Genomic DNA, 63502 nt, shown 5'->3' on the forward strand with positions numbered 1-63502 from the left:
GTATGGAGGGCTCTGGAGTATTCCCATCTCAAGAGCTTTGTGTCCAGCCTGCCCAACAAACTCAGCCATGAGTGCAGTGAAGGAGGAGAGAACCTTAGGTATAACTGCTTTATATACAGCCACGCAAATTGCTAAAACTGCAGAGAGAACCTGGCTTTTGTTTGACACAGGCTTATATAAGAGAGTGTTTATGCTGCTTCTCTTTTAATTTGCTGTTAGTTCAAACTTAACACTTCCTCTGTGTTTACCTGTTATTTCCATCAGTCCAACAACAATCATGTCTTACGCACCACTCTGCTGCTCTCACTTTCTCTTTTTAACACTAACACCGTTCTTACTCACTAATTCATTCTAGTTGCTTCTACTATGCCATTTTTTTCACTCAGTGTTACGTTATTATCAGCGACAGTCAACACTTCCTGCACAGATATTTAGTAGTAAAAGCCTTCTTGCAGCTTAAATTACATAATCTTCCTCTTTTCTGGTTGAGTTTCATTGTTTGCTGATGTGCCTCCAGCTTGTTTAAATACATCTCTGTGTTCTCCATCCAGTGTGGGTCAGAGGCAGCTGCTGTGTCTGGCCAGAGCTCTGCTGAGGAAGACCAAGATCCTGGTTCTAGATGAGGCCACAGCAGCTGTGGACATGGAGACAGACAACCTAATCCAGTCCACCATCCGCTCTCAATTTGAGGACTGCACTGTCCTGACAATTGCTCATCGCCTTAACACCATCATGGACTACACCAGGTACCATACACTACACATAAACAGTTACATGCTTTAATATATTAATACCTACCTATTTTTGTGTGTGTGTGTGTGTGCGCCAGTTTTTACAGCCAACAGTGGTCATTGTTGCCAGTGATTCTGTTATCTTAGTATCATGGCATTGTCATCTCAGTATCTCAAGATAAATAGTTATTTATGTTTACTTTTTACTAATACAGTGTCGTCCCTCATTCGTCCAGGAGTGTTCCATCGTAGAAAAGGTTTCAGTCGTAGTCGTCTGGACGCTGTTTTCAGAATCAAGACGTTTCGGCTCCCATCCGGAAGTCATTCTCAATTGTGAAAAAATGGGACGGGAACTAGAAATTTAAGCTACTCTGTGTTGCTTAGGCCCCGCCCTCAGGGAGGAGTCTACCTCAGTGTCTGCTGTTTACCCTGCCTAGTTTCACCTGAAACTGACCTCCTTTTGTTTGATGGCCCAGTAATCAGTAATCAGGCCTATTGTTTTCTGGCTGCACCTCCCTCATCACTGTTAAGTACCTGATTAGCATGTGATTGGCTTGACCACGGTGTTAATACACTGTGGTAGATCGTTGGCAGGTTGAATCTCAGACCACCATTTCTGTTCAAAGAGGGGTTTTCTTTTTTCACAAAAATGGCTTCTTTGACTCCTCTTTCAAACCAGCTCTTCTCTCTACTTCGAATCTTCACCTCGCTGTCTTCAAATGTGTGGTTTGTAGCTTTTAGATGCAAATGCACGGCGCTCTGCAATCCCGAGTTAGCAGTTGAGAATGACTTCCGGATGGGGGCCGAAACGTCTTGATTCTGAAAACAGTGTCCAGATGACTACGACTTTTTACTAATCTAATGATACTGAATGGATTCTAATGTCATCTGGAGATGTGAAACATTAGTTTGTTGTTATCATGAGCTAAGGTATGTTGCATTACTGCCGACAAGAGTGTGTGCACGAGGCAGGTTTAAGGCTTTAGTACTAACAAATGTAGAGGTAGTTATTGTACAAGTATAAGAATCAGCTGTAGTACTGGTACGTCTTTGTGCTATTTGTACAGAAGGAATGTCATGAATATTCTGGCTCCTCTAGGGTCCTGGTGTTGGACAAAGGAGAGATGGCAGAGTTTGATGCTCCCTCCAATCTCATCGCTCAAAGAGGAGCTTTTTACAAGATGGCCAAGGATGCTGGGCTGGTCTGAAAGCAGGAGGTGCCTCACTTTGTCCAGTTGCTCCTCTGAGTCCCTCCCAGCTCCACTGGCTCCCTGCTGTGGAAGTCCTGAGTTAAAGAGTGAGAGGGAGATAAAGTAGGGCAATTGTTAACATTTAAAGCGTTTGACTGTTTACGCAAGAGTCTTCATGAGAACAAAGGATTTGATTTGACCTGCTCCACCCTACACTTCCGTCCTCATTTAACTACACAATTTTATGCTGCCTGTCCCAATCCACCCTGCTTCTTCCTGTTAGCCCAGATCATGTCTATGTACCCCCTGTTTTTTCCTGCATCTTTTACATTCTTTCACTGCCATTTCTGCCATGGAAGAGCGTGTGACAAGTTCTAACAAGGGACGTACTGTATATGGCTTTTATTTTGACCGAGCATTGTACTTGTGCTTGAGCAAGGAAGGAGAGATTTACTTCTCTACAGACAGAATTCCCTGCAGTCTGTCTCATAAACAGTTCACTTCTGGTTGTGGCAACCAGTGCTGAGGTCAGTAAAGGACAAAAAGACTGTTGTAAGTGTGAAATCATATAGTGCCAAATACTGCCCTCAAATATACCAGTTGTTTTGAAATGCAGATTTTAAACATCATTTGTGATTTGAGAAGAAGCTCAGGATGATTAAAATGTGCCCCAATTCCATACTACATACTAATTGTATACAGTATGTTCTATATACTAATCTTTGTAGTATGCTGGGTTGGTTTTTTTTGTTTGTTTTTTGTTTTTTTACAGTTGGTATTTAAGATATCAACTTACTTTACAGTTTTGTACTAACAATTAATTTAAGGAAAAGACTGGCGCTATTTATCACTATTTATACTATTTTCTTATTCTAAGAAAAATATAAAATATCATCAGACTTATCTGTAAAGTGGGTATCCTAAGGCACAGCCAAATGGACTCAAAATCTGCTTTGAATTAGTACGCAGTATGGAACTGGAACACAGCTAGTGTCTTGACCTTGTAGCTAGCAAAGCTAGCTGAGACAGGACAATGCACTTGTTTTGTGTAGTTGAATGTAAGATCATCAGGAGGGATTCTTCTGAGACGGTAGGGTTTGCTGTTGGATGTTTGCGGCAGCGCTTTGAGTAGTCAGAAAGACTAGAAAGGCGCTATATAAGTACAGTCCATTTACCATTTACTATTTCCGACTTTCAGTTTTACTTTCGGGGCATCATCAGGAGGAGGTGGAGGCATTAGGAGCAACAGCAGGTGTGCCAGCTGATTGGTCAGAAACATCAGTTACGCTGGTGATGTCACAGGCCCAGGCTGTGGTGGTCTGTAACATTGAACATCAAGTCATATATCACGACAAAACTACAAACGCACAAACTCTCAGAATCTGTTGGATAGATTCTACTTGACTGTTACTCTACATCCAGCACTGATTATTTATTTATTGTGTGTTTGTGTTCTTTGGGCAACAGTTTTAAATTGATGTGTTCATGCAAGCTGCTGATTTGGTTAGAGGCTCTACTAATTAATAAATGCTTTGGAGCTGAAGTATTTTCATTATACAAAAAAACACACTGTTGTTCCAATAAGTCTTTCAGCAGTTTCAAGTAAGTGGTTTTGAGTCTTAAATCTACATGCACTCTACATGTACTGTATAGTTGTGGCACATTTGGAGCCAAATAAAGGGTCTCTTCTCTGTTGAAAAGCCGATAGTAGCTTCTGCCAATATTCTTTGGCAACATGCTGGCTTAGCTGTAAAAGTTCTGCTTTTGGTGATGTTGTCCAAATTAGTGAGAAAAGCTTTGGTTGTGTCACAGCACATGCTGTAAAGCATCTTGAGATCTTGAATGAAGCATATTTGTGTTACATATTTATGTTTACAAAGTGAACATTTGATGTTTTATATATACACTGCTTGGTTTATGTAATCAGTTTTTCAATTAAACCAATTTTTGTTTAAAAACAATTTTATGTTGTGTTAACTTTTCTATTATATTAAATTGGTACATACAATTGCATTTACAAAAGTTAAAATGTTGACACACCAGGTCAGATGATGGCAAACATATTAATTAAACTAAATACGACTAAGTAGTACTTAGTTTAGCCATTTTAGGTGGTGCACTTCTTACACATCTTAAAATTACAGAGCTGTCTTTAGAGCAATCACAATTCGAAAACAAAAATGGATTTGAAATTCCATTTTAAAAATCCGTTATTAGATTATCAACAAAAGACAGAATTAAGAATTTTAATGATCATTTCATAATTGTTTTTACATTTAGTCAATGCATAAGTTAAATGCACATTTAATTAATCAGTTCATAAAAGCTTTATTAATGTATCAGTTTATGAAATGATTAAAATTCAACATAGTAAAGTGTATAATTGTTCAGATGGCACATTCCAGTCAATAACTAGATAAACCCAACTTTAATGCAAGTGGCTCTTTAATTGTTTCGAATGTTTTTAATCTAACAATGAGAAATCCAGAAGAAACATCTTGAATTTGAACTGTGTTTGTAATATTTATCTGTATATTGCTGATGTTAAAATTGTTTATGTTCTCTAATTTGAATTAAGTTGAAGTCTAATTTTGCGGAGAAATCAAAAGAAGACTCAGCGCAGTGATAACTGTGACGGCGCACAAAACTATGTTTCCCATCATTCTTGGCCGTCCGGTTTGAGACTGCGGTCAAGGAAGATGGCGGCGATTGGAGGAGTGGGGCTGCGGTTGCGCGTTTAAAACGGCAAAAAGCAGTCGATGGTCTATTTTAACGGTTGATTTAATGTCTTAAAAAAAGAGATGCCAGTAAATGCAAGACAGAGGCTTTGATGTGAGACTGCAGATTACCAGACTAAAGGTAACTCATTAGCACACACGTTTATCTTGCTGCCTTTAGCTAGCTAGCTAGCTATTGTAAGCTAAATTAGCTAGCTAGCTGAATACCTGCTGCCGACACGTCCTTACAGAGGGTGTACATTGTTTAATAAATCAAGTATTATTTATGAGCAGTGATAAAACCGGATTACAAGTAATGTAACATATACAACGTCAGCTACAAAGATGTTAAGCTAGACAGCCAGCGGCGTTACGTTCCAGCGTCAACATTAAGGCTAACATTGGCTAAAAGTGAGCACAGATGCAGCAAAGCCTCTAACACGAAAACAAAACGTTTACTTTTTTCCCATCAACAAGGGTCAGAAGGCACACAGGCGTTGAGTCAGTAAACAGTACACAGAAAAATGAGAAATTGCTCAACAATTTATAGCTCAACATAAGAAAATACAAGTCATCGGCAAAACAACAACATAGAAAAACAGTGGGCTGTATATACTTACATACATGTGTTAATACACTAAAGAGCAGTTTTTCATTATGGTGTTTTCCCAGACTGGACTGACTCTTCTCAGACATACAATCAATCTCCACCTTTTCTCTTTATCCAGAAACTGACGCTAACTCACACATTGTCTGGTTTTGGTAGTAGTTGATTTTGTATTGTTTTTTTTCCCTTAAGTCCTCTTTCTTGTAAGTGAATCCTCATTTGGCAAGCTAATACTGAACCAAGGGTAATTCTGGACTATAACCGAGCAATACTGGATTTTTCATATCGGTACTGGAGAGTTTCACAATTCAGATAGAAATAAATCGGCTTAAAACTTAAATTTGTTTTATTTAAGGATTGTGACCAACATATGTGCTAAGCAGGACATTTTATTGATAAAAAAAATTGACTTGTCAGTGCTTTCTGGTAGACAAACTATGTAATAGAGACATTGTTTTCTAAATTACCTCAAACATATCTTTGGCATAACTCTACTGTCAGTTTTGCATCGGCTGATGTATACAGCGTTACCGATATCTGTGATAAGGTAACATTGCCCATGCCGATGTATTGGTTGGGCTATAATATAGATCTCACTCATTATTTAAACAAAACATTGCAAATCCTCAGTCAGGCTGTATCCTGTCCATTATTTCCCCTCAGAGTACCAGATAATCTTAGTGAGTAGGATGAAGAGGAAAGATGTGGAATTGGGTGCAATCACTGTGACAGACCAACAGGGTCCTGGCATGGACATCCACAAGATGCTGTATTGAATATGGGAAACTTATTTCATGCTCTTTGACAGAGAGCAGAAAAATGATAATGTGGAATTTGTTGCTCTACTCTTGCAGATAAATTGCAATTGATCCAAAGTAACCATCTTAAATCTCCTGCAAAATCATTCTCACACTCTCAAAATGATACCACAGACTACTTTATCAACATTTCCAGTTAGATTTTCATTGTAAGATAAAGACTGCATTTGTCCTGTCCTTTCTACTAGGTTTCTTCCTGGATTCCATTTTTCCGGTGTGGCCTTGCCCGTGGCCATCAACCTCCAGGTCCCACTGTCTGACTTCTGCATCACCAGTTTTCCTGGCCCATGGACTTGACTCCAGCATCAGGCTTCAAAAGGAGGCCTGCTGCCTCCTCTTCCCCAAGTGGAGTTAGAGAGATTACCAGGAGCCCTCCTCCCTGCTCACCCTCCTTGTCTCTTTCATCTCCTTCATCTGATCCATCTTCACCCTTGTCTACGTCCTCCTCTCTCTGCGCCAACTCGTCAGTTTATCAAAACCATGTAAAAGGCCAGACTCGGAGGACAGAGGTGGCCAGGGTGTCCTCCACTTCTGCCTCTCTAGCAACGCAGTCTCTCTCCACACCTGCACCCTACACCACCTCCTCGGATTCCTTCCCTCACAATTCAGTTCAGCCAAGTGTGGTTTGTGAAGAAGAGGGCAGGAAAAGGGAGATGTATGATCCTTTCCATCCAACTGAGGGAGTGAAGGGGGACGAGGGCGAAGGGGAGAAATATGACCCCTTTGACCCCACTGGTTCCCCAGCTTCAGACGCCGATGACGGAAGTGGCAAAGTGAGGGGGGTGAAGAGAAACGCTGAGAGAGGAGATAATGAGGAGAAAGAGGAAGAACCTCCAGATTCCACTGACACCTTGACTGACCTGCCAAGCCCCTGTCTGGCCACCCAGCTCCCTCTGAGGAGGAGAGTGGACTGTAGCACTACCAAGGCTGGAGAGAAGAGGGAGAGTGCTGACTCTGATCACTCTGAGATAGAGGAGGGAGAGATAGTTGGGGCTCCTGACAGAGATGGAAGCAGTAAGAGACCAGCTGGAGAGATCCTCCCCCTGAATTCTCCCAGCGTCTCCTTCTTTGGTTCAAAGCCAGAGCGCATTCTCCGGGTGCTGGACGGGGATGGCTTTGTGTCAGTGCGCGCAGAGGGCAACTGGGAGACGGACAGGGAGCCTGAGGATGAGCCTGTGGTAGGAGTGGAAGATCTGAGAAGGAAGCTGGTCAGCAGGCGGAAGGAAAGGTATCTCTCCTTTCCTGCTTCTTCCCCCCTCTCTCCTCAGCCACTGCCTCCTCCCTCCCATCCCTCAGCTTCTACACCCTCTTCCCCTCTCACACCTCCTGTAGTGCAAGGCAGCAAGAACCGCAAGTCCTCCAAGAGTTCCAAGGATCGTGACCGACACAAAAGCAAGGATAGGAAGGCTGGGGAGAAGGAGGAGAAAAGAAAGAAGAGAAGGAAGGACAAAGAGGGAGGTCAGGAGAGGAGCAAGGAAAAGGATCGAGGGCACAGGACCGGGAAAGAGGTTAAAGGAATGAGGAGCAGCAGGAGCAGTAGCCGGAAGAGGAAGAAAAGACATCACAGTAGCCCAGAGGCCTCACGATCCTGCAACTCTTCTGGAAGAGGGGGCCGCACTAGACACTCCTTTTCAAGTCTATCTGAGGAAAGACATAGAGAGAGGGAAAGAGATAAAGACAGAGACAGGGACAGAGTTAGAGACAGAGAGAGGGATAGAGACAGAGGAAGAGAGAGAGACAGGGATGGAGAGAGAGAACAAAGTCGCACCAGCAGCCATAGAAGAGATGAAAGAGATCAAGATTCTAGCTCTCGAAAGGAGAGGGAAAGGAAGGGAAGACAACATTCAAGCAGCAGAGAGCGGGGCATTTCAAAGAGATCCAAAAGAAGCAGGGAAAAGAGGGAAGGTAATAGAGACAGGCAGCGAGAGAGGGAACGGCTACGGGACGGTCGTCCTGTTGTCCCGCCATCTATCCAAGACCTCAACGGGTCTGACCTCTTTGCCATCAAGCGAACCATCACAGTCACCACTACCACAACCACCACCACCGTACCTGGCTCCCCAAGACTCACCCCAACCTCACCCTGTCGGCCCACGCAGGAATCTGACAAGCCCCACAAGAGGAAGAAGAAGAGAAAATGGCACTCAGCTGGAGAGGTGGAGGACCAGGGAAGTTGTCGCAGCCAATCACAGTCACTCTCACCACCAAGATATCACAGCTACGAGTCAGACCGCTATTCAGACAAATTGGAGATTGACGTGTTGTCTTTGGATGGTGAGGCTTTGGACTCGGACTACCCATCTTTGGAGGATACACCCCCTGCTGCCCTTCCTCCAGAACCACCTGTCCCTAGCCCTAAAACTAAAACTACCCCCAAGACTGGACGACATCACCCAAAAAAGAAATCTCGCACATTAAAGAAAATTGGCCAATCTGAATCCTCCTCCTCTTCCAGTAGAACCAAAAGCAAATGCCTTTCCTCGCTGACGGTCACGTCAGGCTCTGCCTCCGTCTCATCTGATCTCCCCTCAGCAAAGCGAACCAGGAAGATGGGAAAGGACAAAGACCGGGACAAAGGCAGCAGAAAGGATTTGGGTCGCTCTGGCAAATCCAAGAAAGAGAGCGCTGGTAGTCGAAAAGGCAAGCTTCAGTCCAAAGTGTCTGTGCTTGTGCGTGAGGGCGTGAGCAGCACCACAGGGGCTTCAGTTGGCTCTGGAAAGCTGGGCATGGATCTCCTAGGGCCAGGAGGTACAGGAGGGGCTTCTGGGGGTTCTGTGGTGGGTGGCTCAATTGCTGTAGTCTTCTGCAGGGACAATGAGAGCAGGTCTCCCTTCCTCAAACCTTGCTCAGAGCCACTGTCCCTGGGCAGCCGCAGTAAAGATCTGGCCAGTATGGGAAAGCGAAGCAGCCTGGCTGCACCGCCATCCTCCTTAACCAATCCTGCAGGACTGAAATCCAAGAAAACAAAACCAAGCTCCATCACATCCACCTCCTCCTCTGCCTCCTCCCCCTCATCATCTCTGGCAACCAAGCGCCGCCGTCGCCTGGCCAAGAAGACAAGAGAAAAAGGTGGAGCTGCAGGGTTGACGGCTGGAGACGACAGCCAAACAAAAGCCACGTCTGAGGGCTGGGTTGGAGCTTCCTTAGATATTCAGTCAGCCATTGGAGATGGGAGCAAGTCAGTCAGTCCACATATTGGCCAAGCTGGCCCTGCACCCTGTTCCTCCTCCTCTTCCTCTTCCTCATCCTCCTCCACCAGTGTGCTCCCACCTTCTTCCTCACCACCCCACACGCCTCCACCCTCTATGGCTCCTTTGCGGGACACCAGGGAGTCGTCGCCAGACTCTCAGACTGTGGACAGCAGCTGTAAGACTCCAGACCCTTCTTTCCTAGCTGAGGACTGTCCAACTCAGACCAGCCCCACGCTCCCGGCATCGAGTCCGTCCAGCCTGTCCACCCCCCAGGGAGCTGGCCTCAGCATCACCTTGTCTACAGCCACTGCCAAGCCCCCTCTTCCAGATGACGCACCTAAATCTCTGGCCTCACCTCCTTGCTCGTCCTCTTCAGCAGGCTGCGCTCTCACTTCCCTTTCTCTGCCTCTGTCTTCGTCAGACCCCTCTTCCTCCTCTGTGTCCTCCTCGTCTTCTAGTAAGCCTCCTCCTCCTCCTCCCCCTCCAGCAGCGCCCGCGCTCCCCTGGAGTCTGCAGACCGGGGTGGACTGCACAACTGGAGGAGTCCTAGCATGTGAGTTCTCCCCATAGTTGTACAGAAGTCTGCCTTGTTATTACAAAACATACAAGGACTACACTGGTATTTAAATAAAATAAATTTACTTAATTTCTCCATCTTATTAAAAAAAAATTTTCAGAGACTTGAAACATATGATTCCAACCGTGCTTGTGACAGGAAATCCATCATAGTCAACATCAGGAGTCAACCAATGTGGTTTTTCAGGGCCGATACAGATTATTAGTAATCAAGGAGAGAGATAACCAATATTTGAAACCAATATACATTTGCAGTAAAACGAATATTCTAAATTTGATTATATAATCGAATTGTAAAGAAAACTATCACACATTCATTTGTGAAAATGAATGTTCGGTTGTGGGGGGGGGCAGCACTACTGCGGCTGTCTGGCTTGTGAGTTCTCGCATTGCACTGAATGCACTGCATGACGGACAGGAGTCACTTTCATTGTTTGATAATGAAATGTAGGTCAAGCTGAAATGAGCAAATAATTCATAAGCCCACTTTAGAAAGGATGAAAGCCGAAGGTTACTGTAGTTATTTCAACTTGAAAAACCGCTTTGATTCTTTTGATTGGTGGACCCGTACGGACTAAAAGAATATAGATAATCGAGGAATGGACGCATTTTGGACTTTATGACTGCTTCAAAGGTAGGGAGACAACACTTTTTTCGTCTCTCTTGTTCACCCTGCCGGCAAGTCTGAATGAATTATTCTTTGGTGCTTGTGCTTTTGGTAAAATGAACAGAACGATTGAATTGTGGAGAATCTAACAGTTCTAATGATGTGTAGCAGCATGTCCATATTGACAAAAGTTGAAACATTTATATTTGTATGCGCGATCTAAGCAGCTTAGAAGTAGCTCAAGCAGGCGACCCGGTGGACTTTTTAATACATTTAAATACATCCAAAGAACTTCTATAGAAACCAGACCCCGGGGTCTAATTGAGATTTGGTTTTTGGTCAGTACATGGCAAAACTGGGGAACCTTGTGATAAAGTTTTATGCAAGCTATGTAAGCTACAGTTAACCTACCATTCCAGCACTAGCAATCCAAGGGCACATCTCAAAAATATGCACCCAAATGAACACAGCCTGATGTCCGGAACTCCCCCTAAACCTTATTTGTTTATTTTGTAATGTGTAGGTATGTAGATCTTTTAAAAGACATGTCTATGTTGAAACAAATATACCTACAAGTAGTTATGTCTCGTTGTATTGGTTTGCCATCTTATGGACATAATGCACAACAATAGATATTCATATAGTTTGAATGTTCTATGTGTGTTTTTGTTTGTTTTTTTAAGAACAAATAATCAAACGTCAATTTTGATAGCGCTAATTCTAACGGGAGGGACACACATTTCGAACAGACTTCGACACAACAGGTGTTGTGGGAAACAGGTGACGAGCTATTCTGTCTATTTAGAAAAACGTCTTTCCCACTTTGAAATGACACACAAATTCACTGAAATTTAATTCATTTATTTTATCGGCAGTCGAATTAAAAACAATAACGATTCTCATTATTATTAAAATGCTGAATATCGGAGCTGACAATCAGTTGATCCAACATCAACAGTCAACATCTTGTTACCTTTTAATAATTTTTGCAAAAGTTATTTTATTGGTGTGTGGTAACGTACTGCATACTTTTCAAATTAATATGCATTTTAGACTGCAACCACACACAACTGTAGCTTAATTTTGAATACAGCGAATGGAGACTTAATGGTTTATCTAATTCCAGCAAGTTTAAAGTGTCTGCAAGTTGTTACTTCATAGTGTATAGTGAAATGAATGGAAACCCGGTGAGACTGATGAGTAGGAAAAGCATTCAAAAATAAATGCACCAGGATACTACAGCGTGCTTTGAAAAGTCTTCAGGAATAAGGTGAATGCAAATTATACTGGCGTGGACCTTTTTTTGGCGGTGGTTTGTCCTCATATTATTTTGTAATGGGAGGCTTTCTAAGCTTCTGTTACCTCTCACCCTTTAGATGGTGGCATTTAGTTTCAATCATTTGATTCCTGACGCCACACATAGACTTTACTTGGGCGTGGCCCAGGTATATTAACGGCAGCCAATGTATATTTGCCGGCCCATTTTAGCATTTTAATTTTTTTTTTATCTGTCTGAGAGAACAACGCCATCTCCCGCCATCTTAAAATAGACTCTTAGAATATGTCATAATATACGTAATATTACATGTTGCATATATATTATGTTTATCAGTTAATGTATAGCCCTTTTCCTGAAATAATGGTCTGTATCATTCTTCCTCTCAGTGACTGCTCTGCTCTTCAAAATGGAGGAGGCCAATATCGCCAGCAGAGCGAAAGCACAAGAGTTCATTCAAGCAACCAGCCAGGTGAGAGAGTGACGCTGACCGACTGTGTCTTTGTCTTAAACCGTCATTCTCCTCAGTCTTCATTTGAAATGAATGGTGTGTTTTTTATAAGTAAGAGGAACCTTAAGGGCAGTATAAAAACCATGTGTGTCTGTTTTCCATTATTGACAGCCAAGTTTCAGAAACACTGGCTGCACCTACATGCTAGTGTTGTAATGGTGCCTAAACTTGTCTGATACGTTCTGTTTGAAAGATGACTTGTCTGGTAATTGCTGAGCTATGCAGCTAATGGTATTTTTAAAACCCAATGTAGATTTAAAAAAAAAAAATCAATCTGATTTCCACAGTTTTTTTAAATATTCAAAATAAATACACATAAATTCATGGGTTTGAATCAGAACCATACTACTTTTACATGCACATCAATAATCCTATCAATATGTGGTTCTGGCAAGAATGTGAGTACGGTGAAATCCATGTAAACACCATGTTTTATGCTCATAGTCGCGGTCAGATATGTGGAGCACTTCCATTTCAGTCTGGTTATGGAAGGTTATTTAAGACTGAAAACCACCACTGCTTAATGAAACATTTAGGATGCTTGTAGGGCTCTTCACTATATGAAGTTACAGTAAAATAAAAAAATAAAGGTTGTTTTTTTTTTTTTTTTGCAGTATCCACACTATTATTTTTTCCCTAACCCTCATGTCTCTCATGCAGATCCTCTCACAGGCCAATCAGAGCCAGTCACAGCAGCACGCTCCTCCCTCCTCAGCCTCCTCCTCCTCCCAGATCCCTCCCCCTCCCTCTCTCCCTCCGCCTCCTGGTTTGAGCCCAGCCCAGTTCATCCTCCACAACTCCCTCCCATTGGTTGGCTGCACCAAAACTCCACCCTCTCTCCTGCACCCCTCCATAGGTGGTGGATGTGCACAGACCCCACCCTCCATCATGCCTGTGGGGCTGTCGGGAGTGACTGGGAGCTCTGGTGACACTGGATGGGACAATGAGAGCAAAGACCCTGATAAGGTAAAGTAGAAGTTCATGAACAGATCAGGGTCTCACTTCTAAAATAGTGTGTAGGATCCATACTAAAAGTGTATGTGCGCACAAAAACTGAAAATGGCGTGCAGCAAAAGAAATTCATTTATAAAGCGGTGCGTGTGCACACCTGCAGGCTACTTTCCCTTAATAAATCACAGTCCACCTGGAAATGTGCGCAAGTGGATCAGCCTCATATCCTGCCCTCTACACGCCCACATTCAACCATAAATGGTGAATATTGATAAATTTAAATGAGCCCGTTTACGGTGAATAATGGCAACAACAACTGAGAGAAAGACGAAAAAATTCATTTTGAGGTGTAGGTTAGAAAGCACATATTCTTTGATAACCACAGCAGCGGGGCGGTAAATATTATATATTGTTGATCATATAAAACACTTACCTGTCGGCTAATTCCCGCTGGTAACAGCCGGTTGCCAGAAACCCCAGAGTGGTTAGTAGCCTACTTGTATTTCAGGGATGGCAGGGTTCTGTCTAATGCTGGACACAGTTCAGCACATAGATCCAAGAGCACAGGTCTAGGCAATCTAAATCATCATCACGGGCCAGGAAATCTTCGTGGTCCCTGAACACTCGTACCCTCTTAAATCTTCCATTCGCGTGGTCCTCTGCAGTACCAGCGCATTCTACGTTTCAAGAAATCAGACTACAGGTTACTTCACACCTTGCCAAAATGATCATGTCATTCAGTGATTTGTTTTGTCTGTGTTTTGTTATGTTTGGCATGCATTATGATTAGGACTGATAATGAGGATATGTGTAGTGACTGTGCAAGAGCTGTCACTGGCTTTATTTCCAGACTTTGCTAATTTACACATTCCATATGTGCAGGTGGTGAAGATGTGCTGGGTGAGAAGTGTGTGTGTGTGTGTGTGTGTGTGTGTGTGTGTGTGTGTGTGTGTGTGTGTGTTTGAGAGAGTGTGTGTGTGTGTGTGTGTGTGTGTGTGTGTGTGTGTGTGTGTGTGTGTGTGTGTGTGTGTGTGTGTGCACGCACGCCACCGCGGTGTCCCCTGTGCGCCTGACAGCACAGTCGGGTTAGCCACAGCGATTTTACACACAAAAACTATATAACAACTAAAATTGTACTTGGTGATATATGCACAGTGTTAGAAGATATTATTAAAAACTACTGACACTGAGATGGTGAGATAGTTTTAGCTCACTACAAGGGCAAGGGATGCTTATAATAAATGTTTGATATTAAGTGAAATTAAATGTGTGAGAGGCATCATTATACAATCTTAGTCTTCAATTCACCACCTCAGCGTCTGTCTCCAATTTCCCCTGTCTCCAAAATGTCTGTACACATGTGTCAGAGTTAACTTACAGGTGCGCACATTCTCCCGTCAAGTTTGTTTAGATAGATCACAACTTTTATGCCTCTTTCAGGCCCCGTTTTGTGCGTACACAACGGTTAGAAATGAGACCCCACGGGAGTTTGCTCTCCTTCATGTAACACAGGGTTCCAGTTTTGGTTATTGTAAAATTGGTCTTAAATTTAATTTCGAGTGGCATTTAAAAAGTCTTAGTCTTAAATCGAACTTGCCTAAAGCTGTAGGAACCCTGTAACATATCCCACTAATGCTGCATGGCTACAATGCTATCTTGTTAATTATTTGAATAAGACTTATTTTAACAGTTTAACAGACAGTTTTAAAACATTTCAGAAGCTGTAACTATGCAACTATTTTCATATTCAAGTATTGATTGACTTATTATTTGGATAGGAAGTAAAAGTAAACATGGGACAAATAAAGTAGTCCTACAAACACAGGTAAAGTCCAACGGGTCGCCTGCTTGAGCTACTTCTAAGCTGCTTAGATCGCGCATACAAATATAAATGTTTCAACTTTTGTCAATATGGACATGCTGCTACACATCATTAGAACTGTTAGATTCTCCACAATTCAATTGTTCTGTTCATTTTACCAAAAGCACAAGCACCAAAGAATAATTCATTCAGACTTGCCGGCAGGGTGAACAAGAGAGACGAAAAAAGTGTTGTCTCCCTACCTTTGAAGTTATTCGAAAGCCTAATTTTTATATGTACAGTTTCGAAGGACAAATGATGAATTGGCAGTCCTGAGTAGAATAACTAGCTAAGCGCAATGAAATAACTTCTGTTATGAATTGGCTCTATATAAATAAAATTGAATTGAATTAAAGGACCTCAGTGCTCTCAGTCATCCTGCCTAATTTCCCACATTTACCTGGCTAACACTGCCACCTTGTGGGAATTTAATACAAGTAGTATTCATTCTGTTTAAATAAACAATCTTCCCATCTTTGCTAAGCAACTTTTTAAAGGCCCTGTCTCAAATGCAGGCAGGTTGAGTGATTGAAGCAAATAAGTCCGGGCTATTAATTGAAGTTTTACGATATATTGATTTTGAGGAGCTCTAGTTTTGATGGTATTTAAAAAATTTTAAAAAATCCTTCTATCCTTCATACTTCATGCATAATCATTCTTTCATTTCTGCCTAAAGTCATTATTTATCTTGTATACTGTAAATTCTGCAAGTATCCAAATAATATCTGAATAGTAATACAATAGCTCACATAGTAAACTGCCCTTAATGTAATAATTAGTCATTTAAAAGAATATTCTGTCTGAGAACTGACAGAGACAAGATGTCACACCCCCTCTACACGGGTAGAGGGGGTGTGACATCATTCTCTGCTCCACTATGTGTTTACATAGCAAATAGTTGTTTGCTGCTACATTAATGTTTAGAATCTCATATACAGAACCTTTAATCTTGTGTAGCACTTTAACTGTGTTTGTAAAAGCACTATACAGATCAAATTGTATTATTGTTGTTGTTGTTATCATTGGATCATTAATTGAACATGTCTGTTACCTGAATTGCCCAGTACCTGAAGAAGCTGCACACCCAGGAGCGGGCAGTGGAGGAGGTGAAGCTTGCCATCAAACCTTACTATCAGCGCAAAGACATCAACAAGGACGAATACAAAGACATCCTCAGGAAAGCTGTGCATAAGGTCAGCCTCAGCACACACATCCAGTGACACACGTAGCATAGGAAAACACTGATTAGGTAAATCAGTGTGTGTACCTCAATGCACATCTTACTTAATGTAGTTCACAATAGTTTAGTGTTACTACATGGAGTTTGAGTAATGTTTAAAAAGCAAGTTAGTCTGGCTGCTAAAGCAGCAGTAGTTTATTTTCCTACAGTGAAACCACATGAACAAAATATAAACAAATGTCTTTGTATTGAATCACACTGTCATTGTCTCAGATCTGCCACAGCCGCACTGGGGAAATCAACCCGGTCAAAGTCAGCAACCTGGTAAAGCTTTATGTCCAGCGCTATAAATACTTCCGGAAACATGGACGCAAAATGGATGAGGAAGAGAGGGATGAGAGGGAGCCAGGAGCGCTGCATTCCTCTGCCTGATAGGAGACTTTTTTTTTTATAACTGTTCCCCCACACCGCCTTCTGCTCAAGATCTGGGCCACCCACTGATTGTTTGTGTCTAATATTTTTATTGTTATCATATCCCACCTTGTCTATGCTTTTATGTGATCTTTTGGAAGTCTCTCCCCTTATTTCTGTGATCTCACTGTAAATATGTCTCACATAGAAAATGTATCATGTATACAATGTTCAGGAAGTGGATGCTGCCATGCACACCTGTGTGATCTAATACAGTCCAGTACACCAACCCTGCAATAAATACTACATGTATGAAGCTTATAGTTTTTGTTGACTGTGTCCGTCAGGAGCTTCGCAATGGTGGTGCTAATTGCAGGGCTATTTTTTCAATAGCATTGGATTAGGTGTTCATGCTAGTTTGTCTACCCCATCCCCATGTGTATCATAATCCAAGCTGAGGGGAGGTGTAATACCCAGTTGCATACACCAAAATATGTTGTACAAAAATGTAAGAACACTACATGATATTTCCCCTCTGTGTCTTTGCAGACAGTATGCAAGCTGTAGCTGTCAGTGAGACAGCTGAAGGATGATGGTTTAAATACACTGACACTTGACCTCTCAGTTCTTTGATTCTGCTGTCTGTTTTGTGTGCATGTGTTACTGAGGTTGAAAAAGTTGCTGAATCTCTTTATAAAATGACATGACCAACAAAATATAAATGTTGCTTGAAAACCAGTACACAGCAGAATGGACCTGTTTATTTAGACTGTTTTCTGTATTTGCATTACTTGTCCTCTAGTACTTATTAGATAAAACATAATTAAAACTAATAATATAATTAGTAGATAATCAACATTGGTATAGAAGGCTTTGGCTGCTGTTTTCTGACGATGAGCATAAAGCAGCACAGTAGTAAGTCATAGTCAGTAGTAATCCAAAAAGGTAAACAAATGCTGGGTTCACTCAGCTATTTGAACAATGTATTACACATTAAAGCTAAATAACAAAGCTAATAAAATAATTGGGGGTTATGTTTGTAGCCTCATAGTTTAAGTATAATTTTCACCATTTACTCAGTTTAAATGTCAGAATATTTAAAGGCTTCATGCATTGCACTTGAGAAGTAACCATTCTCAAGTGCAATGAGATAACTTCTGTTATGAATTGGCACTACATAAACGAAATTGAATTGAAGGATATTTAAATAGTATTCCCACCATATGGCGGGTGGATTATGTCACTTGTTACAAAGTGGCATAATCTGAGTGGTTGTATAGACATTTTCCTTAATTTCAACAAATGCAGATTACTTTAACACTGAATTACTCAGGTTGAATTATAACTGAGAACAAAAGATTTCAAGCTAAATTGAATCGTATTCATGTAAGCACCTATATGATGCAGACAAAAAATGAAATTGTCCACACTGCACAATTTTGATTTAAATTCACATTGATACATTATCACCACGTTGGTGGTGATGTAGTGTGTGTTCGATTGGTTCGCTAGCGGTACGGTTTACGTCGGGCGTCGTCGATTTACGGCATCCCGCCATTTTATTTTTTGAGAACACTGGCAGCTCGCACACATTCAAGTGTTTTTGGCCACACGGTCTGGGCCCCCTGAGCGGTTCGCTTTCAAGTTCTTGTTTGTCCACTTTTGCAAGAGCAAGTTGGTCCAGGAGACCTGCATATATCGTACGCGTCTTCTTCTGGTCCATGGTCTGACATTCGTCAAGACATTGGAGGAGAGAAGGTAAGAATCACGGTCGAGGCTCCTTGTTAGCACAATTAGCTTGATGGCTAATGCAAAGGGCTCCACTTAAGTCGCGAAGCTGAACTAACGTTACGCTGTTGAGATGATAGCCGGAGTGAAAACTTTTATTGCAACTTCTATCTATAATGTTCACGCTGTGTTTGTATATAAATAATGATGTTTGGCCAAGTGACGAAGCTGGGCACATGCTACTAGGGAAGTCGTGTTAATAACACATCAAGCTAACTCAACTGGCGTGCGAGCTTCCGTTCTTGGTGTTGGCCTGCCTTTACAATGCAGTGTGTCAAATATTAATTCAATTCGATTTGATTTATATAGCACCAATTCATAACAGAAGTTATGTCATTGCAATTTTCCTATAGACCTTGTTTATACCGTATTCTTTATAATATATATTACCGTTAGTTATGGTAATTTACATGTTATTGTATATGTAGGTGAAGGATGACGCAGTTTTTACCACCGAACCTGCTGGCCCTCTTTGCACCGCGGGACCCCATACCTTTCCTGCCTCAGCTAGAGAAGTTGCCCCACGAGAAACATCACAACCAACCTTATAGTGGCATTGCCCCGTTCATCAGGCACTTCGAGGTGAATATTTAATCTTCTGTAAAATTCGTATGTTTATGCAGATTTTGTTCTTCAATGCCACATTCCCTGTGTGTTGATATCACCCCTTTGTGATCAGGACCCCAGAGATGCCCCTCCACCAACAAGGGCAGAGACCCGTGAGGAACGGCTGGAGAGAAAGGTGAGCATGTTAAGACTTTTCCCCTTCATAGCATGTGACGATGTTGGTTCTGGCTTGGGATGATGCACACGTGTGTGTATACGTGACACCACTGACTGGCAGTCTATAAGACTGCACACCTGGTTCTGTAATCCAAATTGGACAAAAACGGAACACTGCAACAGTCGCTTAACTTAGAATAAGTCACCGGCTGGTTTATACTGTATGTTGTTAAACATAGTGATGCAACCGTTACTCCAACGGTACAGTCAGAGTGATTGTAGTTTCACTGCCAGTGAAAACTTATACGGTTGGGTTGATGATGGTCATCAAATGCCCCCACTGAATGAAGTTAGCTCCTATAAATGTTATTCATTCTTAAAACACTAATCTGAAATTGGTTATGACATCACCTTGTGGGATTAAAACAATAATTACAACATTACCACCAGAAGTTGAAGTGCTGTGTAGTAACGTACACGTAACCAGCATTCGTTTTCAGACTTAATTTCTTTGTTTATGCTCATCAGTAAACAACCGTGGAGTTCTTGCTTTGTGAACAAGTGAAATATATAATGGACAGGCTGATATGAGAAGAATGTCCTCACCAACTTACAATTGGCTCTTTCATTGTTTCCTATGTTGTGTGAGGTGTTTTTATGTGATGAAGGTTGAGATAATACATTTATCACAGTGATCTTTAAAAGGTGGTAGTGTTATAAGATGAGAATTTCTCTCTTTTCATGTTTCATCTTGAGCTGCTGCAGCCTTTATGTTAATCTGACGCCATTTAGTTCAGACTTGTGCCGTGTTGAAAATGATACAGATTTATTATAGCCATGACATTTATGTAAAAGTAGCCGGGGTGCTTATTCAGTAAAGAAACGTGTTAACTGCCATCAGATTAACATAAAGGAGGGCATGTCTGACAGGGGCGTTAGAAAGGTGCACCTAATAAAGTAGCCACTGAGTGTGTGAAATCATGACTTCGTGCATACCCGCTATTTTGCTCATAGCATAAGGGGCTGCAGTTTTCCAGCAGTTCATGGGCCTGTGCATAGACTGGGACAGCGATCCCAAGTCAGCATTAGCATCTTTTATGGGCATTGCCATTCGGAGAGCCCTCCCGGCATTATAATTGAGGATTGACTATTTCCTGCAAATCTTTTGCAGAGGCGAGAGAAGATTGAGAGGAGGCAAGCAGTGGTGGAGACAGAACTGAAGCTTTGTAAGTTTTCACAGTGACATGCAGTACAAGCGCTTTTCTCTGTATATGGTTTCTTGGCTTAAACTAATCTTGCTTTCCTATTTGCATTATGTCAGGGGACCCCCATAATGACCCCAATGCACAAGGGGATGCCTTCAAGACATTGTTTGTTGCACGAGTGGTGAGTATGTTAAAATCACACATTCAATACTCCAGGTTTGTGGATTAAAAAAATGTAATTATTTAGTTAGAACCGTTGATGTCTAATGTTATTCTGTCTTTGTTGTAGAACTATGATACTACAGAGTCCAAGCTTCGCCGCGAGTTTGAGGTTTATGGCCCCATCAAACGGGTACGTTTAGCTCCTGTTTGTCACTAATCTAGACCTGTTCACATTTTTTCCAGTAAGTGTAAAAACTACACTTGAAGTTTGTGGTTTTTCAATTGCATGACACTCATATATGCGCACACACACAGCTGATGTGGCATGTAAATATGTAAAAGTGTGGCAGGTCTGTTTAAGTAATGTCGAATCCCATAGCCAACCAATGTCTCCGTGCCTGTGTGTTCCAGATTTACATAGTCTACAACAAGAGGACGGGGAAACCTCGGGGCTATGCATTCATTGAGTATGAGCATGAACGAGACATGCACTGTGAGTACCACTGTAGAGCTCTTAGCCAAAACCACATGATCACGTGTTCATGAAGACTGATCTCTGTGACATGTAGGGTGGTTCGTCAGTTGAACCCCCTTTCCTTTATTCTATATGCATATTTTTGTAATGATACTGGGGTGGCAGCTTTCTCTAACACCTAGGAAACGTGACCCCTACCTAATGAGCAATATGATGGTTATGGCATCACAGGAATCAGAGTACCTCCTTACAGACGTAATGTTTTATAATTTGCATGTTGACATCCGAGTCCGGTGGTTGTGTGACATGTTTGTCTGTGTTTTGATGCGTGTCATCAGTTGATTAATAGTTTGGTTGAGGAGGGGAACTGCTTCATTCAGTGGGGCATCATGGGAAAAGTGGGAGGACCGAGAGGTAGAACTGTGTCTTTCATCTGTGAACCTGAACATCTTTGCCTGTCAAAGGGCACATTGTCTTTTAACTGTTAGGCGTTGTAGCTCTGAGGAAGAGCAGCTCTCCTGGTTGGACTGTAATGGTAAGCACAAGGTCAGACTGGTCACCAAGCAGTGAATGGGGGTTTTTACCAGAAATGTGTCACGGACTGTATGGAAACCCATCTTTTGTATGACTAGGTATTGAGCTTGTTTGTCCAAGTTTTTATTGGTGGTCTTCAACCCTGGTCATGGTGAGATTAGTTCAACTTCACTACACTAGTGGGATATATTAAGTTGGTGTTGATACCACAGTGAAAAATGGAGTACTGTCTCATTAGACAAGTGAATAGTGCCATCTAACACAATGACACCATTCTGGGATATTGGTGCGATCAGCTCTTCAAGACCAGAGTTGCTGAATCACAGCAAGCATGTAGTCACAGCAGGGGTTGAACTGAGGGGGGATGTGGGGCTAAACAGTATATTAACTGTGTGTTGTTCTCATTGCCACTGCAGCCGCCAATCTGTGATGGCTATTGGCCAGAGCTGGCTGGCAGATGATGATGGTTATGATACATCTACACCCTACTACCACAGCTCAGTATATGGTTGGTATAATGGGTTTGTATGATGGGTAAGATTTCTTTCCACCCTCCATCTCCTACATAGGGAAGAGGAGCTACGTTCAATGGGTAAAGCGTCTTTCTTTGCAAGCCCTAAAGAGCTTTCAGTGCAATTACTACTTGGATCTTAGGCTTTGACCATTGAACGCACCCCTGACTACTAGTGTATTAAATGTTGCCCAATGATTCGGCCCTTTATGTTAAAGCCACTTCAGGTTAATGAGGGCTCATGCTTTGCAACAGCAATGACTTAGCTGTATGGAGGGACACGAGGTCAGTGAACAATAAAGAGAAATCCAAATCCGTTGTTACACAGCAGTCAGTCCCACCAGCTTCTTATGGAGTTTGTTGTGGTTATTGCTGTGCAGATTCACTGAATTTGTAGCAGCTTCAGAAAACTAGTGATGCAATTTTGTCTTTCTTGTTGCATAGCAAAAAATTGCAGTTATGTATAAATATTTCAGCATTGAAGGCACTTGTCTAAAGAATTCAGCAATCATAATATGTAAATATTTTCATTACGAGTAAAAATCGCGAGTTGTAGTTCAGTTTAATTTTTCAGAACCAGATGTGGTAGGTTCATTAGAATCCTGTAACTGTCTGTAGGCTTTATTCTGTGCACATAGGTAACCCACAGTCACTGTCAACTGGTTAAGCTGGAAAAGTATAACCCCTCATCATGTCTGTTAGGGCGCAAGTGTTCTGCTAAATCTTATTGCCTATTAAAAAGGAACCGCAAGATGTAATGGAAGCTGGGCATTAACTCAACTGTTAAGCTTAGTAGCCTGTATGTCACTCCATATTGTTAATACCATTAATACCCATTTTTCTGCTACTCCATTCCCCAAACGGCTAATTTGCTCAGCAAAACTTTGGGAGGCTGGCAGGTTGTAGACCCTAATTATCTTAATACAGTTCACAACCCCGTGTAATCGAGACAATTTTCAAATCTTACCTGAGAGGTCAACGCATAATACTGTCCCAACTAATAAGTCTGAGCTGGCTTTAATAGAAAAGGCAGATGAGGGGAATTTTCTTGGTAATTCTGCTAAATGGGCTATTCATACATTATTTATTCACTTCATAACTATAGGTAGATACTAGTTAATATAGCCTTAAAGATGAATTCATAACAGTAGTAAGGTCAAGATTTTCACAGAAAGTGTTCCTACAGTTTCAGCTTATGACATTTACACACTGGATGCCCTAAATCAGTTTGATATTTCAGGCCACTTTAGATCCAAGACATGTTAGAAAAATGACTTTATTGAATTCTTAGAAGGAAAAAAAAGTTTCTTTTTCATTAGTTGGTTGGGGTTGTGATAAGGCAACTCCTGTAAGGAAGGTAGTCCCGTTTCTTGTTTTTGTTGTTTTTTTTTTGTTTTGTTTGTTTTGTTTGTTTGTTTTCTTTTCTTTTTTTCAGTTGGTCAGTTTTGGTAGGACTGGTGGGGGTTTGGTAAGGCCCTATCATTGGATGGGATGTTGTCATCCTTTGTGAACACAGGAAGTGGAGGGGTTCTGGTAAGGCCCCTGGTAGAGGTGTTGTGACAGTATGTGTATTCTGATGCTGAGGGATTTTGGTAAGGCCCTGAGACTGGGGCAGAGACTTTCATAAGGCCCATGTGTGGGGGACTGTGGTAAGACCATCAACTGTATAGTATGAGTGAGGGAGTTTGGTAAGGCCCTCAGAATGTATATGTGAGGATTTGGTAAGGCCCTCAGACTGTATGCTATAACTGATGGGTTTTGGTAAGGCCCTCTTCTTGGACTTAAAAGTTTTACCCTCAGGGATCATCACCACATCAGACCAGTGTAGCAGCCAGGATGAGCCGCCTGGATCTTGCCAAGTTCTTCCATCATACAAGATGGATCGAAAGACTGTTGTGTGGTATAATGGGATGGGTATGGGACAAAGTCTGAATGTACACAAGGTTGGAAATATGCCAAATGCTGGAGACTCCTTGTTGATGAAAGCTATTTACTCTTTGTTGTTTGCTCTCTCATGAAGCTTGTAAAAGGTTTCAGCAGATTAAAGCCACTGCAACAGAACGGTCTACTGCCATATCATAATATTTATTTGAGAATCTTGTAGTTAATAGTGCTAGATGAATTTAATTTGCCTGACCAGTGACTTGCTGGTGTGTGTGTGTGTGTGTGTGTGTGTAATCACTAATTTTATTAAGCATATGTAAGATATTAAAGGTCAAAACCAAGTGTCAGGACTTTGATTTCAGTTATTTAGAAAGAAACCTAGAATTGAAACACATCGCAGTGTGCTTTACTGCCATGATAGGATTTTGTGATTTTTCAAAGGAATAACACTTCACCCATAAGCATACTGGACAGTCAGATAATTGTCACAGGTAGTGAATACACTACATACAATTATGATAACAGCAGTGCTTTAATTGTAGATGAGGATAATGTGAACTGTCCTAGCAGATTGGGTTAAATTTAGTAAATGCACTGTAAAGAGCTGATTTAAGACAATGTGTCACACTAACTGCGGTTTGAGAGTTGTCCCGGTCAAACCTGTGTTAGAGATTGCGCATTTACCAAAATATGAGTAACTTGTCACTCTGCTTGTTCAGTAGTAATGTATTTAAAGAGGCTGCACTCCAAGAAAATTGGAAGTTAAATCTGCGTGGTTATCCTTAAGACAACCTGGACTACTTAAAATACTACAATATATGCTTTTCAACACCGCTGTTATTGAAAGCTGGGTAGGGCGGCTGTGGCTTAGTGGTAGAGCGGGTTGTCCACCAATCAGAAGGTCGGCGGTTTGATTCCCCCAGCCCACATGTTGAAGTGTCCTTGGGCAAGACACTGAACCCCAAATTGCTCCCGAGGGCTGTGCCTCCGTGTGTGTGTGTGTGTTTGAGAATGTGAATGATTAATTAGTTTCTTTGTACTGATGAGCAGTTCTGCCATCAGTGTGTGTGAATGCGATATGTAGTGTGTGAAGCGCTTTGAGTGGTCGGAAGACTAGAAAGGCGCTATACAAGTACAGTCCATTTACCATTTAGTTAAATGATGCAGTTAAAAATGTAACGTATCAATCGCTCATCGGGTGGAAGGAAGTCTACTCCCATTATCCTTCGGCTTTTACCCAGAGAGCAGCCATCTCGGCCTCGCCTGCTCCTGGTCAGTATAATAATGCACTGTTTCTTTCCTTGCCCATTGATGCAGTCATACTCGTATCTCACCTCTGTCTTCCCTCTCCCCGTTCCTCCTCTCCAGCCGCCTACAAGCATGCAGATGGGAAGAAGATTGACGGTAGAAGGGTGTTGGTGGATGTGGAACGAGGGCGCACTGTCAAAGGATGGCATCCTCGCAGGCTAGGTGAGCTGCCTTTTTTATGTTAAGCTTCAAAGCTGTGTGCTAAGCAAGTTTTCATTTCACCCCAAAGACTAACAGACCCTTAACCAAAAGAATAAACTGAAGTCAACCAGAGAACGGGTAAAGGAACCAGAGTTGTCTAAACTGCACTGACACCATTGTGAATGCAGCCTAAGCCATGTGCTTGTAGTTCCTACTTTGTCTTATCTAATATTTTTTTTCATTTTTACTTACTTTACACATACATGCATGCATACATACATACATAACGCTACATAACTGTTTTTTTTTCTTCAAAACACCTTACACATGATTAATATTCACAGCCTTCACCCAGTTACAATCTAGTGCACCTGTAGAGCAGCCGCTCCACATTAAACTCCTATATCAGCCTACAAGAGTCTCATATTTTACCTGTTAAGACTCGCGTTTTAATGCCTGTGTTCATCTGTGATAGGGTTGGGCCGATGAACAATGCCATCGTCCATCGCTGATGGCTGGCAGCCATCGACCACTGAGCCCTCTACCATCGTAACGTTGTGATTTAAAAGCCCCCCCAGGCCCCCACTCCCCACCCCTCGCTTGGGGAGTAAAATCTTGTTACTGAAAGTACAATAAAATCTTTGTGAGTAAAAAGCTAATAATAGTTTATCACTGACTAGTATCTAAAATACTTTCTGTAATGATATGATCTGCTTAATGAGGTAACTTAAGCATAGTGTTAACCGTTCCTGCTGCAGCTTTACCGTGGTCGGGAAGCACAGGGAAGACTTTGTTTACCTCCAGGGCTGAAGTTGACGCAAACCTCGGGGCTTCTAGAATCCATGAATGGAATCCTAGACGTTTAGGGGGCAGCCCTACTAAATTTACGTTAGTGATTATTAACTGCAGAATTAGTAAGGATGCAGGACGCAGCCACTGACCTGGATGTTTCAGATTTCACGCTGGGTACCTAATTGCAGAGGTTTGCGGGTGTACACACGCTTGCGGAGTCCAGTGCCAGAAAGCATGCAGCGGACATAACGCTGCGTTCACACATACAGATACAAAGTAGTTAGCAGTCTCTGGCCTCTCAGAAATCTGTAGCTCAGTGAGTGAGTTGCGTTGAGCACATAATTTGCATACTTCCATTGCTGCCAAGATCACGTTCCAGTATTGTGAACTCCTACAAACCACTGTCTTTGTGTTTGACATAGGCCTGGGTATTGTTCAAAAATATTCGATACCAATACCTTGACTCCAATAGCGAATCCTGAACAATACTTTTTTCGATACCAATTTCATAAAATCTATTATAACAAAAAGAAAATTCAGTACACATTACGGTACAATTACTCACAAAGGGGTTAGCTTTTTAAAGACCTGTGAGCAGCTGGAGAAACTACTCTGCGCACTTTACTTAAAACTGGATAACTAAAATGATGGAATAGCTGTACAGTATTGGACTATATACAATATAAATAAAGGTCGAAAAGGAACGTTAATAACAACAGTATGGCAGCAATGCGCCATTGTAGCGTCTAGTCTGCCTAATCCAAAGAAGAAGGGAATAACTGTGGGTGATGTACGTTGTGGTACTGGGAAATAGTGCAAAGCGAGTCCTCTTACTTTCTCTGTGCTAAAGAGCAGCTAGCCCAGGTCTGACAACCATCTGCCGGTCTGTAACATTAAGCCGCTCCATGTTTGCTGTCAGAAACGCTCTCCGCCTCGACTCCATTATCAGTTCTTGCGGTGGCGAGGAGAGGATGCGCTGGGGCTTTCATCCCGGTGGACGATGTGGTGAACGGACTTACCGATGGGCAGATACAGGTTAGCTGCACTGGGTAGCTAACAAGTAGCACAACATTCACTTAGTTATCTGTGCAGATAAGTGCTGGCAGTTAAAAAAACAAAAAAAGAGAAAAAAGTGAGCCCTGTCTCTGGGTGTAACGTAGTGTTTTTCCTGCATCCCTCTACGATGTGTAATGTTAAGACAGCCATCACCAGCATTATTCGGTCTTGGTACAAGCATGCTGCATGCTTATTGATGCTGATGAGATTTACTCCGTAGGTACTGAAATTTGGTACCAAATGACAAGGCATTTTTTGATACTCAGTAGTGTCAAAGCAACTTGGTCTGTGCCATAAAAGTAAAAGTACCCAGCCCTAGTGTGATAAGCCGTCAGATTTGTCCCCTGGGTTTGTATTTTCTTAGCTGTAGCAACGCATCGCAGCCTTGTGCTGTTGTCTTTCTGAACACAGCCTGACTGCAGGTCAAAGGGGTGCATGGGTGGGACAGGTTACCTTCAGCAACCAGTCTTGACTCCCTGAAGCCGTGTTTCCACCAAGCAGTTCAGTTCGTTACATATTAGAAAGTTTTAGTTTTTTCCATTGGCAAAAGTTGTGGGTGGCACCTGATGCAGCTTCCTTCTACTTGTTTTCTAAAAGCCACACGTTATAGACACAGACAACTGAACATGTTGTCTTTCAAGTTATTTGGCTTGCTTTACTCAAGGTTTTGATTATTTGTTTGGCTTGTCAGGCTGGCTTGATTTTGAATGGCTCGTGTAGTGAACCAAAATAAATCAAGGTTGCTCCAAAACACATTCAACAAAGAAAATGTGTCTAAGTCAAAGAAGCAAACTTAAATTATCTAGAGGCTTACGGTAAGCGTTAAACTGTTGAGAACTGTCTCTCAATGGCATCGCCTGCCTCAAAGTGCCCACAACTGTTTCTGTTAATTGGCTGGCACAGTGGGAATTGTAGTCCTTTTTTTTTTTCTTTTTTTTTTTAAATTGAATGTTCTTTAACTATTTCTACAAAGCAAAAACTCCAAAACACTCCATTCTGTCCCATTTTTTCGTTACCCCTCTGAGGTTCAAAGCAAGCTGAGCTGATACTAAATGATGGAGTTAAAACACTGCGGACCACTGATTGGTCAGAGAAAATTGGAGCAACCAGAGTTGTCTCGTTGTCTGTGCTCTGATGTAGGATTTCCCAAACGCTCCTGTTTTTTCAGCAGTCTTGCTGCCTGCAGCCTTTTCTCACACAAATCTTGTCTCCTTGTTGGAATAAACCACTTAGCGAAAAGAAAGAACACGCAACGTGTTTGCGTAGCGAGTGAGAGAGCAAGCGTACTTGGCAGAAAGTGACGGTGAATGTGAGCAGAGGAAAAGGATAGCAGTAAGTTGTCAATCTTGCAGTAAATGTACAGTGAAGGTCACAGTGTGTCAGTTAATAAAAGCTGCAGCTTTTCAAGACCAAGTAAAGTCCCGTCTGTTGTTTCTCAACTGCTGGAAAAGTGAAAGGGGTTAGCCCCGGAGCCCCAGCATCAACCCGGCCTACTTTAAGTGTACTGTCTGTGGTGGAAACACAAAACAGATCTAGAGTTTAGGTACATGTAGTACGGGTTTCAATACCAAAAGTGTTTGGTGGAAACGCGGCTGAACTCGTGTCATAAAGTCTGCGGGTCCACACTAACCACATATTCGACTTTCTCTTATGTTTTGCTTGTTTTTCTTAACCAGGTGGTGGATTGGGAGGCACTAGGAGAGGTGGAGCTGATGTCAACATCAAGCACTCTGGCCGAGATGATGCATCACGTTATGATGATCGCCCCCTGGGGGGGTGAGTACTTTCATGGAAGAACTGTCGTTTGGTATAGAATTGTGTACTGCCGTGTATAACAGTCTTCACTTTGTCCTGTCTGCTCATAGTGAACGGGACCGTGGAGAACGGCGGGAGCGCAGCCGGGAGCGTGACCGGGACAAGGACAGAGAACGGCGACGGTCCCGATCCCGTGAACGCCGTCGACGTACCCGTTCCCGAGAGAGGGAGAGAGAGAGACCGATTGGAGCAGGAGAGGACGGCAGTGGTAGTAGCCGGCGTCGCGAGAGAGAGAGGGACCGTGGGGGGGCAGTGGGAGGAGACAGCAGGAGTAGGGAGAGGAGTCGGGAACGGAAGAGAAGGAGCAGGAGCCGGGATCGCAAGAGAGACAGGGAGAGAGGCAAGGGGCTGGATGGGGAGGAGGTCGGCCAGGGAGACGGTGCCCCTGAGGGTGGGGAGCGGATGCTGGAGGAACACGAGGGAGAAGTGGGTGAGGGCACGGAGGAGCGTAGGGACAGGGACAGAGAAAGGGACAGGGACCGCAGGCGCAGCCACAGGGACAGAGACAGGCGCAGGGGAGAACGGGACAGAGACAGGGAGCACAAGAGGGAGCGGGGGGAGAGAGACAGGGGGGACCGCAGAGAGGAGCGCCACGGCTCCCTACGAGATGACATGGGTCCCCAAGATGACATGGGCAATGAGGATGAGGGAGGAGCACCGCCACACATGGAGGAGTACAGTCAGGATGGGATGATGATGGACCAGCAGTCAGTGCCATCGGCTGACGGCTACGGCTCCAGTGAGAATGGCTACAAGATGGAGGCACCAGGAGACGAGTACTGAGATGGCCCCTCTCCCAGCAGATTCCCACTCATAAATAAGTTGTTTCATACCATACTTTAACTTGGCCCTTAACTTTCTGCCAAGGCACAGGAAGCCTAAATGATGTCAGGGCTTCCTCAGTACCAGACGTCTAGCTAGCTTTCCTCCTAGCTGTCAAGAATCTGTTGAAATATTCCACTTGATATTGTTGCAGGCACAGTTGATATAACTAATTTGATCTCACTAAAGCTGTAGCTTTCCTGCATTACCCAACTAATCCGTGCCACTAAATGTTATCAGATTACCTTAGTAATTGAAGCTAGGTATGGTTTGTTTTCTTTCCTTTTTTTTCCTTTCCATTTGGCTTTGGATCAACTGTAAAAACAGGAGCTCTATTTGTTTTTAGATGGGTTAATTGTGTTAACTTTTATTTCCAGATTCATAAAGCAGTTAGATTGTATGCTCATTTGGACCCAGTGACCAATTTCTGCTCAATGTTTGTGAAATTGAAGGAAATGTAGTATTGTGTAACAATTGAGGGCTGTTCTGTTTATTCATTCTGGAATAAAACATTTTTAATTATGTCTGCTGTTTGTATGTTAGATTTGCAGGGTCAAGTCTCTACAGTCGATGTTCATACTGCATAAATGGAAACCAGTGACTGGGATATACAAAAAGTACTGCAGTTTACTATGAATAATGGGAAGTTACACGATATGTCGTAACAGGGCTAAAAACGTGGAAAACACACTGGTGGCCTTTTACAAATGCAACATCTTAGAAATGTAACCAAGTAGTTGGGCCCATAGCTCACCTGGTAGAGGCGTACCGTGCCTGAGCCTGAGCCTGAGCCTGCCGCCTTTCCTGTCTCTCCTGTGACTATCCAATTTATAAAAAAAAAAAAAAAAAGTCAAAACAAGAGTAGCAATATTAATGTGAAAAATGATTTCTTACTTTTAATTGTTGGATAAACAGTTTATTTCACCAATTCGAAATACTTACCACATATGGAAAAGTGTATTGAAATACAACGTGTAGTTAATTTGCGTCTCTGCTTTGAATCTGCGCAGTAGGTCTACTTTAAACATACGTACAAGATGCTCAAAGTGCTCTCATATAGTCACGCATTGGAGCCGTAGTGAAGCTGCTGCGTCTGGTTGTACTGCCTGGTCCTCAGTCCAGCATCTCGGCCTTCAGTCAGTCGTCTACTCATCTTCAGTCTGCTGACCATTTCATCATAAAAGATGGACCACGCATTGCTGTGAACCAGATCTTATGCTCTTCTACGCAGTGTTAATTAGGGGATCAGTGTGGACGCGGAGCAGCTCAGAATGATGTCCTCGTACTACCACCCTACCAAGGAGGCAGACATGGCGGCCATGACAGAGCCGCTCTGCCTGGAAAGAGGTAAGGCACTAGCCAGACCGCTTCACCATAATCAGCTGGTTAGATATCATTTTATAGGTAACCGTATATTACTAAAAGGGTGGCGCTATGCATGGTTAGTTCTTCGTCGTACATTACCCAATGATGGCAAAAAACGGGTTTGATCCAACTTAAATATTTGTCATTTGACATATAATAAAGTAACATCAGTGTGTGTCGCAGTTATTCATAGTAGCCTCCACATATATGCAAGGGTTCGGCCTATCGCGCGATCAGTCGCTCGAGCCCCGCTCGTTTCTTTCTTGGAGTAAACGTCGTTAGCTGTAGAATCCATTCACACTGTGCCAGTTCGTTGTTGACGTCCTTTAGGGCATCATGCTTGGTATGCTCCTGCTCACTAGCTGTAGTCTACATCGAATTACAGTATTGGCATAAGTGCCTTTGACAATATACATATAGTGATTCAACTGTTTTGAATTTCCCTGGGTCTGAGATGTAGAATTACCATCACCGTGTTGTACCTTGCAGCTCAAGGAAATGTGAATGTGATAATTCAATTTTATTTATATAGCGCCCATTTATAACAGAAGTTATCTCATTGCACTTTTCCTAGAGAGCAGGTCTAGACCGTACACTTTACAATATTATTTACAGAGACCCCACAAATCCCACCGTGAGCAAGCATTTGGCGACAGTGGCAAGGAAAAACTTGCTTTAAGAGGCAGAAACCTGGCAGACTCAGGGTGGGTGGCCATCCACCGCTGCAGGTTGAGTTGAGAGAGAGAGAGTTAGATGTAAGAGAGCAAACAGTAGCACAATGCAAATTCCACATAGAATTAAAAAAAAAATGTAGTAATATTAATAAAATAGTAATAATCACGATAGAAATAATAATAGTAATAAGACTAATAATAATAATTGTAGTAGCGGTTGCCAAGCAGGAACAGAAGGTGCCTTGTAATCATTGATCCAGACTCTGCAGCTCCGGAAGCAGAAATACCTGCTGAAAGCGACAGAAGGAGAGAGGAGAGAAACGAGAAAGCACAGAACTACGGGAGAGAGAAGATGTCGAGTCAGTAACATGCAGAAATGGGATAAAAATGCATACAGTGGGAGAGGAGGAGAGGTGCATCATGGGAAGTCTCCCGGCAGTCTAGACCATAGACTGTATATAAAGATGGACGACATGACAACTCCCCAAAAGTGAAGCCAGAACATCTCGACAGCCCCCCAATGGCTGGCTGCAGTATAGGTCATAAACCACGCCCCCTCCGCGTTAGCGGAAGGGACATGAGCCAAACTAAAAACTCAAAGTACACGTCAAATACATTTTTCTAGATCTATAGCAGCATAACTAAAGGATGGTTCAGGACTCACCTGAGTCAGCCCTAACTATAAGCTTTATCAAAGAGGAAAGTCTTTAGATAATGTGTCTCTGAGGTGTTTAGGCCAAGTACAATAACTTCAGTTTTGTCAGACTTTAACATCAGAAAATTGCAGGTCATCCAGGATTTGATGTCCTTAAGGCGTGCTTGAAGTTTAGCTAACTGATTAGTTTCATCTGGATTGATCGATAGATATAATTGTAATGATTAGAGCCTGTGGTGCAGCAAGAGTGCGATGTAGGCGCGGTCAAGTCAGGGCAGACAAAATCCCGTTTCACCTTCATTTGAATAAGGAGGAGCGAACTGCATTCACATTGTTTGTGAATGTTTATGTGGTTTGTGTTTCGCCTGTATAATCCTATAACACACGCCGCCTGGAGTTAATTCAAGTTGTGGTCGCATGCCCGAGGTATGACCACGCATTTAATTAACACCTGAGGGGTGTTTTATGGAGGGGGCTCAGAAAAGCAGGGCTTATGTGAAAAGCCTGTCTTGAGCCTAACAAACTGAACCAGGATAGTCTGTTTAATACTGCCAAATCAGAGCAAATGAGATGAGACTAAGTCGGATTCAAGAATTGACTAAAACACTGACCCGAGACATCAAGCACAGATCACATCAATTCACAATGTAAAGGGGGGAAAAAAGGCGACATGTAAAGAAAAAACTATGTAGTATTTAGTAGTTTCAAGCTTATAAAATCATTTTCCATACTGTTCAACATTTTCACATACTGTATGTTCTTGTTCCAGTGTGGAGGTGTGATCACATATACTAAGTGAAACATCATGTTTTGACAGATGCACCATTAACATGGAAAAAAACAACAAAATCTAGATGTCATATTCATGTTATACCCATTTGCATGTGATTCATCCTGACATATTTTGAATCTTCAGAAACTTTGGGATCATCACAAGAATTTCAAATAGACTTCTGAGAGTCTGAACAAGGCTCAGCGGCAAAAGCATTCACTTTAATGGGATCATAATGTCCCCCACTTGCCATGCTGATCAACAGGATAGTTTAGATATTTTATCTTTTTGTTTGCAGTGCATGATTTCACAGGTAGATAAAGAAAAATCACACTGGCTATTTTGAAATACGAGGCAAAAACCTTTAATTATCTACCTCAAGCTATTAATTATTATTCTTATATTTGGAACAGTTAATTAAACTGTTTGGGACACAATAGGATTTAGACAGGTGTGCTACTGGAGCAAACCAAAAATATGCTGCTTCATAAAACAGATGTTAAAAAATTTTCCGAGTAGGAAACCACCTAAGCATTAATCCTTTCAGAAGGTATTTTGACTTTGGTGTGTTCAGACTCTATTTTCGCCTCCACCTGATCATGCTGATGCAGTAAAGAGGAACCCTCAGGGCTGAACTTTGGAGAAAACACTGTGTTTCAGTGTGGCTGCTATAGGGCCCTATTGAGTCACACACACACGAATGTTTCCCCCAAACCCATTTTGCCCGGGCACAAGATTCTAACCAGTATTCCTATGCCGGAATGCCCTGCCCAAGGTTTACTGTGTCAGTTAGGTTGTGATCATTTTATTAATTACAAAAATGCTGCATTTTGGCATAATAACACCTGAAATACTTAATGTAGTAAAACTGGATCTTGACATAGGGCCCTGCTAACAGACAGGCCCTCATGATTAAGTAGGAGCCACCTAAACGCCCTTTACATTGTAGTTGTTATTGTGCTTCAGTTATTATTTGCAATTAATCACTTATATATATATATACACATGTGTGTGTGTGTGTGTACATATATATATAAAGAAAAATAATTGCGATGTGGGTGTAAGTGTAAATGTCTGTATTTTTGTAACTATTTCTGAACACGAGCCTGGGGCGAGCTCACTGTAGGCAATACATCATAAACACGGCGACAGTGTTTGTGTAATCTCACTGCCAGAAGGGGGAGACAAAAGTTCTGCACTCCAGCTTAAACTATTTTATTTTCTGTTTTACAAAGGCGAGAAGGAAAATCAAGTCCGTTATAAATGTTGTATCTGACATTTGTGACCAAGAAAATGAAAAATGCCCTTTCGTCACTATTCTGTTTTCATTCCTTTAATTTCAGTTTCTGAAAACAACAACAAAACAACTCTAACAGCCTACACATTGTAATACATTGTCTCAATGTGCTATGCCCTATACGTTCACATCACCTCACCTGGCGCTCTATGATCATTCAGCTGGTGAAATGGTTGCTTGCGACAGTCATCATTGGGCTCGCCTTATTTTGGTTTATGGCTGTTTTTTAGACATACTCTGTAATGGTTTTGCATGTAGGCCTCATACAGGCCATTTATGATGGAAACAATGATATTTAGCATGACGTGTTGCATTGGGATGTGAGTTGCATTCAGATTTGATGATCAGTGTAAGGGCTAGCATGGCATTTGTAGGCCCATGTCTATCTATGGTGTAAGGTGTTTTGGTTGGGTCTTACATTTTTCTGTAGTATGTGTGCTGAGCCTGTACTTTAGCTATAAGTTTATGTAAATCTATGGTCTTTATACCCATAGTAAATGCCACTTTTTTACATGTAAAGTGGGGGGAGGGGTGCAATTCAAGTGTGGTCACCCTAGGGCACCACACTGTGTTAATCCGGGCCTGAACCTGGGGCCTGTGGGGTCCCCTGAGGATCTGGGGCCTTCAAAAACAGTTGCCTGCTTTGCCCTGTTGGTAATCCAGCCTTGTTTGTGTTTTGTGTGTGTCAGATGTGTGCAGGGTGATCGAGCTGCTGGACCGGCTGCAGCGGAGTGGTGAGCTGCCTCCTCCCAAACTGCAGGCCCTGCAGAGAGTCTTACAGAGCAAATTCTGTGCCGCCATCAGAGAGGTACAGATGTACAGCAGAGTGTTAGGGAGGTCTGGGGGCAAAAGTATTGGGGGTGCCCATTTGTTTCCACAACCTAATAATATTTCCTTCCTAATATACTGAGGATGTGCACATAGTGTCACCTTGCATTTAGTCACCACGCTCACTCCCCCACACAACACTCAGCATCTGCCCTTTGCTCAATCACATGTAAAACCAAACTGGAAAACTTTGTTTGACAGAATAATCTCAGCATAAGGTCCATTTACTAGCTTTTAACTGCATCTCAGGGCTTTCATCAGCAAACGGAATTTGCTCAGTTGTCATCACATGACCTAGATATTAAATGGCATAAATGGCAGTGGTCATATATGGGCAGAGACAGTAACCCCTGTCATCATGTCCCTGACTCCTGCTCGATGACCTTTGACCTCTTCCCAGTGGATGCTGTGAGAGGTTTTGGTCTGGAGTTCACAGACAGCTGATGTCTATTTCTGCTGTTCATTCAGTCTCCTGTCCATGATGGAAAACTATGCTCAAATACTCAAATCATAACAAATGACTTCACATTTCAGTAGTCAGTAAAAGCCCAGTGGTTGTGCATGTTGAACCACCAGGATTATGGAAAAGAAGACATTCTGATTTAGGCTTAAATAGATGATTTTAACATTGATTTCAGAATTTAATTGATTAAAATGGGGGCGACTGTGGCTTAGTGGTAGAGCGGGTCATCCACCAATTGGAAACGTTGGCAGTTCAATCCCGGCTTCCCCCAGCCCACGTGTCAAAGTGTCTTTGGGCAAGACACTGAACCCCAAATTGCTCCCGAGGCTGTGCGAATGATTAGTTTCTTTCAACTGATGAGCAGTTGGCACCTGCCTCTAGTCTTTATGCTAAGCTAGGCTAACTAACTCCAGCTCTGTACTTAACACACTGACATGAGACTGATTTTCATCTTCTCATCTCACACTCTCTGAAAGAAAGCAAGTAACCGTGTTTCCCGGAGCATTGAACCATTCCTTTGACTGTTAACCTCTATGAAGCACTGTTAACTCCATGTTTGTCTTGAAAACTCAGATATCAAAGTACTGGTTGTGAGACCTCGTGGGCACAAACATATGGCTCATCATCTCAGATGTGTTTAGAATCATGATTTAGTTACTTAAAGGTTCAACTGTTGTGTCTGTGATGTTTGTAATGTTGTCCATCACCTGTGTATTCAGTGTATATCACTTTACTACACTCATATATTGGTCTGACTCACCTGTGCTTTGCCCTGTTGTCCGTCAGGTATATGAGCAGCTGTATGACACTCTAGACATTGTTGGAGGACCAGAGGTGCGAGCACAGGCAACAGCCAAGGTATTATATGCAAACTAATAACTAAAGAGTACTTCAGTATTGCACAAGGACTTATTTTAGAGCCATTGGGCCCTATATTAATCGCACAAGCACAGCAACCAGTGCATTGGGTTAGGTCTTGGGTGCGTGGACTGTGTAGGCGTCTCCAAGCACAACTGCTGTTTTGGTTCAGCAACGTAAAGTGTAAAAGGGCTGGGTGCAGCGGAATTTAGATCAGAGGGCGCGGTGATTAATAAATACACTCTCAGCCAGTCACATCACTGGTCTCATTGGTCTGAAGCAGCTGAGCCAATCACAGTGAAGCATGAGGACAGCTCAACAAATGAAGAATCGGCTTGTTGTCTGGACGCGGCCCGACGTGAACAAACCTGCAGCCAGAGGCCGGCGGTGTGGCTTTTACTGGTGACCAGTACACTGATGATAGAAACCAATAATAAAACATAGTTTATATGATCGCATCAATCTGATGCTACTTCATCAGCTGCGTCATCATTTTTCTGTATTTCTCGTTGAAATGTGACACAGCGGTGTTTGCACTGTAATGCATTTCAAGAATAAAACGTGAAGTGCCGTGACACCCCCGGGTGTAATCAAGGTGCACAGCAGGGACGCTGTGTGGAACGGCGCTGCGCTCAGATCTCTCAGCATGTGACTGAACTGAAGGAGAAACCTTTCCCCTGTGGACAGCAGATACTGTTAGAATCACTGATTCACTCCTGCAGACGCTCCCGCTGCAAACACATTAAACGTTCTTTGTTTTAAGGCCGATTTAAAAGCATCTACTGGCTGGAGAGTGTTTGTTTAAAATAGTTTATTTATGTTTTAAAGGACAGGGTCAGCTTTTTTAAAGTCTGTCTTAAAACAACACTTGTGCCTGTATGTAAATTGAAACACTTTTTGCTTGCTGTAATCATTGCTCCTGTTCATACGGGAATTCTGAACCAAACAGACTGTAACTTTGAAAGAGAACAACTTGATTTGTCAAACTCAGACTGCTGAAGCTTCATATCAACTTCAGATAAAGTTTGGAGTATATTTGTTGCACAGAACAAGGACTGTCCCCCATCACTTACATTGAAAGCATGATAGGAAAGGATTCCTGTCAATATGAACAGGAGGAATGATGATAGCAATAAAAAACTTTTTCAATGTACATATGGGCACATGACTATTGTTTTAAGACAGGCTCAGTTTCCATCAAAATACCAGCAGCTCTCTTTGCACTGCCTCATATGAATGAACCTCTCCTCCCACCTGTGCACCGAGCGCTCTGCGCTGGGCACCACAGTAGCACACAGACGCACACAGCAAATTTCAAGGTCAGGAAAATACCAAACTGTCGGTGTGCTGCTTGCACCGACACATATGTCCGAACCTTTTTACCGTCCACAGCCTAGCTTAATTTGACACAGCTTTGTGTGATAAATTCAGTGATGTAACTGGAGATTAAAGGCACCTAAACTCCTTTCACAACCATTTTTATGTGGAATAGGCTTCTTTTTGCTGATCATACTGTTGCCTTCCTGACCAGGCCACAGTGGCAGCCTTTGCAGCCAGCGAGGGCCACGCCCACCCAAGGGTGGTGGAGCTGCCCAAGACAGAAGAGGGTCTGGGCTTTAACATCATGGGGGGCAAAGAGCAGAACTCCCCCATCTACATCTCCAGAGTGATCCCTGGGGGGGTGGCCGACCGCCAAGGAGGGCTGAAGAGGGGAGACCAGTTGCTGTCTGTCAACGGCGTGGTAAGAAGCTCAGGCCCACTGTGAACTGCTAGAGACCCACTGAGAGGAGGTACACACATAAAATAGGACACAAAAACTATAAAGTTAGCTTTACTCTTTTAATACAGGTACTGCTAATTCTGTGTTGTCAGCACCTGCACATGGAACAACTGACAACTAACAAGCTGAACGAGGACAAAGGTGGCATTTGAAGCTGGAGTGCGAGACTTTTACATACTGTATAATTGAACATCCATTACATTCGAGTTCCCACAATGCTGATTAAGCCTCCAGGCTTATCACCACTAGGTAAATCTCGAGCAACCCAGAGCCATGGGTGCTCCGCGATCCGCCATTGCTGTAAAAAAACAAAAGGTCCATTGGAGAGAATGTTTATTATTGAGCATTGTTTATTGTTTATTTTGTTTATTCTGATTGTACAGTTTGTGTTAATATGCTTTGGCAATGCTGTATTGTATTTAGTCGCGCCAATAAAGCCACTTGAATTTTAATTGAACGGAGATGACGCAACTCTCTAAAACAAGTGTCCAAGAAAAGTGTTTGATGCTTCTGATAAAAAAATAAACTCGGCGTTCAGAGGAAGGATTGCTGTCAAAACAAGAAAGCGATCGACGGCGAGGACAAACACGGATAACCGTTGGTGTAGCTTTAGCTTTTCCTTGTTGGAGAGCCGAGAGACGGACTGAGGGCAGACATAGATGTCACGTTACTGCTCTTGGACAAGCTGATAAAATATTTGGAGTAGGCTGTGTAGCTATTAAATTTACTCTACCTGGATAATGGATTATTGTCTTGGAACTGTGGAAATGTCTCTGTATTTTTGTAGCTATTTCTGAACACGAGCCTGGGCCGACCTCACTGTAGGCAAACATCACAAGCAGGCGTCGACAGTGTTTGTGTAATTATTCTCACTACCAGAAGGGGGAGACAAAAGTTCCGCACTCGAACTTTAAGGGTCAGTTGACCAATATTACAAAAAAACTTACCTCTTGTGGTTCTCAGCAGATTATTTTGGTTTTATTTGCTATGAATTTATAGGCACACTAATTGTTACTCACATTGAATTTAGTATTCATATGTAGGGCTGTTAATAATTATTGTTTATTGTCTTATCATGACAAAACAATTGTAGATATTGCTGCAACTCTTTAGCTAAACTGTAGTTCTTCTTCTTTTTCTGGCGTTTTTGGCAGTTACTAAACAGCTTCAGGTGCATTACCACCACCCTCTGGGCTGATGTAGGGCCAACCCTGAATTACATGTAACCCCGGAAAACCAAGATGGATGGAAGTGTCTTGTATTTGGATAAAATGCTATTTATCCAGATACAAGACACTTGAAATGACAAGTGTAAATGGGGCCATATAGAGTAAATTTAAGTATGTTTTTCTGGTAGCATCATTCCAGAATAGTCAGCTTGTCACACCAAAGCAAAGGTCTGTGGTTGGTCATTTTGAATGTCAATCAAAAGATGTTTTCCTGTCAAACAATGTAGCTCTTGAATACTTAAAAGAAACATTTTGGACCAGGTCTGAAACTCTTGTGTGTTGGTGCTCATGCAGAGCGTTGAGGGGGAGCACCATGAGAAGGCTGTGGAGCTGCTGAAGGCAGCCCAGGGTTCAGTCAAGCTGGTGGTCCGCTACACCCCTAAGGTCCTGGAGGAAATGGAGGCTCGCTTTGAGAAGATGAGGAGCGCCCGGAGAAGACAGCAGCACACCAGCTACTCGTGAGGCTGCTTGTTAGTCTGCACGTACTCACCACTGTTAATATATGTACGGGCACACAGGGTGAGCGTGCCCTAAATCCATACTACATACTAATTCTGTAGTATGTACTACATACTAATCGTCATAGTATACTGTTTTAGTAGTTGGTACACAGAAAATCAACATACTTTTCTGTTTCATACTAATACTACTCCACAGTTTGCTTGCTCTCCCTGTTTCTGTGTGGGTTTCCTCAGACGCCATCTCCACCTGGCATTAACATGTGATCTGTATCTGGATACATTGTCTGGAAAATGACATCTGATCACAGGCCTCTGCATTTAAACCTGCTCTTACTAAGCGTTCTAGCCATTCCGATTCTGCCTGCATTATGATCACATCTCAATATGCAAATAAGGTAGGTGGAGCTAACAGACTTGTCTCAGGTCAAGGTGGCATGATCCTGAGGGGCCACTAAGACTTGCAAGGCGAGGGTCACGTAACAGATGGAGACAGCTTACGGCATCTGTAGTAAGAAAGTAATCAGTGCAAGTGGGCCCCTGTTTTTCACTTGACTTTTTCATGCCGTAGCAGTCCCTCAGGAGTCTCCTGAAGCGATGCTGCTATATGGGCTCTAGTTATTTTTCCTTTTCTGTATCTTTTTGATGTACAGCTTTAGATAGCAGGAAGAGGAGGACTTAGGTGACCTTCTCTTCTGAAGAAACACTGTACAGATGTTTACACCTGGCTGAGATCTGATCACAATGTGGTCTGGCCGATCTGCATACATTGCAGTTGGAATGCAATGTATGCAGCAGGCATTTACACCTGCATTATAACATGCATTTTTCCTGATCCAGATGAGATATCCAGATACAGATCACATGTTAATATCAGGTGGAAATGGGGCCTAAAGTACCAGTAGCTGGGAATGTGTGTTAACCCTGTAAGAGCCCTCTCACACTGGGATAGGCTCCAGTCCCCTATGGTCTTGAATAGGATAGTAATTTATTGTATGGATGGATGGATGGATGTTCTTCTCATGTCATCCATGGGAAAGTTCTACACGCAAGCCAACACAAGCAAGTACACGAAAGCCAACTTGGTACTTATGTACTCATGTTAAGTGAGTGAACAAGAGTCATCAAGAGACACATTTTAGAGCATGCAATAAGTTTAACATTGTTCATTAAATCTTTCACCATCTGACACAAAACAATTTATATTATTTATATTATATATATATTATTTATATTTATGTTATTGTGTTATTATTTAGCCTAGTGTAGTTTGCCATCATGCAGCATAATTCTCTGTCTCTCCTCCTGTAGATCTCTGGAGTCCAGGGGTTAGCTAATTCAATTCCTCCATCCACCTCATCGTCCAACCCTCCTCGCTCTTCTGTTCCAGTGGGAGGCAAGACCGTAGATGAGAAGCAAAAAACCAAAGTAGCCTACCAACACCTGTTACATGAACGTCTTCATGAAGCCAACGCTGTAGTTTAGGATTTTCTCCCCTCACTCTTTCCCTATTTCTTAGAGAAATGCAGAGTAAGCTTGTTGTCACGCCTGTAATTTCACCTGCCCAGTGTAAAATCATTCTCAGCATCCTGTTACATAAGGGCAACAAACTCTTTAGTGTGTGTGGCCTAACTAGAACCTAGTGTTAATATTTTATTTTACTGCATTCTCATGTAGTGCACTGCACTCTTCAGCAGTGTCCACTGTCTGCAGTTAGACCTCAGTAGCAGAGGAACCATGGAAACTGACACCTACAGCCTTCACAGCCATTTCTCCATCAGATGTCCCAGGTAGAGGGCTAACCATTAGCATTATGAAGAACTGCACATAAATCAGTGGCTGGCAAGTGTCAACTTAGTCAAAGTTTTGAGATTTTTTTTGTATTCATTTATTTGCATAATTATTCACGAAATAAAGTCTTAACTGTGTAAATTGAATGCGATCTTCATTCCTGCTGCATATGGGTCACGCTCTAAAATCTTCCTCCTGTACACACAGCTGAAGTTGGAAATACATCAAATAGTCAAACAGTCAGGCAGGGCTGGATTAAGCCACTATGGGGTCCTGGGTCAAACATTTGCTGTAGGCCCCTATTGAAACCCTCCCCCCATTTTTCTCTAACTCTGTGTATAGTGTATTTATTAGTTAGTAATTATCAATTAGTTTTTGGTCATTTGATTAATCACAAATGTATTCAGGAATATACATAATGTAATCACAATACTAGCTAAAATAAAAAAGGTCTCATAACTCAAATTTATGTTGTGCACAAGACGGGGCTTCAGGATTACATAACAATGCAGGTGTCACCATGTCATGTTGTGCTTTAGTGATGCATACAGTTATACCAAACAGATTCAAGCATGCCTTAAGGACATAAAGACCTGGATGAACTGCAATTTTCTGATGTTAAACTCTGACAGAACTGAAGTGACTGTACTTGGCCCCAAACACCTCCGAGACACATTATCTAAAGACATAATTGCTCTAGATGGCATTGCCCTGGCCTCCAGCAGCACCGTAAGGAACCTCAGAGTTATCTTTGCTGAAAAACTAGTGCATGCATTTATTACTTCTAGGTTGGACTATTGCAATTCCTTAATATCAGGCTGCCCGAATAAGTCCCTTAAGACTCTCCAGTTGATCCAGAATGCTGCGGCATGTTTAGATCTAGGAAAATAGATCATATTTCTCCAATATTAGCTTCTCTGCACTGGCTCCCTGTAAAATCCAGAATAGAATTTAAAATCCTTCTCCTCACCTACAAAGCTCTTAATGGTCAGGCACCATCATATCTTAAAGATCTCATAATACCATATTACCCCACTAGAACACTGTGCTCCCAGGATGCAGGGTTACTTGTGGTTCCTAGAGTCTCCAAAAGTAGAATGGGAGCCAGAGCCTTCAGTTATCAAGCTCCTCTCCTGTGGAATCAGATCCCAGTTTGGGTTCGGGAGGCAGACACCATCACCACATTTAAGAGTAGGCTAAAGACTTTCCTCTTTGATAAAGCTTATAGTTAGGGCTGGCTTGGGTGATTCCTGAACCATCCCTTAGTTATTCTGCTATAGGCCTAGACTGCCGGGAGACTTCCCATGATGCACCTCTTTCCTCTCTCCTCCTCTCCATCTGTATGCATTTGTAGGCACATTTTCGAGTGCGCATGCGCCAGCTCGCATGCTGCCCGTTGCCGTAGCACCAGTGACCCCGGTTTCCATCCAGGGGGTCAGTGTGGACATTGTGGAGGAGTACAAGTACCTGGGAGTACACTTGGATAAAAAACTGGACTGGGCTAAGAACACTCAAGCTGTTTACAGGAAGGGCCAGCCTCTATTTTCTGAGGAGGCTGAGGTCCTTCAACATCTGCCGGACAATGCTGAAGATGTTTTATGAGTCTGTGGTGGCCAGTGCTATCCTGTATGCTGTTGCATGCTGGGGCAGCAGGTTGAAGGTAGCGGACGCCAACAGATTCAACAAACTGATCCGTAAGGCCAGTGACATTGTGGGGGTGGAGCTGGACTCTCTGGCGGTGGTGTCAGAGAGGAGGATGCTGGCCAAACTACACGCCATCTTGGACAGTGTCTCCCACCCACTCCATGACGTGCTGGTCAAGCAAAGGAGTACCTTCAGCGGAAGACTCATCCCCCCACAATGCACCACAGAGCGCCACAGGAAGTCATTCCTGCCTGTGACCATCAAACTCTTTAACTCCTCCCTCTAAGGGTCAGTCTGTTTGACCCTAGGTCACTAAACTGGACATTGATCATTACATCTCTGCCATACTTGAATAATTGTGCAATATTCTGTGTATTACCTCCTTTACTGCTGTGCAATATCTTAATAATCTCAATAAACTACACTTAACTCAACAGTACTTGCACCACTACCTATTACTTGTATTATTACATTGTATTATTTGACTGTATTATCATCATCAACTGGTAAACCCACAAGTTGAATCTTAGACCACCATTTCTGTAACTTGCCAACGGTTTACCACAGTGTATTTGCACCTTGGTCAAGCCAATCATATGCTAATCAGGTACTTAACAGTGATGAGGGAGGTGCAGCCAGAAAACAATAGATATGATTACTGATTACTGGGCCATCATGGAAACAAAAGGTCAGTTTCAGGTGAAACTATTATTGTCATTGTTATTCCTATAGCTGTCATTCCCATTATTATTAATTTATTGATATTAATGTTACCACTACCATTATATTATTGCTATTTAAAAAATTGTAGGTGGTATTTGCATTGTGCTCCCCCTATCCCCCAAAACCTCTCTCTCTCTAAACCTCTACCTGTCTCTCTCTCTCTCTCTCTCTCTCTCTCTCTCTCTCTCTCTCTCTCTCTCAAACCTAACATGGCAGCGGCAGATGGCCGCCCATCATTGAGTCTGGTTCTGTCCAAGGTTTCTGCATGTTAAAAGGAAGTTTTTTCTTGCCACTGTCGCCAAATGCTTGCTCATGGTGGGATCTGTTGGGTCTCTGTAAATAATATTATAAAGAGTACGGTCTAGACCTGCTCTATAGGAAAAGTGCGATGAGATAACTTCTGTTATGAATTGGCTCTATATAAATAAAACTGAATTGAATTGAATTTGCAATTTATCCTATTACCACAAACTAATTGCCACACAGTCAACCTGGAGCCTGGGGCAGTTGGTGATGTAGTCTTGTTGTTGGGGAGGGGTGGTTAGCGCAGCAGATCTAACTTGTTACAATATAAAATTAAGGTTTTTACATTAAGTGTTATGAAGAGACAGTCGATGAGAGCAACAATATCAAATACACTGCACTAGTCCTTATTTATGTCATCAGTGAGAATTTTGAATGAGAAACTGCAGACAGGTGGAGAAGAAGGTTATTGTGAAGCACAGGTGAAACTTCTGCATGGCACAACTGCAGGAAAGTGGGGAATCTTGCTCATGTAGTTGTAGCGTGATAAAGATGGTGATGAGGTGTTGATGAAGAATTTTAAGTCTTTCCAGAGAACTGATAAACTTCTCCCAGGAACCTCTACTGTCACATGACCTCAGCAGGTCGCTAATGGAAAGTGGAATGACAATTTCCCATTTTACGACAGGCCTGCAAAAACTCACGGAGCATGAACAACAAAGGTTGAGAGCCACACTGTTTATTACTCATTTATCACTAATAATAATAATAATAATAATAAAACTTTATTTATAGAGCACTCATCAAAACAAAGTACAAAGTGCTTCACAACAAGAGGAATAAAATACAACAGTGAATGACAAGATATAAAGAAATAAAATACACAACAGCAATAAAATAAACAGTAAAATAAACAGCCAGTTCAGGTAAAATCAGGATATGCTTTCAGATAAAAATGTGTTTTGAGACGAGACTTAAACGAAGACACTGACTCAGACAACCTAATTTCTTCGGGCAAGTTGTTCTAGAGCAGACATGGGCAAACTACGGCCCGCGGGCCACACACGGCCCGTTGGGCTTATTAATCCGGCCCGCCAAACGTGACAAGATTATATTAAAATAGGTACAGGTAAACCTTGTTCAATTTACCTTTCCCCTGTAATGCCCATGTTTCCCCAAAAGATGGCGCACTTCAGCTACATTGACCTTGTTCGCGTGTATTACTTTCTACTTCTCTTATGAGCTCTTCTGCAAAAATGAGTTTATCAAATACGGAGTGGACCACAAAATATTTTTTCACTGAAGTCCGATCAAAGGCTGTATGCCTAATATGCCAAGAAACTGTCGCGGTTTTCAAAGAGTACAATATCAGCCGTCACTTTGCTACGAAGCATGCCAACTATGCTAGCAAGCAGTCAACGCAGGAACGGGCGGCCCGGCCCCTCTGTCAAATTTTAGAACCCATTGTGGCCTGTAAGTCAAAAAGTTTGCCCATCCCTGTTCTAGAGCCTCGGTGCCCTGATAGCAAAAGCTCTGCCCCCCTTAGTTTTCATCCTGGACTCAGGAACAGACAGGAGACCCCTGCCCGAAGATCTCAAACTACATGAAGGTTCATAAGGGATTACAAAGTCTAAAATATAATCTGGGGCTGGCCATGAAGAGCCTTAAAAGTAATCAACAAGATCTTAAAATCAATCCTAAAACCAACAGGGAGCCAATGTAAAGAGGCTAAAACAGGTGTTATGTGGTCGTACTTCTTGGTCCTGGTTAACAGCCTAGCAGCTGAGTTCTGTACAGTCTGCAGTCGTGTCAAAGTTTTTTGATTAAGACAAGTGAACAGTGATCCCCAGGGTTAACAAACACATTCTTCAAAGGACCCGTGATGTTGGTGGTTTAGGTCTCCCAAGTTTTACTAATTATTACTGGGCATCAAATATTCAGAAGATATTATTTTGGCTTCATTGCCCAGAAACAAATTGGTGTTTAATTGAAGCACATACATGTCACTCTTCTTCTCTTCCAGCTTTAGTGTATTCTTCCTTGCCTTTGAAAGCTTCTCGATTCACATCCAATCCTGTTGTACTTTCTACTCTGAAGATCTTTAATCACTTTCGTTGTCACTATAAATTTACATCTGCATCAGTTTTGGGTCCTATTTACAAAAATCATTTATTCCCTCCCTCTACACTGGACTCATCATTTAGACAATGGGTAGTTTCCGGGTTGAAATGCATCAAAGATTTATATACTGAAGGTTTATTCAACAGTTTTGAGAACCTCTGCAGATTGTATGATCTCCCACAAAACCACTTTTTTAGATATCTTCAGATTCGCAATTTTGTTAAAAATAAATTCCCATCCTTCCCTGACCTTCCTCCTACCTCACCTTTAGATAATCTTGCTCTCAATTTTTATAATAAAGGATTGATTTCACTTTTATACTCCCAGCTCATGTCTTTGAAAGAGTACAATCTGGATAAAATTAAATCCAGATGGGAAGATGAATTGGGCATTGAGCTATCTGAAACTTTCTGGAGGTTCTCTTCTGTTAGGTTAGGGCTCATACAATTCAAAGTGCTGCACAGGGTTCACCTGAGCAAGGCATGGTTAGCTGGAATATATCCTGGAGTAGATGACCAACGGCCAGACTGAGCGGAAGATACAGGAGATAGGGAGATATCTTCGGACCTACTGTCACAACACCCAAACCAGCTGGAACCGCTTCCTTCCGTGGGCCGAGTACGCACAGAACTCGCTAAAGCAGAACACCACGGGTCTCACCGCGTTCCAGTGCGTACTTGGCTACCAACCCCCGTTGTTCCCCTGGACAGAGGAACCATCTGAAGTCCCAGCCATTGACCACTGGTTTCGAGCGAGCGAGAGAGTGTGGGACTCAGCTCATATCCACCTGCAGCATGCTGTACGGAGACACAAGCAATTTGCAGATGCCCGACGATCCCCTACCCCGGTCTATCATCCAGGGGATCACGTCTGGCTTTCCAATCGGGATCTGCGTATCCGTCAGCCTTGCTGTAAGCTGAGTCCCCGCTACATAGGTCCATTCCCCATCGAGAGGCAGATTAATGACGTCACCTACCGGCTCCAGCTCCCCCTGAGGTACCGCATTCACCCTTCCTTTCATGTCTCCCTTCTAAGACCTGTGTCTCCGTCTTCCACAGAACCCGAGGAGCTACCCCTAACTCCTCCTCCAGATGTGATTGAGGAACCCCTAATCTACTGGGTGGAGGCCATTATGGATTCTAGGCGACGGGGCGGCTGGCTAGAGTACTTGGTGGACTGGGAAGGATACGGGCCCGAAGAAAGATCTTGGGTTCCACGAGACGACATCCTCGACCCGGCGTTACTGACGGACTTTCACAGTGCTCATCCAGATCGTCCTGCACCCAGAGGCAGAGGCCGACCCTGTCGCCGTCAGCGGGCATCAGGAGCCGCCCCTGGAAGAGGGGGTACTGTCAGAGAGCCAACACAGACACCACCAGCTCCACCCACTGCAATCAGCAGATCGCACTCACCTGAGTATTGATTACACACCTGCCACTAATCATCTACTCCACACTATATAGTCTCACTCCCCCGGTTCACTCACTGTCTGGTCTCAAACCTCTTACGAGAACTCAACCCGACCACAGTATCTCTTGACAACCCCTTTGGACTTTGGACTTCTCCGTTGTGTGTTTCATCAGCTCCCAGCTCTCCTGTCTCCCGTCTCCTCCAGTGGATCTTACTACCAGCTCTACATCAAGATAAGATCCATAGACTTTCCTAGCTTTGCCCCTCATATCTCCCGTCATTGCTTTTTTCTGTCTGGCTGTTCTAATAAACTCCCTCGTCACAGTACTAACCTCTGTGTCCCGTGTCTACCTGCTGACAACAGACTGAAGCCAGGTATGAAGGCTGAGGATCCTGCTAAAACAGCCAATTCCACGACCCAGTGTAGGAATTTCATTTCAAATTTCATTTCGGGTCCAATTCCTGCAGCGTGTGACCGCATTAGCGAAGCGCATTTTCCTCACTATGGAATCTCCAACGATCAGCGTAGTTGGGGGGATGAGAGGAGGCAGAGTCGATGATCGTGGAGACCGCTGAGTTCCATCAGCCGTCCCTGGGATAGCTGTGGTCGGGGACTGCTGCGGCGAGGGGGCGGCGTCCTCCTTAGCAGAGGACTTCTTTGCTGTCTCAGGACGAATGAGACCTCCAGAGCTTCTCCTCCAGAGCTCTCACGGCCTCTTTCGGTAACTTGGGGCGAGAGGAGGAGGAAGACTTGACCGCTGGAAAAAGGGAGTGTCCCTCCAGTGGAGGAAAGTCCTGTGTATCCCGGATGTCAAACCTGTTGGCCAGCGGGAGGTCCCGATGTGAAGGTGGAGGAGGCAGGTGCTTTGCACCATGTCTGTCCTTACAGGCTATGGTCCAGTGCTCCGGTTGGCGTGGAGTCGAACTCACCGGAGCCTTCTCACCACCCCCGCCGGCGAGTGACTGTGCGTCCACTGGGGCTCGGCAAGGAGTAGAAATGGCAATTGCTTTGGGCTTCGCACCCATGAGGAGCCACGGATCTTCAGGCTTAGCTGAAACGACGTCATGCTCCAGAGCGCCAGTGATGATGGAGCCGAGCCACGGAAGAGTGGGATCATTGTCCAGTGCTGTGGTGGAGCAGTCAGGAGAGTGAGATGGGATGGTCGCATTCCGGCTTGCGGAGCCAGAGGAGCTGAGGACTGCCAGGTGTTTTGCCTGGGCCGAAGCGACAGTGGAGAACTCCAGGATGAGCTTGTCTTTTTCTCTGAGCTCGGCTTCCAGACAGGCGATACTTTTCCTCAGCTTTGAGACGGTAAGGTGACAAGATCCACACTCAGCCATCAGGTTATCATTTAGTCCATAAAAGTGCTACGAACTTAAAATCCTTGGTAAAAGCGACCGGGCTATAAACAAACCTAGCTAAGCTAGCAGCAGTGGAGGCAGTCCAGTAAACCACGTCAAGTTGCAGCCAGCTTAAAATTACTTAAGATCCACACGTCCAATGACTGAAAGCTTTTTCCAAGTTAAAATATATAGGTAAAGCAGTGGCCAGGAAAGCAGTGTAGCGTAGAAAACTTGGATTAAAAACTCAATAAATATCAATTTATGATGGTTTAAGACGAAGTTTCTAGCGACGCTTCTGCCGGGTACACAAAAAACACAAAAAGTGGATGATATTCTTTTTATTCACAATGTGTTTGATATCTGCCAGCAACAGAGTGCCACGCATTTAAACATGGGAGAATTAGACAGGTAATAAACTTTATCAATTCTGTATATGAAATTAGAACAAGTAAGGATTAAAAAAGGAGAGGTATAGAAGGGGAGGAGTGAAATTTCATGCCAACGACATCTGACACCGCTGCCCCCTGGAGAGAAGACTACAAAACCAGAGGAAGCACAAATGCTCTGTCTCTGTACTCGTTTTCCACACCAAACCTGGGAAGGCTGGCATGCAACCAACTCTGAAATTCATAACATTTATTCTGCTTTCTTCTGATAGCCGGAAGCGAGAGTAAACCCGCTCCTTCCTCTTAACAAAATTAAAGTAATTTACTATAACCAATTCAATGCTTTTAAAGCCATATATCGCTACATAGTAAAAGGTGATAACTAGTGAATATGATATGCTAGGGACTTAAAGGGTACTTCGGCAATTTAGAATTGCACTTTCATAAAGTTTAGGGAATTTCAAGAGACAGATAAAAAAAAGAATGGTCAAAATCTATGCAGCAGAGGCCAGGATATCCTGACTCCATAGGTCTTTCAGTAGACCTTCCCTGACTGGTACTGTATATGCCCATGTCTTTCAAACTTGACGACCCTAGTTTGCAATCGCAGTAATGTCACTTTAGTAATTTTCTCAGCCTTGACAAAGCTCCTCCAGAGCCACAGAAGAGATTGAACTGTTTTTACATGCAGAGTAGTATTAATCATGACCAGTAAACTAATCATGTGTAAAACTGGTGAACTGCCCCTTTAATCAGTGCCACTTAATGGCCAGAATTACACCACAGTCTTACATTAGATTTGATGATATGCTATTTTCAGTAGAACCAGCTGTAGCATTACAGTTTAACAAACAAGTCTGAATACAATAAATGGCAAAATAATTTGACAAATAAATGTGCCTGTCAAGAAAGTATTGTCTTGTGATTCCTGCAACAGTTTCTTCTTAAGTGTGTATACTTCTGAGTTGTATGCCATTTTGATGGCTTTAGAATGGATTAAACAAACCAAACCAAACAAAGTTCTAGTCTGTAGTGACTGTCCAGTCTTAAGTCAGGTGCATCCAGTAATCGCCAGGACTATTCAAAATAATGGCAAACATTCAAGAGGAATAAAACAAGGCAAGTGAGGTCGCATTCATTTGGGTTCCTGCTCATTTGGACTAACTAGGCACTGTTAAAAAATAAAACATCTTAAACTTTCCAAACCAGAGGGAAAAGGTATGGCATGGAAGAAATGAAAAGCTTAGGGCCAACAGCAGCAGGATTAAAGAGCACACTGGAGCCTGGTGAAAGTGGACAAGGCAGAAGATGTTTGGCCAGCTTCCTGCGGAGAACAGGACTGATGGGAAAATCTCCAGAAGATGGCAGTAATGCAGCACTAAAGATGCCAGCTGAAAAATCTCAACGAAGAAGAAGAAGAAGAAGAAGAAGAAGAAGAAGAAGAATGCAACGTCAAGGATTACAACTGTCGTAAAACCTTAAAAAAGGAAGGAAATGAGTCTGAATGAGGCGGGAAATCTGAAAGAGAAAGTGATGATTTCCGCCCTGAAATGTTCAGATGATAAAAAAAGTTTAGATCATCTTCAGAGAGGCAGACTGCGGTTTGCTCTGTAGAGGAGAGGATCTGGCACTACTGAGGATCGTTTCTGACCGGACTAAATCGGGTAACGTTAACAGACATGTAACGATCTGCTAGGGTTAGCGGCCAGCTGTAGCTTTAATTTACTCTGTGAAACATATGAGACAAACTGTCCGATTAAAACCAAACAGACACAAAGAACACAGCTAACGTTAACTTTATTTAACACAGGACTCTGTCAGGATTTAAGCTAGTCACGAGAAACTCAGTTAGCAACTGGAAGCTAATTTAACTGCCTTTATTCACTAACGTTACCAGGGTAACTAGCCTCGTCCAGTAACCGGTGATAAACTGACTGACTGTGACAGTTAGGGTTAGCCAGCGTTAACTGTCTAGCAGGATAGTTAGTTAGCTATCTGCATTCAAGAGCTAGCTAACAGGTTAAAGACTGGCTTTATTTGTCTAACTTTCACAGCTAAAAAAGTTACGGAAGAGTATGATCCAATTTTGTCGTGCTGGGATCAGATCAGATCCAAAGGTGAGGATGCTCACCTTTGGAATAACTGGTATGGAAACACCTCAGCACAAGGCAGGAAACGGCTGGACAAAATGGTACTCACTGCATCAAAAATCAGGCCAGGAGCTACCGTCCCTTGCTGAAATCTACACCATTAACCTTAGACCACGGAAAAAGGGACACAGTATTATTCTCGACTCCTCTTCACCCTGCTAACGATACCAACCAAGGACCGAAAAGTATCAGCACCTACCCACAGGCCGTCTGTGCCCTTAACTCTTAAATCATTAATGTGCTGCTATTATTCCTGTCTGTAAGACACTGTGAGGGCATGTATACAATGATATACATCATCGCTGGTTGTAGTACTGATAGCATCCCTATGGGAATGCTTGTTTTAATTATGTATTATTATTACTTATTTATTTACTCTAATGTCCTAAGGTGGTCGCTGTATGAGAGGTGTTGTTTTGTTTTGTGGCTCACCAAACCAAATCCCTATCGACTGTTGAAATGGTACTGAATCTTAACAAGCCAACTGACTGCAGTTAAAACAGTGTAACTATTTAACTGTTAGTCAAACTAGTTTTAACTGCTAACTAACAGATAAAACCTCCATCAGACTAACATCACACTGATTCTCTGTCAGTTAGTTTATTGACCCAACTTGATTGATTGACCTAACTTAAAATGATTTAAGGTCAAATTGTACTCACGTTAGGGCTGGGCGATATGGACCAAAAATTGTATCTCAGTATTTTTAGGTTGAATGGCGGTACCCGATATATATCTCTGTATTTTCTAGTGTGAAGTAGGCTAAATGTTCAGATTGATATTCAGTAAAAAAATATGCGATCGCGAAAAACCACTGATGACGCAAAAAACTTGAACCAATTCTCAGCTGAGTTGGTGGCATTGTGGCATACTGACTAACCTACCAAAATGATTTGTACCATATACTGTATCAATTACTCACCTGTTGCCTTGAATTCCTGAAGAATTTTTTGTCCTCGCATACCTCCATGTGAACATAGAAAGAATTCAAAACACGCTATCCAGACTTGTTGAAGTTGTTGGCGCTCCTGTTTTTTAATAGCAAAACTACATCAAAACATCCATCTAAAAACTCTCACACAACTCGTGCAGTATAATCCAAGTCTCATTAATCTAGTCCAGGGCTCAAAGTTAACGCTTGCCCGGGGCAAGTAAACTCTGTATTCGGGCAAGTGGAATGCCTCATGCAGTTGTCCGATCTGGCAAGTGAAAAATAAATGTGATGTCTTTATCTATTTTTCTTCTTCAAAGAATGAGTGACAGCCGCTGCTCAGCCAGCTAACCCAGTAAGCAAAAGGCCAGAGGCCACCCAAGGCAGAGAGGCAGTGGGGAAAAAGCGTGTAGAGCCAGCGTGTGTTTTACATGAGTTAACAAGGCAATTAAGCTAGTCTTAGTTCGGTGAAAGAGAGAAGCTTGAATTCAGAAGGTGTGCGGTTGTATTTTTCCGTTCAACAAGGAAAAGACGTGCAAGAATAATTCCTTTCTTGACATTTTGTGAGTTTATTTTGTTTATTAACATAAACCAAACGTAGCAAACGTGCCGCTCGCACATCTCCCAGCTGAAACTAGGGCGGGGTTAGTTTCAAGCCCTGTAGTCATATGCTCAGTACTTCCAAAAAACCTTGCTAATGAAATCATTTCTGGCACAAAGCCCTGAAGGCAAAATAGTACTAAACACCTGTGGTCAAACACTCGTGAATGCAGCTGAGAGCAACAACCGTGTGCGTGCGTGTGTAGTGTGGTCCCACCTCGTTGACTGGCCAGGAGCTGCGCATGTGGTTGCTCAGGCACGCCTAGGTTACGCTACCGCCTGGTGGAGATGCCAATTCACTACAAAGCAGTCAAACTGACCTATAATAATGCTATACCAGTGTATCGGCCGTGTATCAATTGGTATCTGTGGCAAAAAAAGGGATTGGGGCATCCCTAATACAACCTTTATTTAATCAGGCAAGCGAGAGCACAGCAGATAGACAGATATAACAAAAGGACCTTTACCACCAGAGAGAGTCACAGACATCACTAAATAGGTTTGAAGATGAAAGTTTATATTATATCATTTGGTCTTATGGAGATGGTGGTGTAGAGCATTGTCTTACACGATGGTCCAAAATCTTCCATAGATGTGAAACAGGGTTGAGATCTGGTGACTGTAAAGGCTGGAGCATTTTATTAGGGGCCGGGCAGCTAGGCTGCCGGACCCTCATGGAATTGCCAATGTCATAATAATAATAATAATAATAATAATAATAGTAGTATTATTATTATTATTATTATTATTATTATTATTATTATTATTATTATTATTATTATTATTATTGTTGTTGTTGTTGTTGTTGTTGTTATTATTATTATTCCTAGGAAATCTGCCTTCCCATGCGTGGAAAAAACCACGTAGGTCCAGTCCTATGCCAAATGTCCTGGACAGGCATTGTGGGCCAATAGTCCTGATGGTGGCGCTACAGCAACCGTTTAAAGTTGTAAACTTTGTAAATTCATAACAAATCAGTCATACGTGCTACCACTTTGCAACTTTCAACAAAATGTAGGCCCAAAAGTTCACATGCTTCGAGCTGGCAGGAATTATGAAGTCATCACTCTTTTTTTTCTTCTCAGAAACTGTATAAATAATTAAATATATCTCCTCCCACATTTTTTACTCAATCAACACCAAACTTGCCACTCTGCATTTTCAGACTGACCTTCACAAACAATCCAGCCAGATTTTTGAAATATCAAAAACTGAGCCCACAGTGCATCAAAATGTTTTACCGTAAACAGCTATTGCAAATTCTCCTCCGATGTTCTTGTCTTTTTTTCCATCTTCCTCCTCCTCAAAATGCCTGGACCCGACTCACAGCTGCACAGCAGCTATAATTCACATTATTTTCATCCTCACCAAACCATTCAGTGAGCCCTAATGCACGGAAGCATTTGCATTTGATGTTTCTCCACTCTTTTATTCAGCATTTTCCTTTCATTAGTCCCCCGTCTGTATTTTATCCTAGAAAGATTGATAAAAGGTGTTTATATTAACTATTTATTAAGCTGTGATGATGATGTTTACAGCAGAAACTCGCTCATTTGTAATTAACAGGACAAACATGTTCTTTAATAGAGGCTTCCACTGAAAATCACAAACATGTCTCACTCTGTTTCCTGTCAGGATGAGGAGTTCCTCCTCCCTTCTCTCTGCTTCCCCTGCTCCTCACCCTGCCCCCCTCCCCCTCTCCCCCTCATCCTCCTCTCTGACTCACTGTCCTGAACTTGACCTGTCCGTCACACTCAGCCCTGTCCCCAAGACTGGCCACACACACCTGAAGCCCCACCCACTGAAGAAGAGTCAGCTGAGTGACCAATCACAGCTGAAGCCCCGCCCCCGAGGACAGACAGGAAGAAAGGGGAACACACAGGTGATGACATCATCTTGTAGTCCTCGTGTGTGTGTGTGTGTGTGTGTGTGTGTGTGTGAGATGACATCTTCCTTTAGTTTTGGTGTGTGTTTGTTGCTGCCTTCAAATGGGGTCGTGTTCACCGTGTTCATGAGAAGAGTCTTGTGGTATTCACGACCTCGGAAGTGAAAATTTTCTGAAAACTCTGAGTTCAAGAGTTGCGACACGTTTGCTGACATTTTCAGAAATGGCGGAGGCCATGGAAGTTTTTCGTGAATAGTAAGTTAATATATTGTAATTTGAGTCATGTAGAGTTTTTCTTAATTATTTTATATGTATGAGGAAAATGTTGATTTTTCTCAGTGGCGTCATCTTGTCATTATGCCTTTGCATTTCCTGCATTATGCCAAGCACACTGTGTACACGACTTCCCCTGTCGTAACCACGAGCTCACAAGTTCCATTTGAAGGCAGCATGTGTGTGTGATGACATCATCCTGTAGTCTTGATGTGTGTTTGTGTGATATGACATCGTTCTGTGTCTGGTCTCCTGCAGGTGTGTTTTGAAGAGCCGGTGATTGTCACGGTAACACCGGAGCCTCACATCACACTGAATAGAGACCCCCTGCCTCAGCAGCCAATCAGAGGTCAGGGGAAGAGCAGAGGTCGTCACCATGGTAACCAGTCTGACAGTTTACACAGAGGAGTGAATTCACAAAGAATTAATTGCAGCCGCTGATAGCACCATGAATTGCGCATCATTTACAACCGCTATCTGCGCTGTCTCAAGGTCCAATTCACATAAGATATTGCGCTAATGATATTACAGCATAAACACGCCCATAAAGTTTTGGAGCTGAGTGCAGTTTGCCATTGTTTTGCGTTTATTAAATGTTCATCTGCAATTTTCTGTAGTGGTCCCAGAAATATTTGTTCTGAAGGTGTACTGAAATATCCCATGACATGGTCAATCAACATTTGAGTCAAAATAATTTATAAATGCAGTTGCAATAACAAAACTTTCCACTCAAGTGGAAAGAGATGCTTGATTTGAAAGAGAACTTATGCTTATCATGAACAGAGCTTTTTGTAACGTAACCTGAAATCCCACACACTAATGTAGTTAGCTAATGATCTGCTCCTTGGCCTTGAAGTACTATTGTAGATAGTATGCTAAAGCTAGTAAGACAGGCATGCTCAAGTAGCAGTTTAATCCATTTGTTACACTTTTGCCCTTGTATTTTGGTTTTAGAAAGGCGATCACTAAGACACCACCGTCTACAGCCTGTAATTACGGAATATCTCTCTCACTATGCAGCCTCATGCACACCACTTCGGCATGTGTAGAAGTCAAAAGTTTGACCTTAACCAACCACCGCGGCTTGGATCACAACTGCAAAATTCAAAACTGCCTCCCAACAACAGAACCATGACTTTTTTTTTTTCATTATTTTATCTGTAAATAGTCAAACTTTCTCTACATTAAACCAAAGTAAAGATTCTTAAGGCCAAAACACACTGCTACCGAACAGCCACCCCTATTATTTTCTATGTACAACCCCTACACCGACGGCGGGTGGTTAGTTAGTTTATTGCTTTCTTTTCACTGCAGTTTGAACTATTTCACTTGTGCCTGTATCTACAAAGCAACAATTAAATGAATAAACTCCACTTGCTCCCTGCTTGTAGGCTACATCCCAGCTCCCGTGGCAGCTCGACTTCCTGTCCTCACCTCTTGCTGTCGCTGTCTCTCGTGTGTGTGTGTGTGTGTGTGTGTGTAGATGACAGTTGTTGATGCGCTGCAGCACTTGGTGCTAGGGGCGGCACTTGAAGTGTGTCATATGCCGCGGTGCAGCGGCGGCATTGTGTTTTCCACTTGAGTCAGGCTTTTGTTGTCTCCAGTAGAGTTTATTTCTATTTTTTCCTCATCAGTCAGACTGTCTCAGTGGCTGCTGATCAGTAGAATGATGAATAAAAGCAGTTTTTTCTTCCTCTCTTCTGCTGGTGGAGCCCCCAGACAGTGGGTGGAGCCTCCTGATGCAGCATCCAATCAAGATCCAGGCTGTCTGGAGTGGGCGGAGTTAAACACCACTCTGGCTCTGAAGGCGGAGCTTCAGTCACTGCAGGTTTGCATTGTTTTTCAGTAGGTTATTAATAAATCATCACTAAGCTAATTAAGAACTAGCTAACAGCTGGTTACCATGGTAACCTGTCTGTTGTCCTGCAGGGGGCGGAGTTTAACTCCCAGAAGGCCATTCAGGAGACTCTACAGAGGTCAGAGAGACCAAAAACCTGATCAACACCAGAGCTAGTGAAGGTAACACACACGCGCACACACGCACACACACACACACACACACACACACACACACACACACACACACACACACACACACACACACACACACACACACACACACAAGGTGCTTCTCATTTGCCTCATTTCATGTTCCCTCGCTCCTCGAGCTGGAAATTGATCTTGTCCGCCATCATGACGGAGACCTGGTTTTGTCTGCAATGTAGTCCTTAGGCACAAATGCACCCATCAAAGTACGTCCACTTTAAAAGTGCTTGTTTTTGCCACTGACAGGCTCAGATTGTTATGTTGTAAAATGATAAACAAATTACCTTGTACTGCAGCTACAGCAATGGACAGATCAAGATTTAAGTGAAAACTTAAATTAACTTAATTAAAAACTATTAAATTATCTGATTAATCCATCCATCAATTTTCTACTGCTAATCTGAGTCCAGGTCACATTAATTTTATTAATTAATAATTATATCACTATGAATTATTGTTGTATATTGCTGGTACGTACTAAGAAAATGTGATATCATAATAAATAATTGTAGGACATATCCCTACAGGTTTTCATACTTTAATACTTTGGCCAGCATGATGGTGAAAGAGGTATTAAATTACATTCTATGTAGTATTAAAAAGTCTGAAATTTAACTTGGTGAACCCTGCAGAAACTGATTTATCTCTTTTAGTTGCCTCATGTATAGAAAGCTTAAGTCCTGACATCACTTTCTGTCTAGCCTCTGTTCCACTAGCTTCTGTAACTCAGTACAATCTCTGTCAGCATTTCTCTCATTGGTCTTTCTGAAATAATTAAGCATGTTCTTGAGGTTTACTTTCCATATTCTAGGCTGTGGTGAAAAGCTAAATTAGGGTGGATGTTTGTGGGGATTGTGTTTTGTCCTGGGCTGGATTTGTCTTCCAGACAAGCCTGTGTCACAGCAAACATCCACTTGGGCGGTAACAATGACTAACCTACCTGCTGAAAGTATAACTGACTTACATTTTTCCCATGTAATTAGTCTACAGCTTGAAGTGAGAGTAGAATTAACTCAATTTGCTCACAAGCAAATTTAAATCAGAAAATTGGGCGATGTGAAAAGGAGAAAGTGAATTTAAACATGACCAGTTTAGTCAACTCAGACTGCTAAATTATAGCTTCATTTGTTTTTGTTTGTATTTACTTTGGGTTTTAGATTTCACTTTACCTTACTAACTTTTACATATTTGTATTTCACAACCTTGTTAAAGCCTCTACTCTCTCTGTGTCTGTGTCTGTAGTAGTGAATGTCTCTCGCTCTCAGCTTCTCTTCACCTCATTGGTCAGCGTTGACATGCAGGAGGATCAGCTGATCAGCCAGTTGCTGCAGGATAGGCTGCTGCTGGCCCCGCTCCCACGCTGCCATGGCAGCAAGGCAGCAGATGGCCCCTCCATCCTCCTCTTCATGACCTCTGACCTTGTCAGACAGAAGCCACTCCCACCAGAGGAGGAGCCTGTTAACCACAAGCCCCGCCCATCTACACACCCTGCCTACTCGACCTTTGACTTCTACAGACGACAGAGACGCTGGGAGGCCACGCCCTGACACACATGCAGTAGACCTCTGATTGGCTGGAGGCAGTGAGGCGCTTATTAGTCAGACTTTGTGATGTCGTTGAACAATAATTATCTAATCAATTTATAAATTATTAATGTAAACTGAAATCTGTTTTTATTCCTGCAAAAAGCAAAAAAAAGAAGTTTTCCAATAAAGTCTTTTCAGACGCTTTCACCCTTTGATGTCATGACTGATGCTGTGCCACAGGTCGTTCAGACGGGTTTATTGTAGATACAGAGCAAAACATGAAAGTGTAAAGGCCAAAACAGTCGCCTCTATTATTTTCTATGTACAACCCTGTGGCGCAACCCTTCATGGTACGTGTCCACAGGGGTGTTTTTTATTGAAAGCCACAGGGCTCACAACTATTTTTTTTTTTTTAATACCTGGTGGTGTTTAATAATGATCTTTGCCCTGTGGATTTCACAGCTAATAAACTTGAACTGTGATCACCCAGTCAGTAAAGAAGGGCAGACACGCAATCAAGCGCCGATGGCCTTTGCAGTTTGTTTTTTTGTTTGTTGTTACTGTAACATTCCTGATGGTGGCAGCAGAGGCCCATTTAAACTCAGCTAGGATGCAGGCGTCCTCGGCCAACATTACTGTCAGTTTTAAAGCTAGAGCAAAGGTACTGGTATCATATGAAAGTAGATGACCTAAGGCATGCATTGGTGCTAGCCTGTCGGTGCCTAGCTTGAAGGTGGCTAAATAACGCTCCAAAGTTAGGCTACATTTTTGTGAGGGAAACACTGACATGGCCGTTTTCAAAGGGGTCTCTTGACCTCGCACCTCAAGATATCTGAATGATATCCCATGCAGTTTTGGGCAAAAACCTTTCAGTTTCGTGCATGCAGTATAAATTTTCACTTATTCTATCAATGGTGTATTTGAATATTTCTGCATACTGGGGTCCACCAGTATTGCAATGTGGGTATGATGGATGTTAGTCCCTTGTGGATAGTAGCCATTTTCATGTGTGATCATGTTAATAGTAGCCATTTTTTTTTTTAAACTTGACCTCACTGTATAAAATGACCTACTGTGACCTCAAGGATAATCACAGTCTCATAAAACTTTACAACCACAAACTAGAGATCTAGGGCATTCAGAGAATGTATGGCTTTCCTAGGTATATTCACAATAAGGAGGTTTCTGAGCAATTTACAGAACAGAAGTCCTTGCCATCTAATTTCTGAAAAATGCAATTCTTACAGAAATCTCCAAATGTCAGAAGTTTTTGGTACCAAATCACGGCATGCATTTTTCTTTGCTGTTCCTCAAGGTCTTGGTGTCTCAATGTGTTATTTTGGTTGTTTAACTATTTTTATCAATGCTCAAGCAGTCAAAAATGGTTACGTTTTGCACAAAATCTGTGTAACGAATGGTATCAACCCAAAAAATTGCTGCAACTACTTATGTGACATAATTGAGCATGGGAATGGCCATCTTATACTTCTATCATAATGTTCTAAGCCCTTATACATTTTAAAATTCCAAAATTTTAATAGACGCCTAACACAATGTTTATTACAGATTTATGACCAGAAAAACTTGACAGTGCTGAGCTGCATCTAAAATTAGAAGCCAATGGACCTAGTCACCCCAGTCACTACTCTCACGGTAAGCCTCACTCTGCTTGTCGAGTCCCATTCCCCATCCCACATTATCATAGGCTCCATCCAATCGGATTGCACAGAAAGTAAGGCCCGGCTTTTAGACACAGGCTACTAAACATCAGAAATACTCAGGCTCTTGCAGACTCGGTAATGATTGAAAGTAAGGGAGGGAAAATGCAGGGCACATTTAACAGGTATTGTATACTGGTTGCAATGGGGCAATATCCCCTCTTTGTCTGCCAATCAAAGTGCAAATCTCGCTGCATGTTTTGAGGCTTCACCTGGCTGTTTCTGCACTGCACTTTCCCCCAGTTGTCATGGCCGATATATAGTGATTTGAGACTGGGAGCCCAATGAGGTTCCATGAGGGACACCAGTGAGTCAACAGAGGGCTTTACCACAACTCCAAGCTGTAAAAACTACTATCCACCTTGACTCGTGTCTTTTGGCCCAGTGTCAAATAGAGCAGTGAACCTCTTCGTTTGTGTCAGTATTTGGTTTTCCACAAGGCAGGAGAAGAGTGCACGGTTTCCGGAGGCACTGCAATACCGGGTCGATGCGTGGAGTGAACAAAGCAAGCCCCTTTTTCAGCTCCCCATGCTAAAAATCCATTTAATATATTGGTTGTCTTATAAGAACATATCACATATTAAACTGATAAGAACAGATTTTTTATTACAAAAAACCTGTTTCAATTCAAAACAGTTACACAAATCCAAACCAAAGATGCCTCATAGCAATCATCAGGTACAAAGTCCACGATACATGAACACCCCATGATATCGTTGCCCTCCTACCAACATAAGAGAAATACTCTAAGAAAACATTTATGCCATGCCTCTGAAATCCACCATATCCACCCAAACCCTCCTTTCCACCTATCCAAGGTGGCATGCTTCCCCTACTTCAGAATGTGCCTTTCAATTCTCCCCTTTACATCTGCTTCCACCCTCCTTATCACCCCTTCAACACCGCTATCTCTGTTTCTGTTTACCAGATCTTGCCTGGCCGACCACAAGTAGGGGGTTAGGGTTAGGGTTAGGGGGGTTAGAGTTAGGGTAAGGTGAAAAAAGGGGGTTAACTCCCCACAGGGAGTTATAATGCACTGGCACTAGTTTTTCTTTATATTGTAAGTTCATAAAATCAACATTTTTCTACTATATGGTTTATAAAAGCTCTGGAACCCACTCCAAAAATTACTAAAATAAAGGTCCTGACCAATATTCAGTTTGAAAGTTTAAAATACGAGCCAATGTCGTGTTGAAAGATATGTTTGTAATAGATTTTTATCTTTGTCTTCCAGGTAACTGAGATCTCACCAGGGACCTGACAGGAAAGAAGAGGAGAAGAGAGAGACGTTCAACCAAAGGTAAGGAGGATCAAATGCCACTAAGGTAGGTAAGTAGGGAAGGTAAGAGGGTAAAGGAAAACAGGTAAGTAAAAGACAAGAACCTGGGGTTGAGGTTAGGGTTGGGGTTAGGGTAGGGTTAGGGTTAGGGGTTAGGGTTAGGGGTTAGGGTTAGGGGGGTAGGGTTAGGGGTTAGGGGTTAGGTAGGGGAGATTGGTGGTAATATCCACCCTGAAATGGTCTTTGTCGATCCCGTTCAGGGGATCGACGACGCCTTTGCCGTGGCGCACCACGGTCCATCCATCATCATGAGCAAAACTCATGATGAAGTTGCTGTTTTTAGAATCCCTATACGAAAGTAAATAAAAATATCTAAAACAAAAATCAAAATTTAACTCAAATTTTAAATTGTGAACTAAAATTATATTTATTTTTTATATTTTTAATTTTTTAACAAACTAAATAATATATTTTTTTTTTTAACAAACTAAATAATATTTGTATTTTTTAATAATAAAGTGTGCCTACGCTACGACGCTTCACCACTGTGGGTCTTCTTCAGGCAAAGGCACAACTTAAAAGAAAACTGAAAAGGCTTGCAGATTGGCAGAGATGTTGACTGTTCGATGGTCAGAGCAAGAATGAAAGAAAAAGCCACTGCACTCTATTTATACCCTCCTTGTAACTTGTTTTAACTTTGGTTTGTGTTCTTAACTTGTATCTGTGTTTTACAATTTGTATTTTGTCCACTTGTTTTTTAACCCCTCGTATGTCGATAAATATAAGTTTTTAATCAGAATTAAACCGATTTTAATATTGTATATCCCAAAACATGAATTATTAATAGTTTTTATTGAAATATATTTATGGGTTTTAAGTCTATGTATAAACATTTTTTAAAATCTTTAGGGATCAATTTTAGGAATAGGGTGGGGGTGGGATTTGGTAAAGGGATAGAGGTTAGGGAAGGGAGGGGGTGTGGTTAGGGTTAGGGGAAGAGGTAAGGGTTAGGGTTAGGGAAGGGAGGGGTTGTGGTTAGGGTTAGGGGAAGAGGTAAGTTGGTATGGTTAGGTTAGGAAGGAGGGGGTGTGGTTAGGGTTAGGGTTAGGGGTTAGGGTTAGGTTAGGGTTAGGGGTTAGGGTTAGGTTAGGGTAGGGAACTGAACCTTACCCCCAGCAAAGTGGGAGACAGGACGTGCACGGTCCTTCCC

At 42.5% G+C, this 63502-nt stretch overlaps 5 protein-coding genes and 1 pseudogene across 9 annotated transcripts in view; 5 read left to right on the forward strand and 1 right to left on the reverse strand.

Annotated features, from left to right (window-relative positions):
- LOC122869184 (multidrug resistance-associated protein 1-like) overlaps positions 1–3882 on the forward strand; it is a 64647-nt gene extending 60765 nt beyond the window's left edge. Inside the window, 3 exon segments of the mRNA XM_044181917.1 lie at positions 1–98; positions 552–746; positions 1831–3882. The exon segment at positions 1–98 is cut by the window's left edge and continues 69 nt beyond it. Coding sequence (XP_044037852.1) covers positions 1–98; positions 552–746; positions 1831–1939 — 402 coding nt within the window. The 3' untranslated portion in view covers positions 1940–3882.
- A 2468-nt stretch (positions 3883–6350) lies between these two features.
- Positions 6351–16648, forward strand: scaf1 (SR-related CTD-associated factor 1). The gene is made up of 6 exons (XM_044182656.1): positions 6351–7698; positions 8041–9807; positions 12103–12185; positions 13098–13190; positions 16101–16229; positions 16490–16648. Exons 1-6 carry the CDS (start codon positions 6351–6353, stop codon positions 16646–16648), a joined length of 3579 nt encoding a protein of 1192 aa, XP_044038591.1.
- Positions 16649–18173: 1525 nt separating this feature from the next.
- On the forward strand, positions 18174–30367 carry snrnp70 (small nuclear ribonucleoprotein 70 (U1)). Its single transcript, XM_044181918.1, has 10 exons — positions 18174–18385; positions 18844–18997; positions 19095–19157; positions 20310–20364; positions 20460–20524; positions 20633–20695; positions 20917–20998; positions 25278–25379; positions 28883–28982; positions 29072–30367. The coding sequence occupies exons 2-10, from the start codon at positions 18851–18853 to the stop codon at positions 29802–29804; spliced, it is 1410 nt and encodes a 469-aa protein (XP_044037853.1). The 5' UTR covers positions 18174–18385; positions 18844–18850; the 3' UTR covers positions 29805–30367.
- A 322-nt stretch (positions 30368–30689) lies between these two features.
- lin7b (lin-7 homolog B (C. elegans)) lies at positions 30690–42159 on the forward strand. Of its 5 annotated transcripts, none has more exons than XR_006376262.1 (6): positions 30690–31190; positions 35296–35414; positions 36684–36755; positions 38287–38496; positions 40059–40283; positions 41534–42159. XR_006376262.1 is itself a non-coding variant. In XM_044181921.1 (6 exons), exons 1-5 carry the CDS (start codon positions 31115–31117, stop codon positions 40224–40226), a joined length of 645 nt encoding a protein of 214 aa, XP_044037856.1. In that variant the 5' UTR covers positions 30690–31114; the 3' UTR covers positions 40227–40268; positions 41534–42159. The 5 variants fall into 5 exon arrangements, 4 of the variants coding, with proteins under 4 accessions (XP_044037856.1, XP_044037855.1, XP_044037858.1 ...); XM_044181921.1 differs by having other exon boundaries at positions 40059–40268; XM_044181920.1 differs by having other exon boundaries at positions 30691–31190; positions 40059–40234.
- Positions 42160–51311: 9152 nt separating this feature from the next.
- ppp1r35 (protein phosphatase 1, regulatory subunit 35) lies at positions 51312–59502 on the forward strand. Its single transcript, XM_044181893.1, is given in 7 exon segments — positions 51312–51548; positions 55201–55447; positions 55982–56102; positions 57427–57551; positions 57653–57698; positions 57701–57742; positions 59012–59502. Coding segments are annotated over 6 exon segments (885 nt in total). The 5' UTR covers positions 51312–51548; position 55201; the 3' UTR covers positions 59317–59502.
- Positions 59503–61459: 1957 nt separating this feature from the next.
- On the reverse strand, positions 61460–61634 carry LOC122869606 (annotated as a pseudogene).
- Positions 61635–63502: the final 1868 nt, after the last annotated feature.

Source organism: Siniperca chuatsi, linkage group LG21 (genome assembly GCF_020085105.1).
Source record: "Siniperca chuatsi isolate FFG_IHB_CAS linkage group LG21, ASM2008510v1, whole genome shotgun sequence".
In the NCBI taxonomy this organism is placed as follows: Eukaryota; Metazoa; Chordata; class Actinopteri; order Centrarchiformes; family Sinipercidae; genus Siniperca; species Siniperca chuatsi.

Coding starts and splice junctions, on each gene's coding strand:
- scaf1 (XM_044182656.1), top strand. CDS start 6,351: ATGGACTTGACTCCAGCATCAGGCTTCAAAAGGAGGCCTGCTGCCTCC. Junction 7,699..8,040: donor CACTAGACACTCCTTTTCAA/GTCTATCTGAGG, acceptor CATCTATCCAAG/ACCTCAACGGGTCTGACCTC. Junction 13,191..16,100: donor AGAGCAAAGACCCTGATAAG/GTAAAGTAGAAG, acceptor TGAATTGCCCAG/TACCTGAAGAAGCTGCACAC.
- snrnp70 (XM_044181918.1), top strand. CDS start 18,851: ATGACGCAGTTTTTACCACCGAACCTGCTGGCCCTCTTTGCACCGCGG. Junction 25,380..28,882: donor ATGGCATCCTCGCAGGCTAG/GTGAGCTGCCTT, acceptor TTTCTTAACCAG/GTGGTGGATTGGGAGGCACT. Junction 28,983..29,071: donor GATGATCGCCCCCTGGGGGG/GTGAGTACTTTC, acceptor GTCTGCTCATAG/TGAACGGGACCGTGGAGAAC.
- lin7b (XM_044181919.1), top strand. CDS start 31,115: ATGATGTCCTCGTACTACCACCCTACCAAGGAGGCAGACATGGCGGCC. Junction 31,191..35,295: donor GCCGCTCTGCCTGGAAAGAG/GTAAGGCACTAG, acceptor TGTGTGTGTCAG/ATGTGTGCAGGGTGATCGAG. Junction 35,415..36,683: donor TCTGTGCCGCCATCAGAGAG/GTACAGATGTAC, acceptor GTTGTCCGTCAG/GTATATGAGCAGCTGTATGA.